The following is a 72,089-nucleotide window of genomic DNA, read 5'->3' as shown; positions in this document are numbered from 1 at the left end:
CTTTCACACTCCTACTGGATTTAAAAACTGAAATCTAAGGAATAGATTATGGAAAGAGAAATTTAGTGACTACTTAGGATACCATCAGACAGCACATTATCCAAGTGATCAAGGTTAACAACATCAATAATAAGTTGTATTGTTGTCATCCTCCGGCTGATAGGCGATGAGAGAGGCAACTTACTCTCAGCGAAATAGTGTCCCTCAAAATGTATAATCCTTGTGCAATCATGAAAACACATCAGACAAACCAAAACTAAGAGACATTGTATAAAATTACTGACCAAGCCTCTTCAAAAGTGTCAAGGTCATGAAAGACCAAACAAACAAACAAACAAACAAAAAAGAGCATGAAATTTTCAGTTTGGTGGAGGTTGAGGCAATACGTTGTGACAAAGTGTTATGCTAAGTTGCATCGTGGACAAGAAAAAAGACATTAGTGCAAAATCTGGTGAATTCTGAAATAAACCTGTAGTTTAGTTAATAAACATCCTATCATTGTTGATTCCTTAGGTTTCGTGAATATATCATGATTATGTAAAGAGATAATACTAGCCATAGCTGGGTGAAGACGTAAACGAACTCTGTATAACTGTTGTGATTCTTCTTGTCAATCTAAAATTATTTCAAAATATAAATGTTTTCAATAGTATTCTCATTGTTTGTTAAAATTTGTTCATAAAGCTGTCAAGTGTGTTTAAATACTGTAGAGAGCTTGTTAACAATTCAGTGAGGTTGAGCATATGTAAGAGATTATAATCATCAACATATTGTCCTGCCATCTGATTGAACTAAGCTGGAGCACGGTGGCTCCTAATCTGTTCCCTTATGATTTAGGGATTGTTTTCTGCCTTTCTTTTGGTTTGTTTTTCTAGGCTAGGGAAATACAACCATTGAGTCCTCTCAAGTAATTCATTCTAATAAGCTCTTTGATCCTGTCATATTAAAGCCTACAAGCAAAGTTGATGCTTAGTGCTATGTCCCAGAGGACTTACTTCAAACGACTCAGAGCAACAAAGGAACAAATTATTTTACTGTTTTCCCTTTTTGGTATAGTCAGGCTGTTAGTACTATTTCTTGCAAATTTCAGCAAGTAGTTTTTTGAGAGTGGAACTCCAAAAGTCAGAGGATAAGAAATGAGAATTACTCATTGCTACAGTTCAATAACTTGATACAGTTTCTTATAAAAATGAGTGATTTCTATATTTCCTAATTTTGCAAATGATGAAGATTTTATCAACATGTTAACAGTAAAGAGAAGTAAATAGAAGGTGTTACATAAAACTAATTAGCATTTTTGAGATTATGTCAAGCATCAAAATTGACTTTCTCATTCTCAGATACTTCTCTGTGAAATGGATATGTAATTTTGAGTGTGGCTTACTTAAGCTTTAATTACAATGAGAAATAATTAAGAAGAGGACATTTTCAATCTTAAATTGGGAAGAATACACATAAATCTCTAGCATCTTTCTATTAATTTTGATATTTGACCAAAAGGAAAAATTTATTTGCTTTTAACTATAAGGAAGTATTGCTGAAAAGTGTTCAGAACCTTGTCAAGACTTCTTTTATCCATTTGTTTATTTTATTTATAAGTATTTATGAAAGGTTAATTTTATTATGATGATGATTATTATTTTTGAGACAGAGTTTCGCTCTTGTTGCCCAGGCTGAAGTGCAGTGGCGCCACCTCGGCTCACTGCAACCTCCGCCTTACTTGTTCAAGCTATTCTCCTGCCTCAGCTTCCCGAGTAGCTGGGATTACAGGCCCCTGCCACCACGCCTGGCTAATTTTTTGTATTTTTAGTAGAGACGGGGTTTCACCATGTTGGCCAGGATGATCTTGATCTCTTGAATTCATGACCCTCCAGCCTCGGCCTCCCAACGTGCTGGGATTACAGGCATGAACCACCGTGCCAGGCCAAAATGTTAATTTTAAAACAGAACAAATGTTATCATTTTGGTTTTGCCACATACTATATATAAGTTCCTGGAGGAATTTACATAACCACCTCATGCCTCAGTTTTCTTAGCCCTGAAATATAAATTATGCAATTTTCAGTCACAGAGGATTATTGGAATAAAACATGTAAATGGTAAGTAGTTGCTTAATAAATATCAGTATACATACTCCCTAAGGACTAATTATTTTCTATATATTCCTTTCAAGTTAAAATGTGGAAAACAATAATTTATAATTCTATAAAAATAACATTTAATACAAATAAAGTATTAGAGAAAAACTATATTGTTTTAAATATCTAGTGTTATCAGCAAATGTATGTACATACTCTAGTGTGAGATTTGCTTCAGATTCCCAGTCTGAAAGTTTACATGGCTACATTTCAGCTTTATATTTAACAACAGAGAAGTTCCTCACCATGTCTGGGCAGAGTTACTCTCATTTCAAGCCTTCCTAAGGTATGCTTGGATGTTGAAGATTGCAGGCCCTAAATGGGCAAGACCACCCACTCTGAAGCCAGCCAAAAATGAAACCACATTGTTGCTTCACCTCTTCTTTGAGAAAGTTACTAAGCCTTTGGTATAGTAGTTCTTGTTTGCAAAACAAGTCCTTAGGGTACTGCTGTGATGTTTAATGAAATTAAATTATGTGAAATAACTAGTGTAATCTATGTATCATTGTAAACACTTAACAACTGTTAGTTCTCCTGCACTCATTCATTTATGAAACACATGTTCAGTTAAAGTATTTTAGTATCCATATGATCCATTAGATGAATTTCTGGGTCAACTCCCACATATAATAGAACAAGTCTCTGTGTCCTTGGGCCATACTGAGATAGGCTTCTTAAAGTAGGTGCTTATTAAATATTTTAGAAAATAAAGGCAGGGAAAATGTACAATAATAAAGGCATTAAGTAGTGTCAATATATGAAATCAAAGCAGAAATAATTTATACTAGTTCATTGTCACATTGCTATAAAGAACTACCTGAGGCTTGGTAATTTATGGATAAAAGAGGTTTAATTGACTCACAGTTCTGCAAGTTGTAAAGGAGACATGGCTGCAAAAGACTCGGGAAACTTACAATCATGAAGGAAGGCAAAGAAAAGCACAGTCTTCACATGGCTAGCTAGAGCAGGAGGAAGAGAGAGGGCAAAGGGGGAAGCACATACACTTTGAAACAACCAGATCTCCTGCTAACTCTATCACAAGAACAGCCAGGAAGAAGTCTGCCCCCATGATTCAATCACCTCCCACCAGGCCCCTCCTTCAAAACTGGAAATTATAATTTGACATGAGATTTGGGTGGAGACTCAGAGGCAACCATTATCAGTATTGCTTAGCAAGCGAGAAAGAGCTACAGTTGTAAGGCATACTATCTCTGAACAAAGAAACTGACGATTTTATACAGGGTTTGGGGAAGTACAGAGTTCAAGGATGTGCAGGCTTTTAGAAGCAGTAGTGTTGAGAGACTGGTTGACCTTTCAGACACTCACAAGCATGGCCACTGGAGCCAGGGGGTTGCTGGTGGGCTGTCTGATTAAGGAAGACAAGTTGTTACTGAAAGACTGAGAAGGTTTAAAAGCAGTTGTGATGAAGACTTGGATTCATGACCAAAGAAATGGTAATCTACCTTACTTCTTTCTTGAACTTGGAGGATAGAAATTGTTTATTCTTAATAATAGAGTTCTTCAAGATTTGCAAATACTTTAAATCCATCTGTTAACTGAACATCTCCTGCTACTTGTTCATATGTACATCATGCCATTTAGCCACATCGACTGAGACTTTTCCTAAAATCATGCCCTTACGTGTATGCACATTCCAGGTACCCATTCCTTATCATCCTTTCTCCATTTGGTAAATTGCCAATCATTCTTTACAGCTAAGTTCAAATGTCATGACATTTGTGAAGCTTCCTCCAGCCACACATACTTGCTAATTGAAGTGTTGTCTGATCATTCCTCCACCCACCCCCCCAGCCTAGACAATGATTAAACCTTCCTTCCTTGAGTTCACATAGAACCTTGAAACAACTCTAGTCAACCATTTCTCATTGCATATTGTAGTTATGTTATCATGTGTGTATTTGTCTTCCTCTCTGCATACTAAGTACCTCGAAGGCAGGCTCTGTTTTGCACATTAAAAAAAATCCATTGCCTGGTTTCCTGTCTATAGGTAGGTACTCAATAAATGTCTGCATGGATAATAAATGTATCATTTCACTTCTGGCCAGTAATTCAGTGATTTATTTTCATCTTTATTTCATTACTATTTAGTGAGGGAAGGATGACATTAAATAATTTTCTCAAGTTTACACTTTTAGAAGTGGCAAAACTCACAAATCCAAATTGCAAGTGCCATTATCTTTCTTCTGTTTCCCCAATATAAAGTGAAATCATGGAATAATATAGAGCAGCTTCTCTCAATAGAAGACTCAAGACAACCACTAAGAATCTTTCCTACAAGCAGTGAGGAAAATGCAGCAATACAAGCAATATATTCTGTCAGTGTCAATGGCCATGAGAAAGCCTCAACACCATGGTCAGAAGGAGATATTTCCAGACAGAAGGAGGTTTCCAACATGCATAAACTATAGCAAGTTGCATAGTTGACAGCATTTCTCCTCCATGAGACTACTACTCTCCTAAGGCTAGGTATTACAAACTGGGAGACTTCAACAACAGAAATTTGTTATTATTATGAATGTATTATTAATATAGTTCCACAACCCTGGTGACTGCCAGAAGTCTGAAATTAAGGTATTGAGGAGTTTAAGTCCCTTTGAGGGCTGTGAGGGTGAATCTGTTCCATGTCTTTTACTTAGCTTTTGGTGGTTTCTGACTTCTTTAGGGTTCTTTGTCTATGGCAGCCTAACTCCAGTCTTCACTTGGTGTTCTTCCTGTGTCTCTATCTGTGTGTCCTAATGTCCCCTTTGTATGAAGTCACCAGTCACATTGGGTTAGGAGCCCAAATGACTCCAGTAGGGACTCATCCTAACTTAACCAATTCCATCTATTATAATACAACAATTCTATTTCCAAATAAGGTGACATTCTGCAGTACTGGAGATTAGAACTTCCATGTATGAATTTGGGGAAGACATAACTAAACAGAAGCCAGAGTTTTTCAAGGAAGACCAGAGGGTCTCCAAAAGAGAGATTTTGCAAAGAAGCAGAAGAATACAGAATATGTGAGAAGGCAGGCAATGATAGTGGAGGGATTTGTGTCAATCACCTTTGCTATGAAGGTAGTCTCTTGACCTGAGAGGAAACTAGAGTGGGGTGGATACCAGGAGATCTCAAGTCATTTCTGTAACTGCTTTGAGTCTCTATGCAAGCACCTGAGGCAGTCATCAGGATTGTGGAAACTACATTAATAGCACATTAATTATAATAACAAACATTACATACAGCTTGCCAAGCATTGTTTTAAACACACTGCTTATTTCAATGTTTAGAACTCGTAATACAACTTTATGACGTAGCTACTGTGTTTGATCTGTATTGCAGGTGATTAAACTGGCTCACCAGCAGATTAAATAGTTTGCCCTGGATCACACAGTTTGTAAAACCCAGATCATAATTTGAATTCAGGCAACTGGGATTCAGTATATGTGCCATATTGCCTAATACTTAGGCATTAATCATTTACTTCCTTTTCCCTTCTTCCCTTTTCTTCCTGTCTCTTCGATTTTAATTCTTTTCCCTCCCTCCCTCCTTTCCTTCCTTCCTTCCTTTCTTCCTTTCCTTCCTTCCTTCCTTCCTTCCTTTCCTGTCTTCCTGCCTTTCTTCTGCCTGCCTTTTGGCCTCTCTATAAATTTGCAAGGAGTGAAACCAAAAATTAAAAACAAATATTGAGCATTTTTCCTTTATATTCCCTTTATCACCGAAAAACTTCTTTTTTTTTTGGTTAATGCAAATCCAAGTTAACTATTCAATAAATGTAAAGTGGGTTATCGGTGTATTTCCAAGAATGGAGGTAGGGCATGTTTGATTTCATATACTGGCCTGTTCTGACTCCATCAAGTGCCTTGACCTGTCAAACTCTACACTTAACCCCTAGGGGTAAGTGGGAAACTAAATTTATACTTTCTACTTCAATATCCAAATCCAGGGTCCTTCCTGCCACATGATTGTCAGAGCAAAAGCATCAGGAAATTCTAAATCTAGTTTGTCTCCATAGCTTATATGCAGCTGTCATTATAAATAAAGGCTAGTGTCACTCTCATCAAACTTGAAATTTAACACGTGCTTTTGCCACTCAATGAGGGATTTCCTCTAACACACTTACTACGTAAATCTACTGTTCTCCAGCGGTTTTACTTTGGTATTATGCTACTATAAAAGCACATTTGGGGACAAAGTATTAACAGTATAAAAGAGTAATAATGAGCCTTAAAAATAAGGCTGAAAATTCCACAAAAACAGGATCACTTCTTATGACATTTGCCATTTTTATCTCCCAAACCAGAATTATTACTCAAAAATCAGACACCTAGATGAAAAATATCTGGAATGGAAAAATAAGATAAAGTTAACAGTTTCAGGCCTAAAATTTATTTCAAAGCCTTTGTTAATAAAGATGAAGTTTTTTTTAAAGATAACATTTATGTAACATATTCCTTTTTACATTTTGTGATATACTCTTATTATAAGACTTTCCAATTAATTTGCAATTTAAAATGACACACAGACATATTTTAGTAGCAGAAAATTCCTCCTATCTGGGATAAATAAGAAAGACATAAATAGATTTGTTTATTTCATACTTTATGCATCACAGTCATCAAATATGTGCATTAAAAAACTTTTAATGTCTTCTCACCCTTGAATTTTTACCTTATTCAGCCAATATTAAGTGCTAATTTGAACTACTATATATATAGATCTATCTATCTATTTATCTATCTAGTGCATATGTAAACATATATATAAATATATGTTTACATATATGTATGTTTTCTCCTTTGTCTAAGGGCAGATGAGGAAACATGTAATAAAAGGGTTATAATGGCATTGATACTGCAGTATTTAGCAAATGAACGTTGCATCATAGTTCCAGGAGATGTTTTAGAAGATTATCTATCTTCAATGTTTTGAGTCAAAATTTAATTTCATATCTAAAAAAATTGAGTTCTTTTATTGGAATCTAAAATCACAGGCACTAGCATCGAGCTAGAGTCTTCATAATCCATGAATATTCAAGGCTGCAAAAAAGCATAGATTAGTCACATTCTTGATGGTAAGCCACAGGAACTGAATACTGATTTCTCAGACAACCAGGGAATGTATTAGAATATCAGGTAATCATTGAATTGATAGGACAGTGGAAGGGTAAACTTGGTAAAATGACCAAAGGCAAGATTTTGTACTAGAAGTTAGGTAATAAGAACAACGGCCAAGGTCACGTTTTAAGAAGACTCTGGTCCTTCTTGTGCTCATTCAGGATTCACTATCCTTAGAGAAAATGCTTGATTGCCTAAGCCCAAGTAAAAAAAAGAATAAATTGATCTACAGAGTTTTTGTAGAGGGAATAGGTACTTCCCCACCTAAAATAGTCACATTAATAAATTACTCTTCAAGAAACAACAAAATAAATCAAGAAAGTGTGAATAAGAAAAGAAGGACAATTCAAAAGTGACTAATATCCAATATGATATAATGTGTGTGTGTGTGTGTGTGTGCATATGTGTGTGTGTGTGTGATGGTCTTCTCTGCTAATAAAAATAATATCAGCCTGCTCATATAAAAAGTATAACTATATAAATGCTTTAATATCCAATCTCTAAAGACTCAAAGGCATCAAAATGCCACATAAAGTGTGTATTTAGAATCAGGAGATGAAAATTGGACTATACCACCTCTAACCTATTATATAGAGCATGTGATTTTTATTCTTGATCTTTAGTTCCTTTTGTTGGAAAATGAGATTTCTATAAAACTGACAACATAAAATGTTGTGAGATGAGAATATTTTATATAAAAGTCATTTCCAAAATACAGAACACCACACAGAAAGTTAGTTTCTCATTATTCAGATTCCTTTGGGTCTAACGAGGGAGCCTGATTTTTCTTTTTTTTTTTTTTCTTTTAAGAATAGATCTTCTGTGCTTGCCCGTTTCACACCAGAAAAACTCCTGAACAGGCCTCTAAAGACTATGAAACATTTTCCTTTGGCTAAGAGAGAAGTGTCAGTAGAACTGAAGAAGCAGTCATAAAATTATTTTTTTAAGTGGAAACAATTATCTTAACTAGTGAAGAAAGTCAGCTTCATGATTTTAGCCCTAAGCAAAGGTATGGCTCAGTCATTTTTATTTACGCCTTTAAAAAGCCTCCTCGTTTTGTCCTTTATGTGACTTTTTTTCAATTAGCTTGGACATATTTTATACCGCCCTGCGAGGAATTTTATAAATTGTGTATTATTTTTCTTTCTCAAAGAAACGGGTTTATAAGTCCCAGATTTTCCCCCTCCATGTGGCCATTATTAGTCTTCCCTGGGGGCTTTTTTACCCCCTGCCCTCCAATGTGAGGCTTAACGGGGATGGTTCTTGCAGTCATAATTGAAAATTAATGATGAGAAGCAGCCCCAAACCACACCATTCCCTGTCTCCCTCCTCAGTCCAAAAAGTGTACAATGCAGATTTTATTTCAGGGACTGGAGAGGTGATTAATCGTCACGGGGTCTCGACACTGGCTTCAGATAAGTGGCGCAGTCTGGCAGTAACACAAATATGTGGACACCATTCCCATTAATCTCTGAACACCACATGGAAAGGCAAAAGTCTCTGTGAGGCCTCCATAAAGGGAGTTATTATTAGGAGGCCAAATTTTCTAAAAAGAAAGACTAATTTGTAGCCTCTGTGAACCTATCCAAGAGTGAAGGAATTCCTACACTCTACTTATTATAAGGGGACTTTTCTCCAAATAAGAAGATGTAAATGGAGTGTGAGGGTGAAAATAAGAAAACAGAAGTATGAAGGAACTGACAATGAAATGCACAGAATCATTACTATCGGTCTGTGAGATCTATGAGACTGGCCGGGAACTGTGTTTTTGTCATTGCTAAAGCTGAAGCACATAAACGGCCCTTAATATATGCTGAGTGCATGGAGAAATGGAGCATTTGCATTTTATTAGGATACAGTCCTCATATTTAATCGTTTATAACTGCAAATAAGATAAATGAAATAATATTAATTTTATCATTGATATTATGATCTTTATACTCTTATTACACAATTTCTGCTATCTATAATGTTATGATCATGATAATAATATTAAACAATGCCATGTTCATCCACCTGGAAACTCCAAATGCATTGTCTTTCAGGTTGGCTCATAATTCGCTTTCTAATAAAGTCTGTTACCTCTTATTCAGTGTTGTTACTGCGTAGAGTTATTCTTCATTTATTTACAGATGTTGCAATTATATTTTTAGATACTTTGATTACTCTGAGAGCTTCTTGAGACACAAATCATGACTTTTTTTTTTTTTTTAACCATCAGTGGCATCGTGTCTATCAGGTGCTCAATAAATGCTTGTGGAATGTTTGCTTCTTCCTCTGACTTAGTTCTGTCTGTCTGTAGGAGAAAGTTTCTCCAAATTGTTAAGTATATAGTCTTTGTGTGATCTTTTCTGGATGAGACATTTCTATTCTCTTCATGGGAGATAGAAGCTTGTCTTGGGGACTATATAAATGTTGGCGTTCCCTTTTATCCTCGTGTAAACATGACGCCCTCTCTCACAGTAGCGCATATCGGCTTTGTTGAGTTTACGATGGCATAAAATTATTCTTGTTTAATTCTGATTGTTCAAAGAGGATAACTAGACACACAGTCTCATAGTTTCATAGGCAAACAGCAGTATTTAATCTGTTTTTTAAACTATCTTTTTTATTTCTAAATACAATTCATATTTATTTACGCTATGAAAAGAGGTCATTTTACTAACTACTTTATTCAGTAATCTAAACCTTCTGTCTTACTTAAATAAACTTTGAAAATTAAAAGCAAGTGGTATTATTCTATTTTATAAAATTTGTTCTTGGAAATATTTCTAATGAAATATATTCTAATGAATATAGAAGAGTCATAAAATATATATTTAAAAAATAATAAAATAAAAGCCACCTAAGCATCAACCAAGTTAAGCTTGTGAGCTATGTTCTTGGTTCTGAACCCTTCTTTCCCAGTAAGGGTAATCATTGCCTTGACTTTTGTGATAATCATTACTTTGATTTATTTATAATGTTATCACCTCTGTATATATGCACATACTATGTATTATTTTAAATAGCTAGGTTTGGGGCCTCATATAAATACAGTCAGTTGTGTGCATTCTCATGTTACTCATTTCTTTTCCTCATCAATATAAATCCAATCTATGTTGGCAGCTGTAGTTTAATTGAGTCATTTTAATTGTTATAATTGTATTATTAGACTATATTTTATTTATCTATTTTATTTTATTTCACATTTAAGATGTTCATTATGGGCTATTTTAAGCAATGCTCTTCTAAAAATCCTTTTAAATGTCTGCTGACATATATACAGGTTTTTTTTTTTTTTAAGGGCATTTATGGAGGGATGAAAAGCGTATATTTAGCTTTGTTAGGTCATGTTAAAATGTTTTTCCAAAGTAGTTTCTCTAATTAACTTTCCTCCATTACTCTATGAGTGTTCCCATTATTTAAGTTCTTCACCAACATTTTATACTACCACAACTTATGTTTTTGCATATTAATAGGTGTGTAATAATATAATAAAGGTCTTAAATGGTAGTTCCATGATTATTGAGATTTATTATATTTTATGTTTATTTTTGCTATTTGTTTTTTTCATTTTAGTGAAGCATCTTTTAAAATATTTTGCTTATATTTCTCTGATAAATTAAGTGGTATTTTAAATTCAACTTTTAGTTCTTGATCATATGCATAAATATTATTAATTTTTCTGTATTGACTTTGTATAATACCTCCTTGTTGTAGTAACTTACAAATTCTAGAAGTTTTCAATTTTTGTTAGATTCCCTACAATAGAGCTAAGATAATCTGCATTTGCAGACAGCAGGGTGAAAGTGTCTTTATAGTTTTACTTCTTCCTTTCCAATCATATGTCTTATATTTTTTATAGCCTTATTAAAATGGCTAAGTCCTCCAGGACAATGTTGAATACCACCAATAAGTATTACCTTAGTCATAAAATTTATTAGATGTCCTTTATCAGTTTTAGGAAGTTCCATTTTATTTCTAATTTGATGAGAGTTTTTTATGAAGAATAGGTTTTGAATTTTTCCAAGTGAGTTGTGTATTAACATAACGATGTATTTCTTTTTTTTCTTAAAATTACAATTACATCATTGATTTTAGAGAAAAACAACATTGCACACCTTAGATATCATCATAGTGCCATTTATTCTTTCTGCATTAATGGATTCAATTTGCTCATATTTCATGAAAGATTTTCTTCTCTATTCAGGAGGAATATGGTTTATAGTTTGCTTTTGTTTTCAAGACAATGTTGTGTTTGGATTTGGTGTCAGGACAATGCTATTTGGGAAGTGTTTCTTCCTATTCTATTTCCTAGAAGAGATTGTGTAGAATTGGTGTTATTTCTTCTTAAATAACCAGTATATTCACCAATAAAACTTTCTGTCTTGAAGACTTCTCTATTAGTAGCCTTTAAACTACAAATTAAATTTATTTAATAGTCATAGAACTATTCAAGATATGTCATCTTGCACACATTTTAGTAGTTTATGTGTTTTGATGATTTTTTTTCTAATTTATGTTGATGAATCTATGTACCTAGAGTTATTTTCATATTTGCTTATTATCTTTTTAAAACCTATGGAGTCTGTAGTAAAATTTCTATTTTCATTGTTAATACTGGAGCTGGAAAGTGATTTTTTTCTCTTTTTTTTTTTTGAAAGTGTATTTTACAGTTGGTATTATTCTTCTCAAAGGTCTGCAGGAATTTATTCACCACTGATGTCATCTGGGTCTTTATTTTGTTACTGTTTTTGTTTGTGGTGATGTTTTGCTTTTTGAGTCAATATTGCTAATTGTTTCTTAAATTAAACATTTCATGTTATACATGTTGTCTGATTTTAATATAATGTTTATAATATTATATTATCTTTTTAATGATTATATGATCAGGAGTGATGGTAATTTTTAATTTCAGATCTTGATATTTTTTGCACATTCCTTTTTCCTGATGAGACTAACTTTACTGATCTGTTCAAAGAACCAGATTTTGTTTTCACTGATTTTGTTGTTTTGCTGTTTTTCAAGTCATTGACATTTAACTCATATTTTTATTACTTCCTTCTGTGTACATAATTTGTTTTAATTTTTCTCCTTTTTTGTGCTAGCTTCATAATGCGGGAACATAGATCATTAATTGTACACATTTTTCACATTAAATATGAGCACTTAAAAGTACCTATAGTTTCTTTTTCTCTTTCTTTCTTTGTTTTTTTTTTTTTTTTTTTTTTTTTTTTGAGAAAGTATCTCGCTCTGTTGGCCAGGCTGGAGTGCACTGGCACAATCTCAGCTCATTGCAATCTCGACCTCCTGGGTTTAAGTAATTTTCCTGCTTCAGCCTCCTGAGTAGCTGGGATTACAGGCACACACCACCATGCCTGGCTAATTTTTGTATTTTTGGTAGAGACGGGGTTTCACCATGATGGCCAGGCTGGTCTCCAACTCCTGACCTCAGGTGATCCACCCACCTCGGCCTCCTAAAGCACTGGGATTACAGGCGTCAGCCTCCACACCCGGCCTGTATACATTTTCATCTGTGCTTTGCTTTAGCTGTTTGCCATAAAGTTTGATAAGTTTTATTTTCATTATCATTTAGTTTAAAGCAGTTTCTAATATTGCTAATGTTTCTGTTTCACTCGCGGGTCTTTAAGCATGTGTTGCTCTATTTTGACATAATTTTAACTTTTCTCATTATAAATTTAATTATTTTATATTTTTCTGTCCTTTTTTTATTTGTGTTAATAAATTAGCCATCATTTTTTTGTGGTTTTCCTCAATGTAAATCTACCTTTTTCTCTGACCATTTTTAATATATATATTTTTTACTTTCTGTTTTAAACAGCTTGACTAGTGCCATGGTTTAATGTCCCCTCCAAAACTCATATTGAAATTTAATTGCTAATATAATGGTATTGGGAGGTAGAACCTCTAAGAGGTGATTAACTAATGAAGGGTCCATCTTCACATATGGTTTAATACCATTATCTCAAAAATGGCTTAGTTATCCTGGGAGTGGGCTTCTGATAAAAAGACAAGTTTGGCCCCATTCTCTCTGTCTCAGGTGCTAGCTTGCCTTTCCACTATATTATGACTCAGTAAGAAGCCTCTTGCCAGATGTTGGTGTCATCATCTTGGACTTCCCAGTCTACAGAACTGTGAACCAGATAAGTTTCTTTTTATTACAAATTACCCAGTCTATGGTATTTTGTGATAGCAGCAGAAATTGATTCAAGACAACAATGATGTTCCTATATGTGGTTTTCTTAGACTTATTTGGCTCATGTTTTTCCTGCTTTACCTTGGCATTTTATTGAATAATATATCTAAAAGATCTATGGAAGTATATGGAGACACTCCTCTTTCTTTGTTATAGCTGCATCATAATCAACTGTATGTAACATTAGACCTTAGTTAAAAATTTCCTTATTGATAGACACATGAGTAGTTTTGAGTCCTAGCCTATTAAATCTACTAATTTATTGAATAAACATTATGTAGATTTTTGCATTTTTTTCTAATTTATCCCTGGAAAAATTCCTAGAACTGATCAGAAGGTAAATGCACTTTTGTTTGATATGGCTACATTTCTTCCTAGATAGATTTTGCTATTTTCTGTTCCTATCATCAGTGTATGAGAGTGTCTATTTTTCCACAGCCTCACCAACAAATATGTCACCAAATTTTGATTTGTTTTACCTTGGAGATAGGAAATTCTATCTCAGTGTCACTACTCTTATAAATCAAGTGATTGAATATGTATGCATTTGTATCCATATATTTTTCCTATCTTAATAATGAAATGAAAACTGATACTGTTTTATGTTTTGTTTTATTTATTAAGATTTTCTTGCTATTTCTGGTCCTTTCACTCTCATATACATTTTGAATCTTTTACAATATTTACACATACACACACACACACAACTTGGATTCTAATTGAGATTTACAAAATCAATTTGAGGAGATTTTACATATTTACAAAATTGACTTCAATTTTTTATCATGATGTGTATCTTTTCTTTTTGAGATTTTAATTTTCCTTTTCCTTGGAGTTTTTAGCTTAGAGAACTTGCACATATTTTTAATGTATATTTATATTACCTTGAACCTAGGGACTTTGTAAACTTATTAATTCTAATATGTTGGGTATATTATTTTACATTTTCTGAATATGCAAATGTGTCATATGCAAATAGTTGCTGTCTAGTTTGTTCCTTTCCATTGATAACATTTTTTACTCTTCTTTACTGCACTGAATATAAATTGCTGTAAACTTTACTCTTGATTCATTTATAGATTACAAAAAATATTACATAATTAATATTGTATTATTGATTAAATTTATTATATCAATTAAAATATTGGTATTAATACTAGTATCACATAAGAATAATAACTTTCATGTTTTCTCTAATAGGAAAGAGCTTTTTATTTCTAGTTTGTTACTAAGATTCATTTCAGCATGTGTTGAATTTTATTTTCAACATCTTTTTAGATTATCAACTTTGAATTTATTTAATTTTTCTATTAATCCTTAACTTACACTATTATTTTAAATGTTAAACCAATCCCTAATTACAGAAATAAGCCCAATTCAGCTGTGATTATAATTTTTTGTAATGTAATACTGCATTAAATTTGTTATTTCTTGAGCATATATTTTTCTGAGAAAGCTTGACCGGTAACTTTGTTTTCTTTTCTTTGTCACATTTTTGTACCAAATGTATGTTCACCTCAAAAAATGAGTTCAAATGTATCCCATCTTTTCAAAATATCTTAAACATTTTTCTAAGATAATTTTTATTCCTAATAATTTTAGAAAAATTCACGGTAAAATATTGTAGTTCTAGATATTTCTTTGTTGAAATATTTATATTTACAAATTTATTTTTGAAATAGATATAGGTTTTTTTTTTTAGTTTTTTGTGTCAACTGCCATACTTTTTTTCTTATGAATAGGTCTATTTCATCTAAATTAAATTTTATTATCAGAGAAAATCTCATAATATGCTCCCATAATTAATGCCTTTAAAGTCTACAGTGATGTTTCTTATTTTCACAACTATGTGTCTACCTTTTGAAATTTGAAATTTTTGTTTTCTCTCTTTGATTCTTAATTATCTTTACTTAGAGTCCAAATTTTTGTTAGTCATTTTCAAAGATCTTTATTTTGTTTTTTTTTTTTGTTTTACAGAATCTATTGTAATTTGTTTTTAATTACTTTATCTTCCTATGTTTTTTCCTTCTATTGGATTTGAGATTTTTTTTTAATAGTCTAGCTTCTTGAGTTAGAAGCTCAAATCAGTGGTTTCTTTTCGGCTTTTCTTTTTTTTTTTTTCTTATATATTTACTTAAGGCTTATGATTTTCCATTAAGCATGACATTAGCATCATCCCACAAATTTGATATATCATTTTAAAATCACAGTTTAGGTCAAAACACTTCTTAATTTCCATTGTGGTTATTTTCCTGTGGTTATTTTAAATTGCAGACTTATCTTAAAAATAGCAAATATTACATTATTTTTTATTTATTCTTTTTAGATATTGCTTTCTAACTGAATTCCACGCTGATCATTGAATACATTTTAAATTATTTTAGTCCTTTACAACTTGTTTGGACTTGCTTTGTGTCCTAGCATACTGTCTATATTGATAAACAGTTCTGTAAATTTCAAAAGAATGTGTATTCTGTCATTTCTTGGTCTAGTATATTATGTTGATCAGTTAATTGTTATTCAAATGATCAATATTCATAAGGATTTACTTTGCTTAGTCTATCAAGTATTTAAAGGGCTTACTAGTCTTCCATTCCACTGTGACTGTGAATTCTGTAGCTTTGTCTTTTAGCTTTATCAATTGTTCCTTTACATATGTGATGCTATGTAATTAGAGACACACACATTTAGAATTTTTATATCTTTCTGGAAAAATGACCTTTATTTTATTATGAGATAGATATCTTTCTTACTTTGTAGTATTGGCTCTTGCCTTAAGTCTATTTTGTTTGACAGTGATATATGTGTACCAGTTCTTAAAGGTTACTGTTTGTGTGTTAATGCTTTTTCATTATCCTCTCATTTCTTATGAGAGGCACTGAAAGGGGTATCCTTTGTAGGTAATATTTTTTTCTTCGATGATTTTTATTTTACTCTGACAGTTTTAATTTTAATTGTATTATTGAGTTTACTAATATATAATGTTTACTATATTTGTCTTTATATATCTACCTTATAAACTGTATTTTAAATTTTCTACCTGTTTTACTTTACTTTTATTATCACCTTTGTGCTCTTTTGCTGTTGAATGTTTATGCTGTCACAGCCTTCAACCTTAATTTCACACATTCTATTTTTTATGTGTAGAACTTGCTGGGATTTTATTTGAGTGTTATGCGATCTTATTTCCTGTGATACTGTTACTCTACACTTTAATAGTATTATATTCCCTGTTTTCATTATCTTTTTTTGTCATTTCTTCCCGATTTTCCATGTTTCTTCCCAAGATCATTTTCCTTTACCGGAAGAACTCACTTCAGTATTACTTTTGTATGGACACATCTTTTCTCTCTAGGTGCTTTTTTCCTCTTAATAATTGCTTTACAGAAATTTTATTTTGATGTTCCTATGCACACATACATAGGTTTTATTTTTACTTGTTCCACCTCTTCATACTGGCCCAATGTCACACATTAGTTTTGGAAGAGTCTCAGCCATCATCTCTTCTAATATTACTTGTGCCTCATTCTCTTTCTGTTCTTCTGGGACACCAGGTAAACAGGACTTTTCAGATGTGTTTCTCATGCTCTTTTCTGTTGTCTGAATTCTTTTATAATGTCCATGAATCCACTTGCATGTTTTCTATACCCCTGTCATTCCCTTAACCAATTTTCTTTCCTATTGTATCCTGTCTTCTGTTAAACCCATCTATTTAGTTGTAAATTACTATTATATTTTTAATCCTAGATCTCCTATGTCATTTTTTAAGGATTTCCTTTCTCCAGTGAATTATTTTTTTCTCTCTTTCCTCGCACATATTAACCAAAGTTAATTCAAAGTCAATGACTGATATCCATAATTACTCAAATACCTGTGGATCTGTTTCTGTTGTTTGTTTTTCAACCTGATCATTTGTGTGTATGCACGTGTATGTGTGTACAACTAATGCAGAACAATAGATAGAATAAATATAGAGTATCTAGATACTATTAATTCTCTATAAACTTCACCATATCCTCTACCAGGAGTATAAAGTGGCAGCAGGTGACCTAAATTCAGTGACAGCCTTAGCTGACTCTAGCCCAGTCTGTGGTTTTCACCAGACTTCCTCTACTTCCGGTTCTCATTCTCTTAGAGTGTAGCTCTCCTGAGTTCCCAGCTTAAAGCTTGGGTCTTGTATTCTGATTTTGTTATTTGCTTTTTTGTTTCTCTTTGACACCATGACACAACCATGTCTTTTCTTGATCATAATGGGAAGGCCTGTAGTGTTTTCCTTTTAAGTAAAGTGCCTGTTTATTGATTAAGATACATACTTTATCGTGTTAATAATGTGTCCATTAGGTACTATTTTTTTGAGTGTAGTTTTATCATGATGTGTAGTGAATTTTGGCAAATGCCTTCTCTATATCTTTGGAGTAATCATAAAATTTTTCTTTTATGATCTCTTTATATGGCCTAATTTATGGCCATATTTATGGCCTTTCTACCATTGAACCATACTTGCGTTACTGAAATTAACTATGGTTGTTTATCTTGTATTGTTATTTATGTGCTATTAGATTCTATTTGCTGGTGTTATATTTACAAATTTTGCATTAATATTTATAACTAAAATATATTTGTAATTTAGCAATTTTGTGCAATGTATAAAATGAATGTTATATTCATAGTATAAATCAAATTTAGAGGTTGTTCTTTTTCAGTGCTCTGAAACAATTTATGAAGCATTAAAATTACCTGATCTTTAAAAACTTGGTAAAATTCCTAGATGATGTAAATTGGGATTGCTGCTTTTTGGAAAGGGGCTCTTTAACTACTTTCTCTATTTCCTCTAGGATAATTATTCTGCTTATATTTTCTATATATTAAGCTTAGTTTTGGCAAGTGTTTCAAAAAAATTATTTATTTAATGTAGATTTTATTTTTTCTTTGGAGAGTGTGACAGAATTTATGAATAAACTAGATTTAGCATTTATGCATTACTTCTCTTTTAGTGCATATCAGTTTTCTAACTCATTTATTTCTATCTTTATTAATATTTCCATCATCTTTATTTTTATTTACTTTATCATTCTTTTTCTAGGTTTTAGAAATCGTTAATTTATTTAATTTTGTCTCATTTTTATTGATATAGTTATTTAATACTGTGATTTTTTACTCACAACTGTTTTAGACATATGCCACAAAATCTTTTGTAGCCTATTTTTATCAGCCTTATTTTCAACTCCACAATCACTTTATATTTTCCCTTTGAGTCAGCATTATTTAATATTATGCTTTTTATTACATTGTTTCAATATGAAAAGGCATTGTCTTCTGATTTTTTGAAATTAATTTCTAGATTTTTTATTATAATCAGAGAATGCTATTTTTATTATTTCTATACTTTGGAATTTATTGGGGTTTTTCTTTTGAGAAATCACTTAAATTATATTTTCTCGAAAAAATATTCAGATATTTATTTAGATGAATGTTCCACATGCACATTAAGTAAAGGTACAATGGCGAAAACTGCAATTACTTTTGCACCAACCTAATATATTGTCTGGTTTTGACAATCATAGTATCTTTAACTGCATGACAGACATTTCTCTAAAAGAAGACAGAAACTGAAGTAAGTAATATTTACCTCCAGAATGGGGCACACACTTTTTAGTGCCATGCCACAAAATAGAAGCCAAACGGATTTCATTTCTAATGGAGCTAGGTCTGACCAACTTGTGCTGAAGATTTGGTTGATTTCATTAAAATAATTTGAGGGGTGTATCAGGACCTTCCTCTTAACTGGGACTAGAATCTAAAAGCTGGCTGGCAAAGGCGCCTGTGCTTCATTAATGACACTGTGCTACCTAGGATTGCTCTAGATCTTGCTATTTTCTCCATGAAGAGTTCCAGTAGCTCTCCATGCCCATCCTGTTTACTGTGTCTCTTTCAATCTTGAAGTGTTGCCTCACCCCTGGACCTTCTCAGGGTAGCAGCCCTAGCTTCTGTGACAATCTGGATGTCTCCCAGATCTTATTTGCTGAACTTTCAAAGTGGAAGGAAAAGAGATCTCAGTCCTCGTGCCCTACTTTAAGCATCAACTCCTAAGGGCAACTCCAATCTGCTGTGTTTGCAGATTGTGGATACCTTGAACTTACTGCATGCCCTATGTATCCCTAGGTGCTCTTTCTCGACTGTCTTGTGGTCATTGATATTTCAGTAGAAGAGAGGCTCATTTCCTCATCCCCTGTCTATGGAAGATTCCTCCTTTTGCAATTGCAGCAGGGATGAAAACAAAATTAATTTACTTTCTCTGGTGAAGGACTTCTCGCTTTTTTGAAATTTAGTTCACTGGGCATCTTCATGTGCTCAGCTCTAAAATTATCCAGTTTGTTTTGGTTGTTATGGTGAGAATGACTGTCTCTTTTTACTTTCTAGATCTAAACTGGATTCCTCTTTTGTTTTTGTTTTTGTTTTAATTTTTAAACATTCCATTTTATTTTTCTCTCTCATATCTTTCCTTAAGCTTTTATATGTGATCATGTTTTATTATTGTGCTCTCTTTTCCAGTTTTAGTCTTATTTCTTAAATAATTAAAAAATTTCTAATCCATTCCTAAATGTTATCAGCTACCTTTGTAAATCTTTTTTATTCTAATCACATAATTTCTGAGCTTTTCTAATTTTGATTTATCCTATAAATTAATTTTTTTCTTTTTCACTTGAAATATTAGAGTATCATCTTTATTGTGGGTGTTTACATTGGGCATAACTTTATTGTCTGGAGAAGTGTTATTATTCTGAATTTTTTTGCCTTTTAATGTTGCATAAGATTCAAATGCAAAAATTATTGCACAGAGCATAAGCGTAATCATTTTGTGCTGTCACGTATAAGTGGGATTAATTTTCTTTCTTCTTAGACAGATAGAGGGGTCAGGGTAGATTAACTTACTTCACAGATGTAGAGTTCTCTCATCTACTGATTTTGAGAAGTGTTAAAAAATAACACATGTCTTAGATGCTTCAAAACCTTGTGTCTGTTTTCCTCTACTTTTCGATCTGGATTTTATCGTTTCTTTATTGTCTCTGTCCTACTAAAATGGAATTATACTCCCAGGAGTCTTTTTTTTTACTCAATCTGTGGCTTTACCTTGAAATGAAATAACCATTATCTGGTTTCAAAATCTATAGGGCTCATATTATCCCACATTATAAACCTATACCATGGCCCTTCACAATTTCTTCTTTGTTGTTGCTATTTTTGTTATTTATATTTAAATTGTACAACATGATATTTTGATAGACATAATAAAATGATTACTATAGTAAAGCAATTAACATTTCCATCTTTCTACATATTTACCTCCCAATGTTTTGTACTAAGAGCACCTAAAATCTATTCCCTTTCCTGTATACAATATTTTATTTCTTGTATGCAATGTATTATTAACTATTCTCCTTATGCTAGATGTTATTTCTCTAGATTTATTCATCCTACATAACTGGAACTATGTTCACTTTAACCTATTTATTCCCTGACTTCTCGCTATTGGTAACCACCACTCTATACCCTGTTTCTATGTATTTAACTTTTTTTTTAGATTTCATATTTGAGAGAGATTGTACAGTATTTTTTTTCTTTCTGTATCTGGCTCATTTCACTTAACATAATGTCCTCTGGTTTCATCCATATTGTCACAAATAGTAGAATTTCTCTTTTTAAGGCTGAATAATATTTCATTATATGTCTATGTATATGCGTGTACATATGTAATCACCATAATTCATTTGTCCATTCATCACACAGTAGACACATAGATTGTTTCTATGTCTTGACTATTAGAAATGATGCTGCAAGGGACTTGGGAGTACATATATCCCTTTAAGGTGTAGATTTTATTTTCTTTGGGTTATACCGAAAAGAGAGACTGCTTGATCTTATAATAGTTTTATTATTAATTTTTTGAGAAACCTCCATACTGTTTTTAACAATGGTTGCACCTATTTATGTTTCCATCGGCTGTTTACAAGGACTTTCTTTTCTCCATGTCCTCACCAATACTCACTATCACTTGTCTTTTTGATAAGTCATCCTAATTTGTGTGAGGTGGTATCTCATTGTGGATTTTATTTTCAAGTTATGCAAATTAATCAATGTGATATACCACATTAACAGAATGAAAGATAGAAACCACATGTTCATTTTAATACATACAGAAAAACCACTGGACAAATTAACATGCTTTTTTGATTAAAGACTCTCAACAATTTACATATAGAAGGAAATTCCCTTGACATAATAAAGGCCACTTATGAAAGATCACAACTAACAGTATAATCAGTGGGGAAAAAAACTGAAAGTTTTTCCACTAAGACCCAGTACTAGACAAGGATGTCTACTCTTGCCCCCTCTAGTCGACATAGTTCCGAAGTACTAACAAGTGCAATCAGACAATAACATAAAAGCACTTAAATCAGGAAAATGTAAAATTATTTCTATTTGCAGATTATATGATGCTATATGTAGAAAATCCTGAAGACTTTACACATACAATAAAACTCTCTTAGAACTAGTAAATAAATTCATTACAGCTGTAGAATATTAAATCAATATACAAAAATCAGTTGACTTTACGACAATAATGATCTATTTGGAAAAGAAACCAAGAAAACAATCTCATTTACAAGAACATTAAGAAGAATAAATTATTTAGGAATAAAATTAACCAGGAAAGCTCTATACACTGGAAATTATAAAATATTGATGAAATTGAAGAAGACACAAATAAATGGAAGCATTTTGTATTCATGGATTAGAAGAATTAGTATCATTCAAATGTCCATATTACCCAAAGCAGATTCAATTCAATTTCTATCAAAATTCAAATGACACTCTTCACAGAAATAGAAAAAAAAATCTAAAATATATATAGAAGCACAAAAGATCCCCAGTAGCCAAAGCAATCTTGAGAAAGAAAACAAAGTTGGAGGCATCACACTTCCTTATTTCAAATTACATTACAAAGCTATAATAATCAAAACAGGATGGTACTAGAATAAAAACAGACACATAGACTAATGGAACAGAATATAGAGCCCAGAAATAATTCCAAATGCATGCAGTTAACTAGTTTTTGACAAGGGCACCAAAAATAAACAATGGAGAAACAATAGTCTCTTCAATAAATTGTTTGGAAAAAGTAAATATCCACATGTAAAAAAATGAAACTGGACCACTGTCATACATAAAACACTAAAAAATCAACTCAAAACGGATTAAAGACCTAAATGTAAGACCTTATCTCATGAAGCTGTTAGAAGTAGACATAGGCAAATAGCTTCTGGACATTGACTTTGGCAAGGATTTTTTGAATATCACACCAAAAGATCAAGCAACATATGCAAAAATTAAGAAGTGGGACTTCATCAAACTAAAACATTTCCACAGAACAGAAGAAATTAATAAAATTAAAAGGCAGCCTACAGATTGAGAGAAATTATTTACGAACAATATATCTGATAAGTGGTTAATATTAAAATAACCTGCCTGCTGCTGTCACCACTGCCAGTACACACAGACATCTTTTGGAGGCCTGGAGATTGACCCTTTCTGCCCAACCCTGCTGGCATACACTTGCATGCCTTCTGGGGGCGTAAGGGTGGGCCAGTCCCAATCACTGCCACAGCTGGTGCAAACTGCCCAGGAGTCTGAGAATAAGTTCATCCTGTCTGCTGCCACCAGTATAAAATTCACCTGGTGAATTCACTTTCAGACTAAAAGTGAAGAGACTGAAAATATATTCCACACAAATGAATACCAATAGTATACTTATGTCAGAAAAAAAATAGACTTTAAGTCAAAACAAAAATCACAAAGATAAAAAGAAGGTCATTATATTAATGATAAATGGGTCAATTCAACAAAAGGATATAACAATGTGAATATATATGAAGCCAACATAAGGCACCCACTTATATAAAGGAAATATTATTAGTGATAAAGACTGAGATAGACCCCTAAACTGTAAAGTTGAGGATTTCAACACTCCACTTTCAGCATCATCTAGATAGAAAATCAGCAAAGAAACATCAAACGTTCTGCAATGTAAACCAAATAGACCTAAAAGATATTTACAAAATATTTTATCTAACAGCTGCGGGATACACATTCTTCTCTTGAGCACATGGAACATTTCTCCAGGATAGCCCACAAGTTAGGCCACAGAAACAAGTCTCAACAAATTTTTTAAAAATCAGAATCATATGAAATATTTTTAAAACACAGTGGAATAAAACTGGAAACCTTAACAAGAGGGATATTGGAAGTCCACAAATACATGGAAATTAAACAACATACTTCTAAACAACCATGGTTCAACGAAGAAATTAAGAACAAGATAAAAAGTTATTTAAAGAAATGAAAATGGAACCACAACATACCAAAACCTATGGGATATAGCAAAAGCAGTGCTAAGAGGTGAGTTTGTAACAATAAAGGCCTATAGCAAAAAAGTAGAAAGATTTTCTATGTAGAAAAATCTAAAGAATCCATCAAAAATACCTTAGAACTGATAATGGATTAAGAAAAGTTGCAGGATAAAAATCAACATACAAAAATTGATAGCATTTCTATACACCAATAACAAATGTATGTAATTATTTTATGCCAGTTAAAGAATAAAATAGAAAAAAAATCCCTTCATTTTTATAGAACCACAAAAGACCTTGGAGGGCAATAAACTTGTAGGAGGCATCACACTGCCTGACTTCAAAATATACTGTAAAGCTATAGTAACTCAAATGTTATAGTATTGGTATAAAGAAAGACATATAGATCTATGAGCAGTATAGAAAACCTGGAAATAAATGCAGATATTTACAGCCGACTGGTTTTTGACAAAGACACCAAGAACATCTGTGGGGGGAAGGACACCCTTTTCAATAAATGGTTCTAGAAAAGCTGAATATCCACTTACAGTGGAATTACATTAGATTCTGATCTCTCATCATATAAAAAATCAATCAAAATAAATTAGACTTAAACCTAAGACCAAAAACTATAAAATAACTAGAAGAAAACATAGTGGAAACACCTCAGGACATTAATCTTGGCAAAGATTTCATGGCTAAGACTTCAAAAGCACAGACAACCAAAAAATATATAGATGTGTGACTATATTAAACTTGAAAGTTTCTGCCCAGCAAAGGAAACAATGAATAGAGTCAACAGACAACCTGTAGATTGTGAGGAAATATTTGCTAATTACTTATTGGACAAGAGACTAATATTAATATATACAAGGAACTCCAACAACACAACAGAAAAGATACCCAAATAATCTTATTAAACACTGAACAAAGAATCTGAGTAGACATTTCTCAAAGATGACATACAAAAAAACAGGTATTTGAAAAACATTTTAAACATCAAGGAAATGTATATCAAGATCAAAATGAGATCATCTCTCTCCAGGTAGAATGGCTTTTATCAAAAAGACAAAAAATAACAAATGCTGCTGCAGATGTGGAGAAAAGGTAGCTCTTACACATTGTTGGTGGGAATGTAAATTAGTACAAATTTTGGAAAATAGTGTAGCGATTTCTCAAAACAACAAAAAATAGGACTATAATACAATCTGACAATTCCACTGCTGGATATATATTCAAAGAAAAGAAAAATCAGTATGCCAAAGAGGTATCTTCACCCCTATATTTATTGCAGCACTATTCACAATAGCCAAGATAAGGAGTCAACCTAAGTGTCCAAAGGCTGGAAAGGTTGTGTGGGTGGGTTTTGGGGAGAATAAAGAAAGGTTGGTTTTAGGTACAAACATAAAGTTGGATAGAAAGAATAGGTCCTAGTGTTCAACAGCACAATACGGTGACTATAGTTAACAATACTTTATTGCATATTTCAAAATAGCTAGAAGAGAGGATTTATAATGTTCCCTACAGAAAGAAATGATAAGTGTTTGAGGTAATGGAAATTCTAAATATTCTGGTTCAATCATCACATATTGTATTCATGTATCAAAATATCACGTGTAGCCCATAAATATGTACATTATTTATCAGTTAAAAATAAAAAAAATCCAAAATATATAAGGTTCTCACACAACTCAATATTTAAAAAAAAGATAAATAACCCAATTTTAAAAGCGGGCAAAGTAATTGAGTAGAGATTTCTCCAAAAAAGACATAAAAACATCATTATACTAGCTTAATTTGGAGTTGGTAACACCTGTTTCTAGTTTTAGAAACTACTGCAAGATTTGACCCATGGCAACTCCACTGAGCACTATGGGCAATTTGTGGATATTCAACTTTGTAATAAAGCTGAGTTATTTATCAGGATGGTTTAGCACAAATTTTACCTGAAAATAAGCATGGAAACTAACATGCTTTGATAAAGAACCATTTTATATTCTGTGCCATACTTCCCTTCCTTCAAATACAGTTTCACAGCTAGAACGCTGATTCAATTCTCAGACCTCAGGCCCTGTCTATAAACATCGCCTTGTTTATTCATTCAACACATATCTATTGATTACCTCCTCTGTGCAGGTATGTGCTTGTTTTTGTGAATACAAAATCAAATATATAGTAATCAACTCCTTGTGGGTACTTAAAGTCTACTTAGTCAATTTGTCTTAAGACTCCTATGTTCTTATGTGCATATTTGGGTCAAAGTGAATATCCTAAATTACGGTTTTGACCACATTATATTCTGAAAATAAGCCTGTAATGTTTGCCCGTCTCCAAAAAGAAACAATTTTTTAAATCAATATTCTAAACCCTCTTCTATCTCTTCCTTGTCTTGCCATTTGATTCTGTTTTTGAAAACAGGATGCTCCATTTTACCCATTACTTAGTATCAGTAACTACAGTAACTATTGTTTTGGAGTTTTCTTCTTAAACTCAAAGTAGTTCCACATTTAATTCTGACAAGAAAAAGTCTGACTCATTCATTTACGTAACAAACATTTATTGCATATCTTCTAAGTTCTACCCACTTGTCAGATTGTCAGATAATGGGTATCCATTGGTGCCCAAGAAAATCGGCACAATCCACAGTCATAGAAGATATTGTGAAAGACAGTTATTGTTAGCTAATTATAACTATCATACGTTACAAAGGTAAAATGCATGAGAATAGTTTTTATAAACTAAAAAAATCAAGTGACAGAAATTTTTTTTCATGAGGAAATGACATTTGAACTGAAATCCAATGAGTAAAATTTGCCTGGGGACACGGAATATAGCTGTGCAAGCAGAGAAAGAAATCCCTGTGAATTTTCTCAAATGGGAAGTTAACTAAAGGAACTGACAGTTTTCAATACGATATTTTCTTTTTTGAATAGACTACTTTTTAGAACAGTTTCAAGTGCACAACAAAATTGAGCAGAAATTCAGTTCAGTTTTCAATTCAATTTTAAATGTGAAGTTAATGATAGTATGTGGAATTAAAATAAGGGTGAACTGGACTTCATGTTATTTGATTATTACATATCCAATGTGGATTTTTTTAACTTTTTGTTTTGAAATAATTATAGGTTCAGAGAAATTTAGGCAGAGTATTATAGGACATATCAAGAAACATGAATTTTCTTTTCTATGCAATGATGAACTAATTGTATAAATAAGAAAAGGATAAAAGTCAAACATCTCATTCATTAATTTGGTAACTATATACCCCACGACTGGCAGGATTTTGCTATCCTCAAATCTCAATGGCTTAACACAAGAAACACCTCTTTCTCCCTCAGGTAATATATACCACTTCAGGACATTAATCTAGGCAAAGATTTTATGTAAAACACAAAATATACTTATTTTATGGGAGAACTGTGAGTGTAGTGGTTAAGGAGAAACCAGAAGGAGCCACTGAAACAAACGTTTATGTTGATGTGTGTTCCTGTGATTACCACAGCAGAGGGACAGCAGAGCACACCTGGCATTTGATTACTTCAGGTTCGCTGCTGGAATGATATATCTGCTCATATTTGCTAAAGCATGTTATAAATCATGCCTAACGTCAAAGGGGCAGGGACTTACAAGCTTACTCTATGTCCAGAAGAAGGAGGAGGTTTGTGAATGTCCCTAATGACTATGAAAGTAAACATTAGTATACTCTCTTCACAGAAAATAGAAGAATCTATTTATTAAGTAGCCACATTTAATTACACTGACACTAAATTAATAATGTGTGCTGGAGCCTGTTTGTGGGCATAGAACTGTATAATCCTACATGAAAAATGAATGTGTACATCAAATATAAATGTGTGTATGTGTGTGTATGTGTGTGTGTGTGTGTCTGTAATGATGGACTATGGCTTCTTTTTTTTCCCCTTAGTTGGATGAGGAAGAAAAGTTGAATGTGTGTTATTCAGGAATATATTAGAATTCTATTGGGCACTCTATTATTGGCAGTAGTTTTTGGCCGGGAGAAATGATCTAACACATTCGGCATTTACTACCTTTGTCTCCAAGATGAACATCACTGTCTTGTAATATGGCTCAACTGAGGTTTATTTTACTACTTTTAGACAAGGCAGTGGGGGTGATCCTCATAATTATCAAAATAAAATTTGGCTTAATGATGGCATTACTACCCCATTAGTCTGTGGAACTTCTTACTGAATCTATCCCTTAAACAACAGGATGTGGAGTTTGATGACCTATCCAAGCCAATCCTCTTACTCAAAGACCTAGTGGTAGCAATACAAAAAAAAAAATTGCCATCAGATTGTTTATCTCACTTCTTATAACAGAGCTGTGAAGACATTATTATCAGCAATGAGTAGAAACCAAATTTGAACACACCCTGTCTGACTACAAAGGCAACATTTTAACCATAAAATCAATTTGATTTTTTTTGGTTTGAATAAAGGTTGATGATTAACTAAATAAATCAAATAATTATCAGATTTTAACCTAAGATAAGAAGTATTACCCATTCCCCCAAACCCTTTCCAGTTGCTTAAAACCCTTTCAATTTATGAAAAAATGAAAGAAACTCATTGGTGGATAATAGATTTTGGCTCAGTGGACATGTAGTTTATCATTTTAATGTGTGTGTGTTTGTGTGTGTGTGTGTGCAAGTATATGTCTGTTTCAATTTTCAGGTCTCATGGTTTAATATGCAGTCACATTAGTAACTTTGCTAGAGACACTAATCTGTGAAGAGCCGAAACTTAAAAAAAAAAAAAAAAAGATTTTTCTGAAAAAGACATCACAAATGTATCACCATAGAAGATGAAATACAAATGAAAGCATTCCTCCTTTTTTTATTTGAAAATAGTGAATACAGAATACAATTACATTAGAATTGAAAATGAGTTAGCATCATTTCTAGTTCAACCCCTCCTATGTCAGAGAAGGAAAAAATAAGTTTCATTGGAAGAACCAAATTTTACAGAGAAGACTGACTTCCCCAATGATGTACAGTAGCCTTGTGTAAGAATAGCTTGATAACATTTCCACCCAGAACTGAAGGAGCCCCAGTGAGTAACAGTGGGTCACATATATCTGTATATACCAAATCATGGGACTTTAAGTAAGTGTTTCTTGGTCTAGCTAAAGCTGTGGGCTGATGAATGAATACAAGCCTTCAGGATTCTGACACCATATACCCCAGCTTTGTTATTACTTCAAAAGAAAAAGTAATTTTATCTTTCCTGAATCACAAATACATACTTCTGCGCAAGTACGTTTAGAATTACTGAGCACAAAGATAAAGTGTTTCATCAACTCAGATGTACTTGCAATGAATTAGAAAAGGCTCAAACCACCTATGGCTAAATAAAATTACGGACTTGCAATAGTTTTCTGACCCGTATCCATCAAAATGTCAAAAGGATATTAGTAGACAGCAGGCATGCAACCTGGAAATAATAGGGCAACTATTAATCTCTTACTCTGCTTGATTCTGCTTCGGGCAGATGGGACACAAACCATATATAAGCCCAGAATGAGAAACATTGATTTACAAAGGTCAATGTATTTGACTTCTGTTTGATTCTTTGCGGGGGAACTCTTTCTGTTTATTCTAGAAACACACTGTGGTCAGCTTCTCAATCATCTGGTACTCAGTGACTCTGTTTACCTCAGGATCCTATAGTGGAAAAAATATGGACATTGAAATCAATATTCCTAAAATCACATTCCAGATTTCAAGCTAGCTCTTGAGAAAAAAAAAGCCTAAGACCCACTTTTTTCATAAATAAAATGAAGGGAGTAGTCAGTATCTATCTCCCAAAGTGTCCATGAGAACTAAATATGATATATGTAAAGAATATAAGAAGTAGTCAATACCTGAAAGTATGTCATTATTTATTATTAATAAATCCTTAATTAAGGCTCATGTTACATGAAACTGTGGCATACCCAGAACTGAAGAAAAACAAAACAAGACTTTGCTGACTGAGACATTTCTAGAAGAAAAGGGAGAACAGGAATGTAATTTAAAAAGTAAAGAAGTGTCTCACTCAGTGGACAGGTATGCCTTAGGTTCTACTGTGAGAACCACAATTTTGCTAAAGGCAACACCTCCTAGCTACAAATGCCAGAGCCCCAGCCAGTCAGCAAATCAAAGTAGAAAACTCTTCCTTTCGTGGGTGCTGAATCTGCTAGTAATTCCTTAGGTAGTAGCTCTACGTTATTAAATGTAGAAGTAAAGTTAAATGATGCAGAATCATAGATTTCTTCCTTTGGATATGGATCAGCTTTGAGGATTTAAATTCCATGTATATTCCAGATTAACATGTTGAAGGCTTTATATTCCCCTCAACTGGCTTTTCGAATTGTTTTGAGAACTCATTTGGATGTGTCAGAAGGCAAAGAAAGCACGCATTTAGGAATTCATAGGAAGCAAAGTCACAGTTTCTGTACCCCAGGTTTCTTATAAAAATGTTCCTTTTTAAATAATTGATGAGCTCCCTCTTTGACTACACATACTCAGACAGAAACTATATTATGATGTAGTCTTTGGCATTTGCATTTTATTATTCAATAAATTCTTATTTATTCATAAGTATATGTATGTATATATGTGTGAGTATAATATATATAGGCAATTCAGCATTTAAACATTAGACATTCCCCCATGAAACTAATGCAATTATTATTCTATAAGTAAATACCATTGAGTCAATAAAAATCTGAGAGTGTAAATATAAAAAAGAGAAACATTTCAAACTGAGTGGAAAAAAATGCATAGGTTTGAAAGGGTAGCTATATAGCAGGAAAACTAATCCAAGGAATTGGAGTCATACACAAGAAACATTCAAGACAAGCAAAACCAATAGCGTTTCCAAAATAAAATAGCAGAAGCAAATACCTGCTATGTATTGTATTTTACATATTTTATTTTCATCTCATGGTGGCTCAGATAGCTAGACATTATATCCCTTTTACAGAGGGAGAAAAGAAGGCTCAGGTACTTTGAATATTACATAATTAGGCCGCTAGAATAAATATTCATTATTAGAGTACAGATATTTCTATAGTGAAGTTAATGATTTTCATTTGAATGTTTGTTTTCTACCTACACCTAGAGGTCTCGATCCTCTTGGATTCAACATGTTAAAAATTTAACTTCATTGATGTATAACTTAAATAACATAAATTGTGTCCATTTAACTTGTACAATTATATAACTTTTGAAAGTTGTGTATGCTTGTAAAACAACTACTGCCATTAACATAGAGATTTTCCTCACATCTAAAAGATTTTCCATACTCGTTTGCAATCCATCACCCTCTTCATTATCAGAGAAAACCCACTGATAAGCTGTCCAATATTATAAATTAGTGTGAATTTTATAAAATTTTATAAAAATGGAATGAGACTGTATTCTATTTGGTATAGCTGCTTTCACTCAACATAGTGATATTGACACACATCCATGTTGTTGCATGTATTACCAGTTTGACCATTTTTGCCATACAATAAGATTACATTGTATAAATTTACCCTATGCTGTTTATCCAGTCAACTTGTAGAAATTTGGATTGTTTCTCATGTTTGGTTATTGTGAATAATGCTGCTATGCACATTCATGAAAATCTTTGTGTGATCATATATTTTTGTTTTTCTTTAGTGAAAAGAAAAATACCTGGGCGTTGAAGGGATTGTTCTTAAATTAATATATGTTTAACTTTTGGAGAAACTTCCAAAGAGTTTTCAATATTAATAGCATCATTTTATACTCCCTCCAGCAGCATATGAGAGTTTCTATTCCTACGCATTCAGGCTAGTCCTTGGTATTATCAATTTTTAAATTATTAGCCACTCAATACTCACAGAGGACTATCTCATTGTGGTTTTAATTTGCATACCCTAATAACTAATAATGTTGAGAATATTTTTATTTGCTTATTCATAATTCATATATCTTCTTTGTGAAATGCCAAATCAGTATTTTACACATTTTTTTTCAAAATTGAATTGACTGTCTTTTCATTTGTCAGCATTCTTTATATATTTTGGATACACCCTTTTGTTAGATAATGTATTGTATTTTCCCCAAGTCTGTCTTTTAACAGTGTATGTTTTCTTTTGTTTCTTTACAACAGCAAAATATTTTAATTTTGAAAATAACAGTAACTACTTTTTATAAAAGTATGTTGATACATAGTTTTTTATAAAACTATGTTGATAATTTGATGTATCATATCTAGGAAACTTGTCTAATATAATGTTTTTCTCTCGAAGTTCAATTAAGTTTGCTTTTACATTTAGATTTTTTATCTATTTTATGTCCAGTTTTTGTGTATTATGAGAGGCAATGGACTTCCTCCTCCTTCTCCTCTCTTCTCCTCCTTCTCCTCCTCCTTCCCCTTCTGTTTCTTCTTTTTCTAAAATACAGATTAGTTACTTCAGAACTATTTGTTAAAAAGGCTTTCCATTCTCCATTGGATTGTCTTGGTACCTTTGTCAAAGCTTGATTGACCATATAGGCTTGAATCTATTTCTGGATTCTTTATCTTTATGCTTATGACACATTATTTTGATTATTGAAGTTTTATAATTAATCTTTGAAATAAGATATATAAATTTTCCATTTTAAAAACTACTTTAGCCTAATCTATATTCTTTTCATTTACTCATATTTTGGTATCAATTTATAAATTTAATCACAACACACTATTAGGATATGATTAAGGTTGTGACTTACAGATGAATTTAAATAAAATTGATATCTTAATATTGAGTTTTTGGACATACACGCATGTACACATTTCTAGTGGTGTTACATTTTCTAAGCAACATTTTGAAGTTTTCAGAGTAGGAGAGCCTTTCAGGATTATACATCACTTGGTAAAATTATTACTAAGAATCTTGTGTTTTCTTAAGTCTTTGTAATTGAAATTTTCTTTTAAATACATTGTTTAATTGTTTGCTGCTTTTATATTGAAGTTTTAACTATAGTGCAATGCAACCAACTGTGACCTGCCTTCAGGATAAAGCTGAACAAATGAGAAATTCGTTCTTTCCAAATTTTAACAACCTTCCAAAGGTAGCCTACTTTTGTTCACTCACTTTTTTTGTAAGTGTATCTATGCAGAAAAAAAAAAAAATGCTCTTTTAGTAGTTTACTCCACTATGCCAGTACAGAACTCTTGCAATGATAGTTTTTTATAATTAGCAAATAGAAAATATTTTTAAAGTATTTGGGAAGAAAGAACATTTAATTTAGTTATAGAAAATGAATTTCACAAATAATACTGTTACCTATTCACATAAAAACTAAGCACATTTTGTCATACCTTAGTGATTAAGTAAAAGACATATAAAAAAAGTAAGTATACAAATTAGTTGGAAGATTCTACTTCTGCCTAGGATGTATATCCTTGAAAGGCCACTGTTTCCCCCTTAACAGCAAGGAAAGACCAGATAATATAACATTTCTTAATTGTGTAAAAGAGATGAGCTAATGGAGCTATTGCTTATCCTGAAATGTAAAGCAAGGTAGGTGTCTCCAAGGAGAGCAAGGCCAGAAGTTCTGACTCACTGTGGCAGAGCACAGAAAGAGGACCCCCTGTACGATCTGGAAAAAGAATTTAGATGAGATAGGTAATTGTTGCTAATGTCCAAGGGTGGGCTATCATGAAAGTATAGAACTGCCTACCTAAAAGCCACTCATAGGCTCTTTTCCATAAATCCCCAGTGAGTACCCACAAAAAAATGTAGGGAATGGGGCCGGAGACTGGAGAAAGCCTCCTTCAGTGGTAAATGCTTAGAGAAGGAGAGGAGCTGCTGCTGCAGGAAAGACATGTGTCCCAGCCGGCCCTCCTCCTGAAGTCTTCTAGGAAACAAAAACTTTAAAGTGCTTGGGAAAGTTGCATTGTGGCTAAGAGAGGGGTAAAAGGAGAAATTCTCCATCCCTGGATGGGATAGAGGGCGGCAGAGAATCATCCTAGATTCAGAAATTTAAGTGATCTCCTGTCCCGGGGAGAAAGGCAGAAATCAGTCGGCTACACAAGTCTCATCAAAGATATGACGCAGCTTGACAACTATAGGGAAGAATAAAGCCTCACCCTAGAAACCCAGGAGCTCAGGGCATGCCTAAGACGGAAGCTGGACTAGAATTCCAGACTTTCTTCTTCTAGCACCAGGCTAATGAGCTTGTCGTCACACATAACCTATTGCCGGAAAGGGTCAAGAGCAAAAGGAGCAGATATTCAGGGAAGACCTAAAGCCACAGGTGGTGGATTACTCCCTCCTCACCCCTCACCACCTCTAAGTACAAAATTACAATGGGGAAATTGGAATCCAGGAGCGGGCTGAAGATAACTGCATTAGTTACCTACAGCTGCAAAACAAATTATCCCAAAACTTAGCGGCTTTAAACAATACATTTATTATCACGCAGATTCTGTGAATCAGTTCAAGAGTTGCTTGACTTAGAGCTTTCAGCTTAGAGTCTCATAAAGTTTTAATCAAATGCATTTTGTGTCTGCAGTCTCCTAAACCTTTGACTGGTGCTGTAATGTAGTCCTTTTGCAGGATATATCAAATATTATTAAAAATCAAATATATTTCCATATTCTGTCAACAAAAAAAAATGGAAATTTAAATGAAGCAGTGCTATTTACAATGAAACCCTTAGACATGAATTGAATAATATGAGTTCAAGATCTGAATACTGAAAAGTTTAACACGGTTAAACAAAACAAACTGAGAAAACCTAAATCCAAGGAGAGATATATCATGTGAATGAATTGAAAGACCCAATATTGTTGAGATATCCATTTTCTACAAACTAGCCTATACATTCAACACAATCTCAATCAAAAAAAGCAAGCTGAACTTTTAAAGATCAGCTGGCTGAGTCTGAGTATTCTACGGTAAAGTAAAGGAAACAGAAGAGTCAAAACAATTTCGACAAAGAAGAACAAAGTTGGAGGACTCATACTAGCTGATTCCAAGACTTACTATAAAGGCATAGTAATCCAGAGAGTGTAGTCTTGGCAAAAAGATACATACCTAGATTAATAGAGGCACAATAACGACTACTAAACAGACACACAGATATATGGCCAATTTATTCTGGACAAAGGTGCAAGGCAATTCTAAGGTGAAATAACAAAGTTTTCTAAAACTGATTCTAGAACAATTGAATGTCCAAATGAAAATAAATGACCCTCAACCCATATCTCATACCTCAAAGACCTAATATTAAGCCCTGAAATATCAAATTACTAGAGGCAACCACTGAATAAAAATCTTTTTGATCTTGGAGGAGACTTAGACACAATACCAAAAGCATGGACTATAAATAAAAAAATTTATAAATTTGACTTTATCAAAACTTAAAACCTTTATTCAATTGGCTTTGCTAAGAAAATGAAAAGAAAAGCCATAAATTGGAACAAAGTTTTGTAAAACAAATATTTAATAAGCCATTTGTATCCAGAATATATTAAGAAATCTCAACAAGCAATATTATGAAACCACCCAGTAAAAGATTGGACACAGTTTTGAACAGACAGTTCACAAATGAAGATATATAGCACAAATCAACACATGAAAAAGTGCTCCACATTATTAGTCATTAGGCAAATTCAAATTAAAACCACAATGTGATATACTACATGTCAATTAGAAGCAATTAGAAAAATCCTGATTAAATCAAGAGCTGGTGGGGATGCAAATTAAATGGTACTCTCATAAACTGCTAGTTGGAATGTCAAATGATATGGCTTCTTTGCCAAAGAATTTACCAGTTTCTTGTAAAGTTAAATACACGCTTATCATACAATCCAGCAATTTTACTCCTAGGTCATCATTATTCAACATAAATAAAAATTGATGTTCATATAAACATAGACACACACACACACACACACACACACACACAATTGAATAAGAATGTTGATAGAGGCTTTATTTATAGTTATCCCAAACTAACACCAACTCAAATGTTCTTCAGTGGATGAAGGGATAAACAGCTGAGGGACATCCATTTAAGGAAATATTCTTCAGTATTAAAAATGAATAAACTACTGGCACACACTTTTTGTGTATTAGCATGCATCGTATGTGTATTGTGAGGAAGATCAGATCTCCAAAGAGGTAGAGGAAAAATTTGGAGGGTTGATGGAATGGTCCCAAATCTCAATTGCTGCCTACACAGCTGTGTGTGTTTGTCAGAATTCATAGAAAAAGTTTGAATTTTAGTGTATTAAATTATACCCTAATAAAGTTGACTTCCCATGAAAAACCTGAATGGAGTGAACTAGAAAATAATACACATTTCAATATTTCAATACTCAGCATGACACTGGGGGCTATAATTACATAGTCAGATGCTTTTGTTTATGTAGTGTGGAACAAATGCAGTGATACAGGTATGATGTATTGACAGCTCAAATACTGCAGGTAATGTCGCTGTTAGAAATGTGAATTTCTGAAATATGAACCATTCTCGGCAAACTTGAAAACGAAAGTACAACATTCTCACATTTAATCCCCTTTTATATGGTAGTTACATTTCTAGAAAGCTCACTGTATATTACAGCCATACAACAATGTTGCTATGGAAAATGTTGATATGAAAATCTAATGTTGATATGAAAAATGTAATTTGATTTTAGGCTCAGAAAAATTAAATGAGTATCCTGTTGTGATTTAGAGCAGTTTCAGGCCAGATTTCTCGAGATAAAATTTTGGCTCTGCTACTTCCCCACTCTGAGATATTGGGCAAATTATTTAAATCTCTGTGTGCCTCAATTTTCTCATCTGTAAAATGGAAATGGTAATATGAATCTAGTGTACTAAATTATACCTTAAAAATGACTTCCAATGAAAAACCTGAATGGAGTGAACTAGAAAATAATACACATTTCAATATTTCAATACTCAGCGTGACACTGGGGGCTATAATTACATAGTCAGATGGTTAGTTTGGTGCAGTGTGGAACAATGCAGAGATACAGGTATGATGTATTGACAACTCAAATACTACACCCATGCAATACACATAACACACATGCAGATACACAATCAGCATATATCATATGTGTATTGTGTGCATATCAGCATGTATCTTATGTGTATTTTGTACCTCCCCATGAATCTAGTTGTATTTTATAAGGATTAAATGACTTATCTTTGTAAAATACTTAGAATTCCTTGCCCATAATAAGTGCTAGAAAAGCATTCTCAGAGCAATTTGGCTCTTGGTGACAAACCTATGTGTGTTTTCTCAGGTCTGATTACAGGCAGTTACCAAGGCTTTACCTGAAAAGTCTTAAAGGGGAAAATTGCCCTCCTCACACCAGAATAAGGGCACAGCCAGTGCATAGCAGCCCCTGGAGGGAGCTAAGGTCAAGGTCTCAGGCCCGCTGGCTGGTCATGCTCTTACACATGTTGTTCTGGTGCCTTCTTTCCTGGTGCCATTGTCTATTACTCTGATATATGGTAAATTTTTGAGTTCGGTATTTACAAATATCTCTGTTCTTGAAAATAACATAATGCCACCGTTATCAGCATTTAACAACATTTAAATATCTTTTAAATATTACTAAGAATATAAATTGCACATCTACTCACATATTTACTTTCTGCAACCATGGGTAAACTGTAGCTTCCTTAGCAGTTATAATCGGCATAGATTTTTATTTTCTTTCAGATATACTTTGGCTGGAGTTCCTCATTTAATAGTTAAAAGTGTATATTTTACACAGCAATGAAGACATAAACAATGGCAATGGTTGAAATGGGTCAAACAAACAAGAAGATGACTTGAGCATTGAAACAGAAATGAAATTACCATATTATTACTCATGTATTTTGGAAGAAAAACACACATTCATTTTCCTTCCCAGGAGGTTTCCAATAGGCTTTAGGTGAATACTAGTTTGGGAAATAAATATACTTTTGGTTTTTAGCAGAATTTGGAAAACAATTTTTCCATACACTAGGAAGTGTTAATTTATGTCTGAAATAGGCCATATTAAAATTATTACTATGGTCAATTGGTCCTCAGCAAATCTCACTGAAATACTTTTTCTAAAATTGGAATGGCTTTTATTTATCCCAGGGAGCACAAGCCTGAGAATCAGAGCACCTAGATCTCAGTCCAGGCCTTGCTCTAAATGAGCTCACTGTCTTATCTAGAGCAAGATATGAGTCATTCAGTCACCAACAAACCAGGAAGGAGTGCTCCTAAGCACAGCCTAAAGATAACAAAACAGGTCAAAGAAATTCTATTATTAAGAAATTGATAATTGCAAAGATACTATATAACTATATAATACATGGCATATGTTACTAAATAATGGAGAGCATAAATGCTCTAACAGTAATATCAAATAAACGATATAGGAGTTGAGTAGGATAAGTAATTAGTTTTTCCAAAAGCCAAAATAGAGAATGGTAGACAGTGACATATTTCCCAGAGCAGCAACTTAGACAAGCAAAACCACATAGAAGGCAAAACAAACAAACAAACCAGACAAAACACAAAACAAACAAACAAAAAGGTTATACTTAATCAATCTGATCAAGGTACAGCATTTACAAAGTGAGTTCTTTGGATCACTTTTTCAAAGGTTATTTCATGTAAACAAAAAGGGAAGATGGAACATTAAGTGTGAAATCACTAGAAATATGCCCACTTTTTGGAGCATTTCAACACACATTTACTCTTTATTTTATTTTTTGAGACAGGTCTCACTCTGTTACTCAGGCTGAAGTGCAGTGGCGTCATCACGCCTCACTGCAACCTCCACCTCCTGAGCTCAAGTGATCCTGCCACCTCACCTCCTGAGTAGCTGGGAATACAGGCACGTGCCACAATGCCTGGCTAATTTTTGTATTTTTTGTAGAGACAGGGTTTTACTATCTTGCCCAGGCTGGTCTCGAACTCCTGGGCTCAAGCAGTCCACCTGCCTCAGTCTCCCCAAGTGCTAGGATTATAGGTGTGAGCCACTGTGCCTGCCTACATTTATTTTTTAAAGGCTCTGAGACCTGGATGGAGCTGGAGGCCATTATCCTCAGCAAACCAACACAGAAACAGAAAAACAAATACTGTACGTTCTCACTTATAAATGAGAGCTAAATGATGAGACCACATGAACACATAGAAGGGGAAAACACACATTGGGGTCTTTCAGAGGGTGGAGGTTGAGAAGAGGGAAAGAATTAGGAAAACTAACTAATGGGTACCAGGCTTAATATTTGGGAGATGAAATAATATGTACAACAAACCCTCATGACACAAGATTACCTATGTGAGAAACCTGCACATGTGCCCCCAAACTTTAAAGTTAAAAACAGCTCTGAGAAATTAAACAGTTATAAAATTTTAATTTATGTGAAGCATTAAAATTACACATATGCATTTTCATACTTAAGGTACCTGCTTACTTAGTGCTACAAAGAATGTTCGGTGGAGTATGATAATTTTAGGGGAGTGAGAGTTAATAAAAGATGATGGAGACAAGAACTACTTTAGAAGTGAAAATAACCTGACTGGTTTACTGATTAGATGTTAGAGGGGAAAATGAGAGAGCAATACATCACAAATATGTGATTCCTAAAGGAAATGACTGAGTAAATCTTGCCATTGATCAAGTAGTGGGTCTCAGAAGTAAAAGGACTCATTTAGAGAAAGATCTTTTCTGCATATTTAAAACCAAGTTGCAGTTGTCTGCATATTCTTTGACACTCTGCCCTTCAGAAGGTAGAGCAAGTTTCTTCCCCGTGAGTGTTGAATGAACTTTCTCAATTTGAATCAGTGGAGAATGGAGAATTTTTTAAAAGTAACTTGATGTAGAGCGACCTGGTAGAAACCAGCTAATCCTTGTGACCAAGGCTAACACCACTCATAAGCCATGTTGATATCATGTACCTGCTGATTTTACTCACTGAGAACATTTCTCCGCTGTGATATTCTTCAGCAAAAGCCAGATTCTCAGATAAATCATAAGAAAACATTAGGCAATCCAAAATTGAGGCATTTTCTACAAAATACCTGACTAGACTCTTCAGAAGGGTCAAGATCACCAAACAAAAGGAAAGACTGAAAAATTGCCACAAATCAGAAAAGGCTAAGGAGACAGGAGCACTGAATTGAATAAATGCAAAAGTATTATTCTAGTTCGGATTCTGGAACAGAAAAGAGACGTTAGTTTTTTTAAAAAAAGAACAACCACTGGTGAAATCAGAATACAATGTGTAGTTTAGTTAATAATATTGTATCAATGTTAATTTCTTAGTCTTGAAAAATGTGTCATAGTAATGTAGGATATTAATACTGGGAGAGGCTTGGTGAATGGATACATGGGAACTCTGTACTACATAGCACCTTTCTGTAAATCTAAAGTTCTTTCCAAATAAAAAGTTTCAGAATGATAAATACTTGTAGAAATGGGTTGTAAGTCTTGAATTATACTTAACTTAATCTTTAACTCCATGCTAATATAAAGAAAGAAATTAATTAAAATTTTAGGTGTCAAAGGATATTTGCACATCCTCAAATTCCTCTTCAAAGAATACACTTATTAATTACAAAAGGTAAAATAGTAATGTTATATTAGAGAAGACTGGAAGATACCTTCTTAATTAGGTGATCAAAGTTAACATACTTGGAAATGGGACAAATCAATATCTTCTTCCAGGTGATAGGATGCAATGAAAACACCAGATCACTTTCTTCCTTCCGTGGTATTCTATCCAAACATGCATAATCTAAATCTAATTGTAAAACAACACTAACAAAAACAAATGGAGGGATGTTTTCAGGGTCCAGGAAGTCGTGTAAACAAGTGTAAGGCAATTGAGAGCAAGAGGGAAGCAACAAACTGGGCAGTGAATAACTTGCCTAAAGGAATTCAAATTCAATTAAAGAAATTTGACGGGTGAAATTAATCCTCTGATGAAAACAAGACTAGCAATAGCCAATGTTTATCATGAACTTACTCTGTGTCAGGCAACACAGTGGAGAGGTTCTAGTGTGGACTCTGGAAATAGATTTCTGGGCCTGAGTCCTGGCTTTACTCCCTGTTAGGGGTGAGACTGATCACAACATTACACCTCTCTGAGCCTCAGTTGCCTCACTTGAAAAATGGAAATAATAATAACATCTGCCTTATAGGATTTTTCTGAGGATTCAAAGGCTGAGTACATGGAAAATACATAAAATAGTGCCTGGCACATGGAATATAACTCCTCCCCCCGAAAAAACAAGTTAATTGGACCAAAACAAGTTAAGACTAAATCTTAATTTCTACTGCTTTTTAAATGCTGCTGTCTTCCATAGATACCAAAACTTTATGAAAAACACTATATTATAACACAAAAATTATTCAAAAATATGCTCTGTTCTCAGTGAGTTTGTAGTCCCCTGGAAGGGATAAGATACACCTATGAACAAGGACACTAATAGTCACATAATAAAGGAAGAGATGCTTCATGTATAGAAATGATAGGAGGTCAATTTGAGTTGAAGGTAAAGAATCTATTCATGAAGAAGTGGGATTGGAGCTGGCCCTTGACATGTTCGCGCGTGTGTGTGTGTGTGTAACCTACTCATATGTGTAACCTACTCATATATATATATATGAGTATATGTATGTATATATGTATATACATATATATGCATATATATACACACATATATGAGTAGGTTATGTATTTCTAATTCATTGGCTATTTCTAATATATTTCTAATTCATTGGCTATTAACAAGAGATGGTTATTAACAATTCACTGGTTATTAACAAGAGATGCTTCTGGTATGGAAATGATAGGAGGCCAATTTGAGTTGAAGATAAAGAATCTATTCATGAAGGAATGGCATTGGATCTGGCCCTTGACATATGTTTGTGTGTGTGTGGGTGTGTGTGTGTGTGTGTGTGCATATATATGTAGGTTGTAATGAATGAGTGTTGTAGAATTCATCTGTTCCAATGCGCATATTTCTCAGGGCAAGATTGGTTAATAATTAAAGAATCTATTATTTATCAATTTGCCCTGAATGCCAAATTCAAGATCTATATTGGTGCTTAGATTTCAAAACTTCACCTCATTGTCTAAATTCTGCGAGTTTGGCCAGTCTAGTATACAGTCACAAGTTGATACTCCTGGGAAGGAATTCAATTTTTTTAAATTATGAAAGTGAAATACGTTTATTGTATAAAAATGAACAGTAGTTAATTGCACTGACTGCAATTAAAAATGAAATCACCCATAATGTCATTGTCCCAGAGATGATAGCTTATTATTCCTGAAGATATTTTTCTAGATTTTTCTCTCTCAGCATCACTGTTATCTTCTGTCTAAAAATGTCTACTTAGACAAAAGATATATATAATAAGGATATATGTATATTTACATATAAATATATATTTAGACTATATAATTACAAAAGTTAACACCTCTTTCATAAAATTGGCTTCACATTCTACATAATACTTTCCAAAGTATTTTTTAACTTAATATGTACTTTATCTGACTGAATATTCATACAGTATGCCTTTCAAAGGCTGCTAGGATAGGAAGAAAATTATATACCAGGGATATCCACTTCCTAAAAACACTAGGGATGCCAGAATCTTTAGAGCTGTTTGCTTCTTAGTCTTATTGACTTGGAAAGAGCAGATGATACGACTCCAGAGCTCATTGAATAGCACACATTGAATGAGGTATATTCTGTTTAGTCTTCTTCAAAGCTTCTCATCTTTTGGGGAAAAAAAAGCTGACATTAAATTTTATAAAAACTTGTAAGTATATATCCTTGTTTGTCCTTATTCTTTCACCCATGTCAGCTGTGCGATTGAAGGCTACTTAATTTATCTTTATTCACCTCAGATAAACCCATTAGCTGCCATCACTCACCAGTGGGATTAGGTCACTGCTGAGTTCAAACTAGTAAGGAAATAAAATTATTTAGCAAAGTGAGAGGACTTGGGTGTAATCCTAGAAGGCACATAAACAAGTCATTAAAGCAACAAGAGGAACATTGTGAAAAATGTTCTTTTCTTTAGCGGGAGTGAAGGCAATGTGTTTGATATTTACTTCTTTCTAACTTCTATGATTTATGTGTCATCACCTCGTATTGCCAGAGTTTCCAGGTGGTTCCATTGTTGTCTGTCTTATTCAAAAGGGACACCAGACTTGTTGACTTGTTCAATATTTTTATTAAAATTGTAGTCATATAGTTTAATATTTGCTAAAGACCTAAAATGTAACAATGATCCTGTATTTAATTTAATTTATTTATTTGTCTATTGAGACAGAGTCTTGCTCTGTCACCCAGGCTGGAGTGCAGTGGTGTGATCTCAGCTCACTGCAACCTCTGCCTCCTAGGTTCAAGCGCTTCTCCTGCCTCAGCCTCCCGAGTAGCTGGGATTACAGGCATGTGCCACCATACTTGGTTAACTTTTGTATTTTTAGTAGAGATGGGGTTTCACCATGTTGGCCAGGTTAGTCTCAAACTCCTGACCTCAAGTGATCCACCCCACCCGCCTCTGCCTCCCAGATTCTAAAAGATTAGATTAAAAGGTCAAAGGAAGAAGGGTGTATATGTGTGCACACACGCGTGTGTGTGTATATGTGTGCACACACACGTGTGTGTATATAATTACACATACGACTGTATAGATTTTGACTTAGAATTTATATAACAATTAAAGTAACTAGTTACACACTTTTTATTTTCCACTTGTAGTAATGACTTGAAAAGATATTTTGCTTCTCAGAAAATACTCGAGTTCTGTTAGAGCCAGGTCAGCATGAAATAAATCTCTTTTTTATTTCATTTTTTAAAGAGAAATATTGCATTTTAATGATGTATGAGTCTATACATAATGTAATATTGAAATAGATGTAGTTTTAACAGTCTTTGGAGTAACATTAAAATCCAGTGAATCTGAATTTTAGCTTGGTCTTTCCAAACAAGCACTTTATCACTAAAGTGCCTAGAAACACACAATGTCTCAGGTTTTTAATAGTTCCTCACTTCCTCTTTTAAATGCCCCAATTTAATATAAAAAAAAAAACAGCCTCAGTACTTGCTCAATAAATAGGTGTTAAATGGATGAAATAATCAATGAATTCCTAGAGTCTAAGAAGATCTTTCCTTTAAACTCCTTCCTGGAATATATAATCCCGCTTGTACTTTTTTATTTATTATTATTATTATTATACTTTCAGTTTTAGGATACATGTGCACAATGTGCAGGTTAGTTACATATGTATACATGTGCCATGCTGGTGTGCTGTAGCCATTAACTCGTCATTTAGCATTAGGTATATCTCCCAATGCTATCCCTCCCCGCTCCCCCCACCCCACAACAGTCCCCAGAGTATGATGTTCCCCTTCCTGTGTCCATGTGTTCTCATTGTTCAATTCCCACCTATGAGTGAGAATATGCAGTGTTTGGTTTTTTGTTCTTGCAACAGTTTACTGAGAATGATGATTTCCAATTTCATCCATGTCCCTACAAAGGACATGAACTCATCATTTTTTATGGCTGAATAGTATTCCATGGTGCATATGTGCCACATTTTCTTAATCCAGTCTATCATTGTTGGACATTTGGATTGGTTCCAAGTCTTTGCTATTGTGAATAGTGCCACAATAAACACGTGTGTGCATGTGTCTTTATAGCAGCTTGATTTATAGTCCTTTGGGTATATACCCAGTAATGGGATGGCTGGGTCAAATGGTATTTCTAGTTCTAGATCCCTGAGGAATCGCCACACTGACTTCCACAATGGTTGAACTAGTTTACAGTCCAACCAACAGTGTAAAAGTGTTCCTATTTCTCCACATCCTCTCCAGCACCTGTTGTTTCCTGACTCTTTAATGATCGCCATTCTAACTGGTGTGAGATGGTATCTCATTGTGGTTTTGATTTGCATTTCTCTGATGGCCAGTGATGATGAGCATTTTTTCATGTGTTTTTGGCTACATAAATGTCTTCCTTTGGGAAGCGTCTGTTCATGTCCTTCACCCACTTTTTGATGGGGTTGTTCGTTTTTTTCTTGTAAATTTGTTTGAGTTCATTGTAGGTTCTGGATATTAGCCCTTTGCCAGACGAGTAGGTTGCGAAAATTTTCTCCCATTTTGTAGGTTGCCTGTTCACTCTGATGGTAGTTTCTTTTGCTGTGCAGAAGCTCTTGAGTTTAATTAGATCCCATTTGTCAATTTTGGCTTTTGTTGCCATTGCTTTTGGTGTTTTACACATGAAGTCCTTGCCCATGCCTATGTCCTGAATGGTAATGCCTAGGTTTTCTTCTAGGGTTTTTGTAGTTTTAGGTCTAACATTTAAGTCTTTAATCCATCTTGAATTAATTTTTGTATAAGGTGTAAGGAAGGGATCCAGTTTCAGCTTTCTACATATGGCTAGCCAGTTTTCCCAGCACCATTTATTAAATAGGGAATCCTTTCCCCATTGCTTGTTTTTCTCAGGTTTGTCAAAGATCAGATAGTTGTAGATATGTGGCATTATTACTGAGGGCTCTGTTCTGTTCCATTGGTCTATATCTCTGTTTTGGTACCAGTACCATGCTGTTTTGGTTACTGTAGCCTTGTAGTATAGTTTGAAGTCAGGTAGCGTGATGCCTCCAGCTTTGTTCTTTTGGCTTAGGATTGACTTGGCAATGCGGGCTCTTTTTTGGTGCCATATGAACTTTAAAGTAGTTTTTCCCAATTCTGTGAAGAAAGTCATTGGTAGCTTGATGGAGATGGCACTGAATCTATAAATTACCTTGGGCAGTATGGTCATTTTCACGATATTGATTCTTCCTACCCATGAGCATGGAATGTTCTTCCATTTCTTTGTATCCTCTTTTATTTCATTGAGCAGTGGTTTGTAGTTCTCCTTGAAGAGGTCCTTCACATCCCTTGTAAGTTGGATTCCTAGGTATTTTATTCTCTTTGAAGCAATTGTGAATGGGAGTTCACTCATGATTTGGCTCTCTGTTTGTCTGTTGTTGGTGTATAAGAATGCTTGTGATTTTTGTACATTGATTTTGTATCCTGAGACTTTGCTGAAGTTGCTTATCAGCTTAAGGAGATTTTGGGCTGAGACAATGGGGTTTTCTAGATATACAATCATGTCGTCTGCAAACAGGGACAATTTGACTTCCTCTTTTCCTAATTGAATACCCTTTATTTCCTTCTCCTGCCTGATTGCCCTGGCCAGAACTTCCAACACTATGTTGAATAGGAGTGGTGAGAGAGGGCATCCCTGTCTTGTGCCAGTTTTCAAAGGGAATGCTTCCAGTTTTTGCCCATTCAGTATGATATTGGCTGTGGGTTTGTCATAGATAGCTCTTATTATTTTGAGATATGTCCCATTAATACCTAATTTATTGAGAGTTTTTAGTATGAAGGGTTGTTGAATTTTGTCAAAGGCCTTTTCTGCATGTATTGAGATAATCATGTGGTTTTTGTCTTTGGTTCTGTTTATATGGTGGATTACATTTATTGATTTGCATATATTGAACCAGCCTTGCATCCCAGGGATGAAGCCCACTTGATCATGGTGGATAAGCTTTTTGATGTGCTGCTGGATTCATTTTGCCAGTATTTTACTGAGGATTTTTGCATCAATGTTCATCACGGATATTGGTCTCAAATTCTCTCTTTTGGTTGTGTCTCTGCCCGGCTTTGTTATCAGGATGATGCTGGCCTCATAAAATGAGTTAGGGAGGATTCCCTGTTTTTCTGTTGATTGGAATAGTTTCAGAAGGAATGGTACCAGCTCCTCCTTGTACCTCTGGTAGAATTCGGCTGTGAATCCATCTGGTCCTGGACTCTTTTTGGTTGGTAAGCTATTGAATATTGCCACAATTTCAGAGCCTGTTATTGGTCTGTTCAGAGATTCAACTTCTTCCTGGTTTAGTCTTGGGAGGGTGTATGTGTCCAGGAATTTATCCATTTCTTCAAGATTTTCTAGTTTATTTGCATAGAGGTGTTTGTAGTATTCTCTGATGGTAGTTTGTATTTCTGTGGGATCGGTGGTGATATCCCCTTTACCATTTTTTATTGTGTCTATTTGATTCTTCTCTCTTTTCTTCTTTATTAGTCTTGCTAGCGGTCTATCAATTTTGTTGATCCTTTCAAAAAACCAGCTCCTAGATTCATTAATTTTTTGAAGTGTTTTTGTGTCTCTATTTCCTTCAGTTCTGCTCTGATTTTAGTTATTTCTTGCCTTCTGCTAGCTTTTGATTGTGTTTGCTCTTGCTTTTGTAGTTCTTTTAGTTGTGTTGTTAGCAGACAAGCAAATGCTGAGAGATTTTGTCACCACCAGGCCTGCACTAAAAGAGCTCCTGAAGGAAGCACTAAACATGGAAAGGAACAACCGGTACCAGCCACTGCAAAATCATGCCAAATTGTAAAGACCATTGAGGCTGGGAAGAAACTGCATCAACTAACGAGCAAAATAACCAGCTAACATCATAATGACAGGATCAAATTCACACATAACAATATTAACTTTAAATGTAAATGGACTAAATGTTCCAATTAAAAGACACAGACTGGTAAATTGGATAAAGAGTCAAGACCCATCAGTGTGCTGTATTCAGGAAACCCATCTCACGTGCAGAGACACACATGGCTCAAAATAAAAGGATGGAGGAAGATCTACCAAGCAAATAGAAAACAAAAAAAGGCAGGGGTTGCAATCCTAGTCTCTGATAAAACAGACTTTAAACCAACAAACATCAAAAGAGACAAAGAAGGCCATTACATAATGGTAAAGGGATCAATTCAACAAGAAGAGCTAACTATCCTAAATATATATGCACCCAATATAGGAACACCCAGATTCATACAGCAAGTCCTGAGTGACCTACAAAGAGACTTAGACTCCCACACAATAATAATGGGAGACTTTAACACCCCACTGTCAACATTAGACACATCAACGAGACAGAAAGTCAACAAGGATACCCAGGAATTGAACTCAGCTCTGCACAAGCGGATCTAATAGACATCTACAGAACTCTCCACCCCAAATCAACAGAATATATATTTTTTTCAGCACCACACCCCATCTATTCCAAAATTGACCACATAGTTGGAAGTAAAGCTCTCCTCAGCAAATGTAAAAGAACAGAAATTATAACAAACTGTCTCTCAGACCACAGTGCAATCAAACTAGAACTCAGGATTAAGAAACTGACTCAAAACCGCTCAACTACATGGAAACTGAACAACCTGCTCCTGAATGACTACTGGGTACATAACGAAATGAAGGCAGAAGTAAAGATGTTCTTTGAAACCAACGAGAATAAAGACACAACATACCAGAATCTCTGGGACACATTCAAAGTAGTGTGTATAGCGAAATTTATAGCACTAAATGCCCACAAGAGAAAGCAGGAAAGATCCAAAATTGACACCCTAACATCACAATTAAAATCCTTCTTGTACTTATTTAGCAAGTACAGTTTTCTACTTCATAAAGAGAGAATCCTGGATTCACAAGGTTTTCAACTTGAAGAAATGTGGATATGGTCTAGGGGAAATAAAATCTTAGGGCCATAGAGAATCTGACTCGATACTCCCATGACACTCAATTTTTCAGTAACAGGACTGGGATCTCAAGACTTTATTACTATTTTCTCTTATGTCTATTTGGTCTTATTTTGTCAACTAAGTTGCAGACTCATTAAGGCATTAATGTGGGGAGGCTGGGGTGCTGGCAGTTTCCTAGTTGATAGATATATTGGTGTGTTTACTGGAATAATTCACAGAGTTATTATGACTCATGCTCCATCCTTAGGTTCGTTTGACCCACGTGAGACATTATTACTACACACGGAGGGAGCTGCTCCATGTTCTCACAGTACTGTATTCTTGAGTACCCAGGAAATCAGCAAGATACAGTTAAAAGGATGGATTCCGAGTTCACAGACTTGAATTTGTGAAACACCCCTGACACATACAATGTGAACTCACCTTAATTATTTAGTTTTTCTCGACTTACACTTGCAGCTACGCAAACGGTATCTGCAAAGTAAGCAAGCAAGCCTAAATATTTACACCCTAAAATGCAAGGGGAAAAACAGTAATGGTACTTTCATTTTACGAAACAGGATATAATACCGAGCAAATATCAATTATGTACAGTATGGCAGTGTTTGCTTAATTAATGTTCCTGAGAAGTGCCCCCACATTACTATTTTAGTTGCATGTGTTACTTTGAGACAAGGCGGTAATTGACATATTATGTTTTGTAGATTTATAAACAAATAGCAAAACTGCCAAACTATTGTCAGTCTATTGAAAACGGTACGTAGTGATTTTCTTTTCATTCTTAAAAATATTTCTGAAAAACCAAGAGGCCACACTCTTTCAGGAAATTTCATATTATTTATGTCATTATATTTACATTACATTTGTAAGTCTGCAAAATGATAATATATTATTTTTATTTAATTTAGGTCTCCCCTCCTCAGTCTTTTCTTGTGGCATATTGTAATGGACTTATTATTAAAATAAGAAGGCTGATTATAATAGAAAATTTTTAGTACAGAACAAATAACTTTTGTAATGTGTTTTGGATCTCCAAAATTAACACATAATTCCTAAAAGAATTTCTCTAAGCCTTCCTACTTTTCCAATGAAATATTGGGGACTTAAGATACTATTACATTTCCATAATATAATACTAGAAATGTGAATTTTTAAATTACTGGCAAGGTATCAAAAAATAAACTAGAGAAACATTGAGATATTAAAGAACAGGCTGGTATACTAATATGTATATTATTTTCTGATATACACATACATATACATATCTAAGAATATTGAGCAGTAGGAGAGATAGCTAGGACTAGAATAAATGTTCTAGAGCAAGGGTCACATGGCACCTACTATGTAAAACATTTTTTGGAACACAACCATGCTCATCTATTTACATTTTGTCTATGGCTGATCTCAGGTAATAGTAGAGTTGAATAGCTGCAACAGAAATTCTGTGATTCACAAAGCTAAAATTATTTGCTATGTGGCTCTTTATAGAAAAAGTTTGCTAATCCACGGTCCAGACGAGTGATTCTCAAAGCCTAGTCTGCAGACCAGTAGCATCATGATAAGCTAGAAATCTCTTAATGCAAATTATTGGGCTTTGCCTAAGACCTCCTGAATCAGTATCTCTGAGAGAGGGACCCAGCAGCTTGTATTTTACCAAGTGCCCCATTGGATTTTGATGCATGATAATGTTTAAAAATTATCGTTCCATAGTAAACAACATGTGTAAGAAATGGGCAAGATAGCAAAGTCAGAGAGACATCTGTGACTCAGAGTCCATGGCTCTGACCAACCCCACAGGGCAGATATGAATTGCATGTGCCAGGTCAGAAATTATTAATGGATGCAAAATTAAGTTGCAACTTAGGACTAATATATGGTGCAAATCTGGCCTTCCTTCACACTTCCAGTGTTCCTAAACCTACAAGTCATCACTGTCTCTGTCCCTGGCCACTGCAAAAAGCATCCAATTGGTCTTTTCTCTTCATTCTATCCTCTACCTAACAATACAGTGACTCTTTTGAAATATAAGCTAGCCATATTCAAAATCCTCCAAAATCAGCTCATATAATTAAAATTAAAAAAATAAAATGTCCTTTATATCTTCTTCCCACTCAAGCCAAAGCTTTGGGCTTTCTGTTCACTCTAGTGAGAATGCCTTCTCAAGGATACACTCACTATTATGTCATAAATATACCTTTCTTATATACTGAACTCTTCTCACATGACTCTTCTGCATGAAAATCTTCCCTGACTTTCCTATCTAAAATAGCTACCAGTTTAAATGGGTGAATCATATGGTAGGTGGTTTATCCTAATATATCTATTAAAAAGAAAAACGAAAGGTGAAGGCTTTCTACAAAATACAATGTTTCATGGGATTATGTTCATATTTACACCATAAAGTTAAATCAGATAACACCTTAAGTGTTCATAACACAGCCCCTGAGTTTTAGTAACAGCTCAAAATTATTTACTATTATATTTTATTATACATATATTATGTTATTACAAAATATTTTCTATTACGGCCATCACATAATCATACTATTATTATGATGTCAGCCTCGTTTAAGCTGAATCCTAGGGACATTTGTTGGTTAAAAGATTACTTAAATAGAAATAAGAGAAAGATATCAAATCAGGTTGGTAGCAAGGAATCTCTATGTATTTTTTAAAAATGGTTCACTAATTTAAAAATGAGATAATGCACTTTCGGTTCACTGAAATATTTTAGGTCAGTCATCTTAGATATAGAAAATATGATACAATTTGTTCAATATCCTTTGGTTATAACCTGTTGTATAAAATATTTGGATCTTCTTAATCTTTTTGTATTGCAACAATACTCTTCCCACTCACAATTACCATGTACAATTATCATGACATGCATATGTCACTTATACTCAATGATTTTAAATAATCATAACTATGTACTCATTTTTATAATAAAGAGATCTAATATAAATTAAAATACTATTATGATATTATCATTCAAGCCTCTCAAGTTGGAACAAACACTTTTTTTTCATGCTTTACTATTCCTATTCTTAGAAATGTGCAGTAAATCTCTTATGAAAAACAAAATATGTTTTGTTAGTTTGGTGTCCTTCTTCTCTGGTACTCTGAATGTAACAGCTTTACTCTACACTTAGGCTTCTATTGTGTAAGGTAACTGCTTCCATATTACTCTGGGGGAAGGAAAATGTCACAGAATACAAGTGAAGCCCCAGTCAATGCAGTTATTTTGAAAAAATATACAAACTATGGAAGTTACAAAACTGCTTTTGTAAGCTTAAAAACAGATCTGATCATGAGGATAGCATTTCTGAAAGATAGCTTCCTATCGAGTTCCCTCGAAGAATGTCTACTTTCAAGTAACAATTCAATGACTGATCTGAAAACAGAAGTCAGAAATTTTATTTTCTGTCTCCTACATGCTGTATTTAATTCTGTTTCTTATTGTCATTAGTTTTGTATGTTGACGGTCTTGTATGTATCATGAGTAAGCAGTAATATTAGGAGAGCACAACATGTAACTATCGCAATGAAATCAGCAATAGATAATGGATGATAACCCTGAGAGACAGAAAAGAAAACTGAAAAGAAAAGCATAATGCTGTGACAGAGGGGTTTATCCCGCCAGCATAATCATCATCAAGATCATGGAGCCAGTAGCTGTATATCAATGCAACAAATACAGATCTTTCTTACCCCATCCCCAAAAGTCACCTAACCAGAGAAAATTGTACTATCATTATAAGAAATGTATATTGATTGCTTAATTTATTTTGCTTAGCACTTTCCCTATATTATCTCATGTAATCCTTACAACAGATATAAAATAAGAGCACCATCCCCATTCAACAAGTGCTGAAGTGTGGTTAGGGAGGTGAAATAACTTGCCTAAGACTTCATCCTTGTTAACTGGAGAAGCAAGAATTAAAAGCTAGATTTGTCTGACTCCAAGTAGTTTTTTTTTTTTTTTGTCCATAGTTATTAAGTGATATCATCTTTTCAGCAGTCTTAGGGACCTTTAATGACTACAAAAATGAAACAAACAAAAACTAGCTTAGTTCTTAATTGCATTTTGCCATATTATTTCTGAAGATCCTGTTGTTAGAAATTCTGAAAATGTCAGTCATAATTATTTCATATACAGCCCAAATTATTCTCAATTGATGGGGGGCAAATGACTTTTTAAATAAAAGCAGATTTAGACTGCACCTACATAAGTAAAATAAAGAGCATTGCCACTTTATTCAACAAATATAAGGTGATGAAAATCAACTTGTTCTTCTAATTTTATTCCAAAAACATTTTATTTAAATCAAACACCAACATGATTGCTTTTCACTTCCCAGAGTGTAGACTAAATAATTGAATGCAATGAGCAAGTTTTTTAAAAAACTGTGTAACATATTGGAGGAAATAATTTGGCGAAATGAGAAATATCTAAGAATATGCTGAGACCAATCATTTGTAAAGAGAAACACCACTTAATGTATTCTTAGAGGTAAGAATTTCTGTAAGTGATAAATGTTTTTGTTCCTCTGGGCAGTTGAGATACTACTAAACATACTTTCAGCATGATGGAAACTTCCAGCTGTTTTTTAACATAGCAACAATTGGCTTTGGTTTGGCCTTGCCTTCTTGTCTAACTTCCTTGCAGAACATGGACAATGGTGTACAAGGTTTGGGGAGCAGTTTATGATTCTGCAGGAGCAAAGCCTACTACGACGTGAACTTCTGGCCTTTCCTAATTAGTTCTATAATCCTACCAGTGAAGGAGGAAAGCCTAAGTATTTTCAACTGTTTATAGAAAAGAATTTAATTAAAACTATTTGGGGCTCAAATTGTACAGAAAGTATAGTTAACATGAACACATATGCAATCCAAACATCAGTGTGCACGTAAAATATCCAAAAGACAGTGAGATAGAGAGGAAAGATGACCTGCATTTGCAAGCCACTTATGAATTTGCAGCCTATGTAAGCTTGGGCAAGTAACTTTCCTTCTCTAGCTTCACTTTTCTCCTGCAAATTGGGCATGATCATCAATATCATGTTGATGTTTTGCGGTGAAGATTATATAAATTATATACACAAAGGGACCACCGCGATGTCTGACACAGAATTCATCTTCTCCTAGATGACTTAGACAAAAGATACACAGGCAAATTATTACTTCCTGGAGACATTTGTTGAAGTACTAAACTTACTTTGAGAATGATTTTCACTTTATGTCCCGATGGTTCATTTCCCTTTTTTTTTCTTCCTTCCTTCCTTCCTTCCTTCCTTCCTTCCTTCCTTCCTTCCTTCCTTCCTTCCTCCCTCTCCCTCCCTCCCTCCCTCCCTCCCTCCCTCCCTTCCTTCCTTCCTTCTTTCCTTCCTTCCTCCCTCCCTCCCTCCCTCCCTCCCTCCTTCCCTCCCTTCCTTTCTTCCTTCCTTCCTCCCTCCCTCCCTCCCTCCCTCCCTTCCTTCCTTCCTTCCTTTCTTCCTTCCTCCCTCCCTCCCTCCCTTCCTTCCTTCTCTCTTGCTTCCTTTATTTCTTTCTCTTTTTTTTGGATACAGTATTTTTTTTTTCCTGAGACAGAGTCTCGCTCTGTGGCCCAGGCTGCAGTACAGTGGCATGATCTCGGCTCACTGAAACCTCCACTTCCCGGATTCCAGTGATTCCCATGCCTCAGCCTCCCAAGTAGCTGGGATTACAGTATCTTGATGCAGCATCTTGGTGCAGTGTTATGCTGGGATTCATTGCCAAAAATACTTCTTAGAGTAGGACTATGAATAGAAATGAAGTCTTTCTGATAACTTTCGGATGATTTTAGGAATCCAGGCTTAATAAACTTTGTCCTGGAATTAGGACCTGATTGGAAATGAATAAAAAAGCCTCATTAAATAGGCTGTGTCCCTTGTGTAGCTAAATTATGTATTGGACAGCCAAAGAGGCAAGGTGTCCTTTAATGTCAAAACAAATGGTATCAGGAAGTTAAAAAACAGAAAGGTGAAATAGGAAGTTAAAAATTTCCTAAGTGCCTACTTAGTCTATGTATATGTATATAGAAAATAAGGAACTGCCTATGAAATCAAGAAAAAAAAAAGAAAGAAAGAAAGAGGAGGAGAAGGAAAGAGAAGAAAGGGGGAGGGAGGAAAAGAGGGAAGGGGGAAAGATAACCAAACGCTCTCACAGATCATCATAAAATTGGCAACTGGCAAAACCATTCAGGAAGATCATGCAGTTGGATTGATGACTGAACACATTTTGTGACTGAGTCAGTGTTGCTCCTACTATTTCCCCACTCCTGCAGAGAGAGACTGGCGGATGGGTAACAGGAACCGCTCTCTCAGCTTCTGTTTCAGCCAACAGCCAGTATTTGCTGCAAGATGAAGCCTGGCAGGAATCTAACAGGCTAAGCGTGATGGCCAGCCAGACTGCGTGTGAAGCCACTGCCTGAGGATAAATGAGGGGAGGCAACAACCTCTACAACAACATAGTAGTGGCAGCTTGTTCATCACAAGCCGCATCACAACAGATGCAGTGGTAATTAAATTTGGGGTGTGGATCTCAGGCAGTCACTTTCAAATAGGCTGTCAAATTTAAATAGAACCGCATCCAAAGAGTTTCTGCCTGGCCATCTGCATTTGGGAGGGGGTTTTATTTATCAAGACCCAGCAGCCAGATTGCTTTTAGTACCAAGCTTATGGATTCTAATAAGTTTTTTCTGCTTAATTACTTGCCTATTTTACTACAATGACTACTGTGGACTGTGTTCTTTGGAACTGACAAAGCCTTTTGCCCACTATAGTTATTTCCTGATTAAAAATAGGCCATCCAATGTTGTGTGCAAGTTATGTTAATTCACAATAAATATATTTTGTCTTGCATGACCACAGACATTTTCACTGATTATTCCAGAAAGCTTATGTTATTGATAGGACCTATATTATAACTATCCTAGGATAAAGGTGGGTAGATATATGCAGAGCAATGAGACATCTCGCGAGTGAGTAGAAAACAAACTTCTATTCCAGTAATTGTTGAACTATACCATACTGTTTTTCAGTTCATTCCTTTTTTAAAAAAACGTATAACCTTGCCACCAGTAGATTTTGATATCCAAAATAATACCTCAGAGTAATCATTTACGGGAGAAACTCTGGGATGGAATTTTCTATTGCTGTCTACTCAGTCAGCTTTGATGATAAGCCTACTGCAATAAATACTAAACATTCACTTCATTATTATTCTTTTTCCAAATTGGCAGAAAGCCAGCCCTAGATGATATTCCACTTAAATTTCTAACGTTTGTGTAGAATAATATTTGTAATAAATCAGATTATCAATCTTGGTCAGACAATTCACTGCCTAAAACATAAAGCTCCCCAAGGGTCTGAAAGCCAGTAAATCCTAGGTGGAAAATTATCTCATTAAATCTAAACCCAAGTCTACATGAGACAAATGTTTCCAAGCTCTACTTTGCAGTCCAAACATTCCTGGATCCTCCCATGGATGTTGAGATTCCCTCCCCTTTCACCCTTTTCATCTTTCATCTATCGGTAATGTGCATACCCATGCACACACACATGCAAACAACTGATATTCAAGCATAGGGAAGGGCTCAATCTAGACTGCAAAGTTAACTACTAAGAAATTAAAATAATGAAAAGCTCTATCCTATATGAAACATAGAAGCACTAATTAAATAATATGTAAGCACCCAGGACTAAGTATACATGTAGACAGATTTAATGAAGTAATATAATGGTGATCTGGAATTAGTTCTGATCCAAAAAATCTTCCCTCATTTGATTATTATTGGTACCTCATTTATTTAAATGAAGAAGAACTAAAATTTAATGCAAATATAGTTGAGAGTTGCACTTACTGAATTGGCAAATGTTTACTAAACTCTTAACTGTGCAATGAGCAAGATGCTATAAAAACTGTGTGTAAAATATAGGCCTTGATCAGAGCTAGTCCACAATCCTTTTGCAAAGAGAAGGCTCACACACAGTAAATAATGCAAAGCAGAGTGTGACCAAGGATTAAAACTGATTCCTTTATAAATCCTATATAAAAAGATACAATGTGTATCTTTTAAGAAAAGTCTCGTGGAATCTACTTTGGAAATAATGGTTGAAAGATTATCATGAAGGCAACAGATTGGAAAAACCAAGTGATTCCAAAATAATCCAGGGCCTATGGCCACTGAATTTATGTAAAAGAAAAGTCTAGGAAAGAGCCTGAGAAATGGTTTAAATTTGATTAAGAGGTAAGAACATAGCTTTAATAGAATTGTGTCTGGGGTTTCTGGTTAATGAGGAGAGCCATGAGTCATTTTGCTGAGCATGGCTAGCATAGGAGTTTTAAGAAATAAGGGTGTAGTCCATAAAGGAGGGGGATTAATATGGTTTGGCTTTGTGTCCCCACCCAAATCTCATCTTGAATTGTAATCCCCATGTGTCCAGGGAGAGACCTGGTGGGAGGTGATTGGATCATATTTCCCCTTCACTCTCTCTCTCTCCTGCCACCTTGTGGAGAAGGTGTTTGCTTCTCCTAAACTTTCTGCCAAAATTGCAAGTATGCTGAGGGCTCCCCAGCCATGCCGAAGTGTGAGTCAATTAAACCTCTTTCCTTTGTGAATTACCCAGTCTCAGGTAGTATCTTTATAGCAGTGTGAGAATGTACTAATACAGGGATCATTTGATGACAGACATGTTGATGAAATGAATGGAGAGGCAGATGATATTATAAGAAGTGAAACACCAAGCAGAACAGAGAGACCTGTGCAGAAAACTGCCAACAGTCTTAAGTTGAAAATATCCCCTAAATGAGAGACATCTTTTGTCAATACTTCATGTCAAATAAGCTTGGTAATTTTAGTCAGTTATTAAACATCTAACCAACACTGGGCAAATTATTTTCATTGTTTCCTAGAAGATTTTGGGTGAGGAGGCAGGCATGTAGAGTCCACAAAATAACTATAACTACCAAGGAAGGGAGGATTCCAAGAAGACAAAAACACGACTTACTAAAGAGACTAGCAAATTGTACACAGGATTTCATCCATTGCCCAGCAATGGCCAGCTCTGAGGAGAATGATGTTTGTGGCTTCTTTCCTGTTAGAAGAGTTAGACTGAGTTTAAGACAAAAATAGGTATGCTCCTACCTACCCTATAAAATGAACACAAATAATTCAAGGGTGTAGTGAATGAAAATATTCCCACAATAGCAATGTAGAAAGCAAACTATGCTTTAAATCACAGCAGAAAGAACATGCCTTTGAAACTTTAGGCAATTAATTTTATGAGTCAACCTTTATTGAATTCCTATAATGCGCTGGGTTCTTTCCAGTTTTCTCAGAACCTGAGTTGGATATAACATGTATACAGTGTTTACGTTAATAATATTTTCAGAGATAAAGTTGCATTATGTACCTGGAGCATACAGTTGTAAACATTGTGAATAATATATTCATATATTTACTGATTGATATGGTTTGGCTCTGTGTCCCCATCCAAATCTTGTCTTGTAGCTCTCATAATTCCCACGTGTTGTGGGAGGGAACTGGTGGGAGATAATTGAATTATGGGGGCGGGTCTTCCCCATGCTGTTCTCAGATAGTGAATAAGTCTCACGAGATCTGATGCTTTTAAAAATGGGAGTTTCCCTGCACAAGTTCTCTCTCTTTGCTTGCCACCATCCAAGATATGACTTTCTCCTCCTTGTTTACAACCATGATTGTGAGGCCTCCTTGGCCATGTGGAACAGTAAGTTCATTAAACCTCTTTTCTTTGTAAATTTCCCAGTCTTGGGTATGTCTTTATCAGTAGATTGAAAATGAACTAATACACTGATTAAAGCCCTCATTTCTTCCATTTCAGGGCTAATTTTATACAAGTGTTGAAGCATAAGTTTTTTTCATTTAAGCTATCCTTTTAACTTATTGATTTCTTAACTCAGTGGTTCTCATAATGTGTCTGGGATGCACAGCATCAATTTCACCTGAGAACTTGTTAGAGTTGTAATTTCTAGGCCTTCACTCAGGCCAAATGAGTCAGAACTTGGGGGGGTAGAGTCCAGTGATTTGGGTTTTAAGGAGCTTTCCAGGTGATTCAGACACATACTCTAAAGTTTGAGAAGTATTGCATCACAGCCCAAGGCATGGTGAACTCCCAACTTGCTCTCCTTTTATCCTTTAATATTTGTAATCTCTAGGTTGACATATGTGGCTTCATATCTATATGGACTAGGATTTGTTAAGAGCAATTGTACATATATTGTACATTAACATAATTGGTGTATTTGTATATGTATGTTGCCTTTTTGTTTTTTGTTTTGTTTTGTTTTGTTTGAGATGGAGTCTCACTCTGTCATCCAGGCTGGAGTGCAGTGGTGTGTGATCTCAGCTCACTGCAACCTCCACCTCCCAGGTTCAAGCGATTCTCCTGCTTCAGCCTCCTGGGTAGCAGGGACTACAGTCATGTGGCACCAAGCCTGGCTAATTTTTCATATTTTTAGTAGAGACGGGGTTTCACTGTGTTAGCCAGGATGGTCTCGATCTCCTGACCTTGTGATCCACCCGCCTCGGCCTCCCAAAGTGCTGGGATTACAGGCGTAAGCCACCGCACCCAGCTGTATATGTATGTTGTCTTTCCACAGTGAGTTTATGGGCTTTTTGTAGACTGAGACTATTTCCTACTTTGACATAAATTCGTCGTTGTCAACTTGTTTTTGTGCCTCAGCAGACATTTGCCAATGTCTGAAGAAGTTTTTTATGTCATCATGGAGGTAGATGCAACTGGCATCTGGTGGGTAGCATTCAGTGGTGCTTCTAAATGTCCTATAATAAGCAGGATACTGCCCCACCTCAATAAAATTATCTGGCCCTAAATGTTAATAGTGCCAAGACTGAGAAACCCTTATGTAATCTACACTGCTTAGTAGAGAACTACACATGTATTTTGGTGCTAACCATATTATCACCTTTAATGTAAGACTTCCATTTTAGAAAAAGATCCAAGAGTCAACTTATATTCTTTTCTGTATTTATTATATTAGTCCAAAGCTGTATCTGCTGGCCATTAATGGAAAGAGGAGCTTGGACTTGTTGGTATGTACCTGGGAATAGAATTGGGGCATACCCTTTCTGCGTTTCCCTTGGTTCACATATTTGCAAAAAAGAAACAAAATATCCTCAATAAAATTTTCTCAAAACAAAGCTATCTACCGCAAATGAAGCAGACACAATTTATCGAATGAATAAGGAATAATACAATAGTGTCACATTATCTTATTGGTCAATATACATTATATAATTACACAAAGTTTTGTGTAGTGTATTGGAGATAGAAATCTTTGCTAACAATAATGAATTTCATTTGCAAATTTTCAGCCTAGGCTCTTTTGTGCATGTGTGTATAAATGTTACTTAAAAAGAGTTATGTATTATATATAGTAGAGATCTAGATGTTTCCTAAATATAAAATTTTCCCAATGATTAGCATGCCTGATTAGCAGGGTAATTTTGCTTATTGTCCTTATAAATACAGAAGTGATTCGATTTGTAATAATCTGTCCATGCATCATCTCAACTGCAGGTAATTTAGATGCTTCTACAGCTAAGATGGCCCAAGTATCAATGGCTGTCATACCTTTTCATCAAAGATGCCCATTTTAGTTCCACTTCTAGGAAGGACACTAAAAGGAGAAAGATTGGAAAGAAGATCTACCTGTACTTGGTAACTGACTGAATGCAAGGGTTAACTGGAAGAGAATATAAATCAAGATGACATCCAGGTATCTGATTTGGAAATCTAAATAGAAGATTTTTAAATTCCCTGGCAGAGAAACATGAAAGAGAAGATAGTAAACAAATGAAGCCATTCCTTAAATTAACAAAAATACACGTATGGATTAGAGTCTTATTTTCCTTATTACCAGCCTTCCTGTTTCTGGCTAAACATTCCCCAAAGAGAGGAAGGAGAAGAGACAGGAGACAATGAAATGAAATGTGAAAATATTATTCAAAATTTAAAATACAATTTTGAAAAAGATGCCAGCATCCTCAACAACAGTGTATACTTGCATCCACATGAATGAAAGACAAATGCCTCAGGCTGGTTGCTGCTGGGCTTCTGATTACGGGTGCGCCTGCAGGAAAACCTGTGTATTTCAGGACTGTTTATTAATCATCATGGCCAAAAAAGGACACCTAGTCCTGCTTAAGACATTTTCAGATCTCAGCTTTAAGAACAGCCCATTTTCTTATAACAATGTATGAAGAAGACAAGAGTCCCGAGAGTGTCGCTGTCACAGTCTCTACTGTGAACTTGCATGAGGCATATCAGACTGTAGTAAGTGTGTCTACGTCTATATTATCTAGATCTATATTTATATCTGCATCTAGATATCTATAGGTAGACAAAATAACAAAGACACTTCCACTTTTATGGGCATTAGAATTCATAACATACTTAAAACTTCACCTTTATTAAACAGGCAAAAACACTTTTTCTTAAGGACTTGAAATTCCCCTATTTTTGTCTTTTGGAGTCAGATGTTTTGAATAAATCAAGGAGTTCTCATCACTTTCTTAACATTTCAGGTGATCTGCGTTCAGGAAGGCAGACATTGGAGTAAGGTACTGTTATCTTCTACTAACCCCTATGTGAGTGTACCCATGTTTTCTTGTAGCACCTTATCCATAAGCATCTCCATCCACTCTATACCAACTCCCCTGGGAAAGAAGTTTTTCTATTGTTATTATGTAAAGTGCTTTATTTATGATGAATCTTTTACGCAGATGTATTTTATGATGTGGCAGCATCTCATTGTGAAGCAAATATAAGCAGTCGAATAACAGCAGACCACATCAGACTAAAAATCAAAATATGGCACAGAGGGAGGAAGCCTGTCACACTTTTTAAAGAAAAAAAAAAAGAAAATATTCTGGCAGTTTCCAATTTGAACAGTATTGCACAACTGTTACTCAAAGGAATTCTGCCAAAATAATGTATTTAGTTTACTTTGAACCCCATCATTTATCTTCAACCACATAGCTTATTACAAATGGAACACCATGTCTAGAAGGGATAGGATATCCTGATGGCCTATATACTGTAAGTTACTAAAATCCAGACACCACTTCTGCAAATGATATGTTGCACAAATGCAAATGTCACATTAGACTTTCAAGTCCAATGATAATTTGACAAACAAAACCAGCCACAATATTGTGAGGTGCCAAAGTTGATTCCTATCTCTTGTAACTGCCATATGCCTCAGTTTGTTCACTGAGCACTGGCAACATATCCTTTTTGAAAGGACTTTAATAATGAGAAACATAGTTATCCAGTCAAGACTGTGAGACAGGCAGAAATGTTTCAAGTGCTTCCACTGGGTTTAAATGTCTTGATTTCCAGGGAGTTCATTCACTCTAGCTTAGGGTGAACGAACCCTCAGCACTGTTGACATTTAGTGTCAGATAATTTCTTTTTGCCTGAGCTATCCTGTGCATTGTAGGAGATCCAGCTGTACCCCTAGCCTCTACCCACTAGATATCAATAGTGCTCCTCTGGGTATAACAACCAAAATGTCTGCAGACATCGCCAAAGATCCCCTGGGGGACAAAAGTGCCCCAGGCTGAGCATTGCAGTCTATCGTAAAAAGAAAATAAAAACAGTATCCACACAGTTTGAAAAGTCTTTGCAGGCTAGCTACTCTCTGCATCCTACTTTCCAACCCAAAGTTAGGACAAATATTTCTTTGTTAAGAATGGGAAAGAGTGAGGGAGGTTGTTGTAGAAATTGGTTTGTCATTTCTCAAATAACTCTCCTGTTTGTCAGCAAGCACTTTCTCTTTGCCTAGGTTGAGGGTGAGAAAAATGAAATACAGAATGATATCAATGCCGGGCCATAGCAGAATCATATGCTCCTCATGTAATCTCACCTTTCGCAGGAAAACACATGTTCATGGTGAACGACTCAGCCCAGCTTTGCTGGCCTATTTCCATCTAGAATTTTCACCCCCGTATGTCTCTATAGCTTTCCATACTTATTCCCCCTTCTGTTTTTCTACCCCTTTATGGATTGATGGGAAGCTCTTTGTGGTAAAAACTTCCCAAACGAGTGGGGACCATGCTATGAGAACATGTATTTGCTATAAAGGAGACTAGACAAAAAGCTGGACTTTTCTCATTTTTAAATAGAAATAAACAGCTTTCCTTTTTTATCCATTTATTCAGTCAGCAAATATCCATTAAGTGCTACTCTATGACAGGAATTGTGCTAGAAAATTTCAGAGACAAATTTTTTACCAATAAAAATGACCACAATGCACATCGTGTCTTTTTTTCTAGAAAAAAATCTGCTATTTCATATTTATCCTTTATATGATAAATAATTTACTATTATCAGCAAGTAATAATAAGCATAAAAAATCCTGACTATTTTCTAAGGCTAAAACTTTATACTACATTTTTGTATAGATGATTCCAATATGGTTTGTTTGGTCACACATGTTTTAAGACTTTAAGATATAATCACTATTTTTGCCTTAATTCCTTTCCTTTAAAAAAAAGCAATTAAAAGGAGGAAATCACATGTTCAAGTTGCTTTGGGGACAGTTTCATCAATCATACCTTCAGTGTATCTGAGAAAGGTTAGCAACTCTTGTTCAGAAAATTACAGCACTAATATCTTAAGAGACTTGGGTACATTGACCACAACCATATATATATAGTCACATAATCAATTGACCAACTAGAATTCTACTCTGAACATTGTGGGAGGCAAGTCACTCCAAAGCCATTTTCCTCTACATTCCCTCACATGCCACACTTCATACACCTGCATTCCAGCTTTCTCACTCTCTCCCAAATACTTTCCCATGTGTTTAGTTCTGCTTACTTACAACTTCCTCTTCAGTTTTTTCAATTCCAACCATGGCCATGTTTTCCTACCAATGTCTTATCATGGTAGTATATCCATGGTCCTATTGTGGGTAAAAGCAAATGCTGAAAAGCTGACACAAATAGTCATGTTACACTATTACAGATCATACATGTTTTCAGACTCACTATTTATTTCTAGTGCATATGGGTAGCCTCATTTTAAAGGGGTAAGGTAAAAAGGATCTTGAAGATAGTAGATTATAAGAAAATAAAGAGCTTCCTCAGAGAATGATGATTTTCCATGTCTGTCATATAAAGTAGTATTCATTTCTTAACCTTAAGTGAGTGATTATTTCTCTGTCTTTACAATATATTTACAAGCTCAACCCATAATCTTTCACCAAATTGTTTTCCAATTTTATTTCTGGAAATCTAGGAAGATTTCTGAGATCCAAGGTAGATTCTGTGCATTCAGTTAATTTTTCTATAAGAATAGCATCCTCTGGTTAAAATTCTCTGATATCTCTTAGCTCTAGAGCTGTCACTGTTAGATTGCATTGTTCAGTCAATTTTTGATAACCATTTGTCAATCTTGTAATTATTAAGTGTTACAATGCTTATGATTAGCCCAGTACATTTGCTGAAATTAATCACGTCCAAATCAATATCAATGGCATAGTTAGACATACACCTTACTGCATTAACAGTCCCTTAGGCAGCTCACTTAGCTAAGTTGGAAGGACCAATAGAAAGGAAAATTAATCTCAACTTTAACTTGTCCTGTATTACAGCACTTGGATAAAGTTTAATAGATATCAATGATGATACATTTGAGCAGTGAGACTATCAGAAACCCTTTTCTAAAAAATAAGCTCACCAAAATGAAGGAAAGAAAACTTCAAGAGAGATTTAAAATTTCAAAAGAAATCCTTTTTTCTCAAAATTCTTGCTTATTTCCTGTTCTTGACCACACCTATTAAAGTTGTAAATGCTCCATGTTAGAAATGTATGAAGGTGTCCTATGTTTATGTTTTTAAGTAGATTTTTATTATAATCAAGATCAACAGTGATATGTCCAGATTTATTATAGTGAAAATGAAATGTCTTCCAGCTCTTGATCTTTTTTCTTCCTGTTTTCTTTCCTTCCTTTCTTCTGTTTTTCTTTGTTTTCCTTTCTTTCTTCTGTGTTTCTGGCTCTCTCAGAATATTAGATACGTTTATTTTATACGAATTTAAGAACAATTGTAATGATGAGCCTTGCTTTCTTTCTAAAGAATAGGGTTTGGGCTGTGCGTGGTAGCTCACATTTGTTACCCTAGCACATTGGGAGCCCAAGGCGGGAGGATCAAGAGTTCAAGACAAGCCTGGGCAACATAGCAAGACTCTGTCTGTACAAAAATTACAAAATTTAGCCAGGCATGGTGGCATGAACCTGTAAGTCCTAGCTACTTGGGAGGATGAGGCAGGAGGATTTCTTGACACCAAGAATTCAAGATTGCAGTATGCTCTAATTGCATCACTGTACTCCAGCCTAGGTGACAGAGCGAGACCCTGCCTCCAAAAAAACAAAGAAAACAAACTAGAATAGGGTTTCAATTTATTTTTCCAGATTATTACTCCTTTGCATTGGCTCGGAAACTTTTGTTGCTCTCTTATAAAAGGGATAAGAAGTTAATATACTGTTTCAGTAGACATTTATTGAATGATTTTTATGTGCCTCAAACTTTCTTTAGTACTCGACATTCATTCAGCAAAGTGTGCAATAAGCACTATAATGATCTTTGCTTTACAGATAAGGAAATTGAGACATAAAAGAGATAACTTGTCCAAATTATACATAGCTATCAAGTAGCAAAGCTGAAATAATACCTCATTTCTATGTAACTTTGAAGTTTGTTTTCTTAACTGCTATACTTTGAGGCCTGAAGAATTTGTCTTTTGCAAGATCATGCAGATTATGAACAATGAAACAACAATTTGAATACAGATATTTGGACTCCAAAGCCAATGCTTTTCACCACCATAATACCTTGCTCCAGGAAAATTATGTTTGCTGATATAAAATAATACATGTGGAAGCTGTATGTGATGCCTACAATTGCGCTTTTGGGTTATCACACCTGCATTTTTCAATGTAGAAACCACAGAGTCTATTTATTTGTAATTTGTAGCCAAGACTTATATTCTACTTTCATGTAAAATCATCATTTTAATAACATAACTTGTTTATTTTTCCAATATTAGGAGGGTGAGGGGAAGCTTAAGAGACTGAAACATACCTGCAATATTTTTCTATAAAATGTGTAATTCCATAACAATTAGAAAAATTTAACAGAAATTATTATTCTTATATCTTCATGGTTTGTGCCTTCTTTTTTATATCTTGGGAAAAATGGTTGTTCCCTTGAGAACTAGAGACAGACCATCAGTCAATCAAAGCCACTGACTCTCAGATCCTGCAGCATCGTTAGGTGCTGACCTAGTCCGGTTGTGTTCCCATCCACCGCCTTCATTTGCTGTCATTCTTTCTCTGGGTTCCAGCCCAGTGAGATATGGCAGAATAGCACAACAAGCCCAGGAAGCCAGAAGGATTGGAAAGAAAATACAAATCTACCTCTTATTAACTGTGTGATTTTGAATAAGCTTATTAACTTTTCTCAGGCTCCATATCCTAATTTATAAAATTGAAATGTTCACTCCTACCTACAAGGTTGTTTTGAAGAGCAAATGAGCACAGTTCTGGCAATATGGTAAGAACTCAATTCATGCTATGTTATCTTCTCCCCTCCTTCCACTTCATTTATATCCCGTTTGGTATGCTATTTGTATCAGCGCCATATGCAGACACATGTCCTTCCCAGACCCTGAAGGAATATGATTCATTCTCTCTAATTATGTCCTCCTAGCACTGTGTACATAACTCTATAATGGCATTATATTGTCTTAGAGTTATTGGTTATGTGTCTCTTTTGTCCACTAGTCTATGAGCTTCATGAAAAGAAAGCTTAGCTCTTTGTTAGTTGTATCTCGATCATTTACAACAGTTCATGGGACATAGCAGCCAAAACATAAGTGTTTGCTAAATGAAAATGAGGTCATTTACCTTTTTTAGTCTTGGTTTTCTTATGATTAAAATTACATCATGGATCTGGCCTTTTAACTTTACAGGATTTCAGTGAGAGTCAAATGAGACATGATTATGATTAATAAAATAATTCCAAATATTCAGTTATAATAACATCTAATTGGGCATTCAATACAGAATATTTCAAAAGTAGCATGCTATTCATTGTCACAACATGCACTTGCACTGTTCTGTCTTATATGATTTAGTACGTTAGGTACAGGGCTAAACTTTGGCTCATATCTCTTGTAGTGGTCATCCATTCCATAACGTCAACCTTCGGTTATTCCAAACACATTTTTGCTTTTGGAGAAATTCTGTCATTAGTAAGATATTCATTGATTTATGCAAGACTGTTTTCTCATGTAAATAAATAAATTAAGAAGAACTAAAAGTATATTTTTTGAAGTCCTATGGCATTTTCATTTTTCAAGTGCTTGATTAATTTTAGAAGGTAACTCCAAACATTTTTTTTTAATGTACATCAATTTGTGCAACTGTCTGAGACTAAAAACACAAGAGAACATTTTTCCCCCTGTGGAAGATAAGGGTACAGGTGGGTTCATGAACCAGATAGAGTGTCTAAAGACCAAAAGGAAACTGAACAATGGAATATGTTTTCTTCCTTATCCAAACCAATCGTTAGCACTTGCCCCAAACTGTTAAATACTCTCTGTGGACAGTTCTACCTCAGGAAGTATGTAGACTATTCCCACGACTTTGAAAGCAGAACCTTCCCTCACTGAGACTGCTCTTTCCAATCATTCAAGTTTCCCATGAAATATCTTTTCTGAAATCTTTCCTGATTACCCTACCCAGTATACATCTCCCCTCATTGTTAGGATTCACTTGCTCACTCTCTGTCACTCCTTGGAATCTCTTTTCTTTTCTTTTTATCTTTCCTTTCCTTTCCTTTCGTTTCCTTTCCTTTCCTTTCTTTCTTTCTTTCTTTCTTTCTTTCTTTCTTTCTTTCTTTCTTTCTTTCTTTCTTTCTTTCCTTCTTTCTCTCTCTTCCTTCCTTCCTTCCTCTCTTTCTTTTTTCTTAATTTCTTTCTTTCCTTTCTTTCTTTTCTTTCTTTCTTTCTTTCTTTCTTTCTTTCTTTCTTTCTTTCTTTCTTTCTGTCTTCTTTCTTTCTTTTTCTTTCTCTCTCTCTCTTTCTGTCTTCTTTCTTTTTCTTTCTCTCTCTCTTTCTTTCTGTCTTCTTTCTTTCTTTTTCTTTCTCTCTCTCTCTTTCTTTCTTTTCTTCCTTTCATCCTTTCTTTTTCTTCTTTTTCTTTCTTCTCACAATAATATAAGAACTATGTGGACATCAGCACTGCCTTTCATTCATTTCTGAATTAAAAATAGCATGAAGAGTGTCTGGCATATGTAGATACCAAAAAGTAGTTGTTGAAAAAGAAGTGGGTCAGGTGCAGTGGCTCATGCCTGTAATCCTAGCACTTTGGGAGGCCGAGGTGGGCAGATTGCCTGAGCTCAGGAGTTTGAGACCAGACTGGGCAACACAGTAAAACCCCGTCTCTACTAAAATACAAAATATTAGCCAGGCGAGGCAGTGTGCGCCTCTAGTCCCAGCTACTCGGGAGGCTGAGGCAAGATAATTGCTTGAACCTGCCAGGGAGGCAGAGGTTGTAATGAGCTGAGATCGCACCACTGCACTCCAGCCTGGGTGACAGAGCAAGACTCTGTCTCAAAAAAAAAAAAAAAAAAAAAAAAAAAAAAGAGTGAATGAATAAGTGAATGGAAGAGTTTCACTGAATAAAAAATAGAGGCAAAAAGAATTGTTTCTGCAACCTTCATTTAAAACTCATTCATAGCTGGGTAAATATCAAAGTCAAGCTGTTTCTTCTCTTGGTAATGAGGTTTGTGCAAAGCAGCATGTTACTCTTCATCTTGCGAGTCCTCCTCTGTGAAAAACTTTAACATCATCGACAAATGTCCTTAGGCAGATCCACCTGACCAGTGTCTTTTAAAAAAAGGCTTATTTGCACAATTTTGAAATTGTATTTTCAAACTTTATTTCTCCTTAGAAATGTACATTTATGCAAACAGAGACACTGGTATAAATAGTTTGATATATTTTTTTTCCCTAAAAGCATTCTGGAAGGAATCCAGAAAAGCATAGAAATGTGGCATTGTTTGAGTTATAATTTTAGGTTTCCTGATCTAATTGTCAATGATGTTATTGCCAGAATGACATTCATTTGAAGGTGAACCCAGAAGATCATTCAGATAAACTATAGGAAATGCATTATGGGTTATTCTTACACATGTGCACACACACACACACACACACACACACACACACACATATCCAATGACAGCATGTATTCAAAATTAATCAGAAATAAAATGAAAGTAATACATAGTATGACTCCTACTTGAATATTTTTAAAATATGGAGTTTTCTAACCAATCTTCAGTCTCTTCAAATAGTAAGTTTTGTATTTTCATGTATATATAATTTGAGCCTACCCCTGTTTCCTTCAATGAAGAAAAGGGCAAGCCATATAACTCTTAGTTGAGCTCTCTTCTTCATCCTTTGGTATAGCTGGACTTGTCTTCTTAGAACCTCAGTACTAGCCCTTTTGCTGGATCAGAGCCCTAGCCAGATGGTTGCTATTAACTCCAACTGTTTTTAAAAGACAGCAGTTACCATGTGGATGGAGATATTCCAGGGCTGTTCTTAGAGAGCTAAGCAGCCACGTTCATTACCAAGGAATGAAAATACCAAGTTTAACTTTATTTGTCCTATAGTAGATTGTAGAAAGTTGCTTTAGTCACAGACTGCAGCCTGCATCTCCATGTGGAGGGGCCTCTGATTATGAATTGCACAGTCCTGCAGGTCCAATGTCAGGTGAGGCAGTGGATGCAGAAAGTCACAGGTTGCTACCTAAGTGTTAGGACTAAGGAAAAAGAAGTTCTGTCAAGCCTCATGAGAGATGTTGGCTTTTATTGCAAGGAGGTCCCAGATGCTTCATATATTTTATCCCATTTTCACTATTTTTTCTACTACTACTATTACTGCTATTAACACTAATGCCATCACCACAATTACATGTGTCCACTTTGTGCAAGATATTATTCCAGGACATTTATATGCATTCATTTGCACTTTAATTCCCCCTAAAACAAACAAGGTAGATATTTTGCACAATTGATGGATGAGGAAACCGAGAGTTTCATATACAGCCAATGAAGTGTAGACATAGAGCTAGGACCTCAGTCCAGTAAACTAGCACCCAAAGACTGGTGTTCTCCCACAGATGTATTCCATTTGTACACAAGGCCCTACAGATAATGCTCTGCTGTGCCTTCCAACTTTCCAATCTTGTCTAGTTAATAAAAAAGTAATATTCTAAAGTGGACATATTGATATCACATTTCCAGGAAATAATTCCAAGATGATCTTTAGTTTTCCTGTATTTATCACCGTTTGCAGTTTTCTTTTATAACACAGGGATTATATACCTCTGTTATCTTAGAGGAAAAAAAAAAACACAAAAAAAGACAATTGCATTTTCTGTGCATCAACTAAAGGGAATAAAGAGGTTATTTTCACCTTCTTTATGAGCAGAAGATGGTCAGGATCTCAGATTCTCCTATTTGCATATGCAAGAAGGAATTCAAGCTGCGTTTGTCAGCACTGACCCACTCAAGCCCTGTAAACCTAACCAAGTATCACACAGTCAAGTTCAAAGAGAATCATTAGAGAGAAAACTTTGAGGACGGCAAAAAAAATCAAAAGTGACACATTTGTGATGAATTAATTTTGAATGAGGATAGAGATACTGATGAGGTAAAATGTAACAGAAATAAATTAAAGTACTTGCCTTGAAGTTCGTTGATGATGGGACAATTCCAAGGTGTACTATCCATGCTTTTATTAATTACCGAGTAGTTGGGAGAAAAAAAGTTTAAGCATTTTACTAGCAAAAAACTCTTCCAGAGTAGAACATTTTGTAACAATAGCAAACAAGTAAATGTAGGTGGCATAATATTTTGGGAAATAGTTTTATGGCACCATAGGTGCTATTATCTAAGATATCCAGCAGGAAACTCAGCAGCCAGCAAGAGGTCCCCCACATTTTTGTGTATAGACTGAAATGTGGTCACTAACAAAATGACCGAGGGATGTCTAGCCAGTTATTATGCCCTCATTTGCTTAGAAATTTTAAGTTTGAATCTTGACACATTTCTTTCTTAGATGAGTTGATAAGAGAAATTACAGTCATAGCAGCAATGCTTCTCTTTTGAAGTATTGTCCTTGTGTAAATAGGTTTTTATATGGCGAGAATTTTAAGAATTTTAGATGTTTTCTTTTATTTGAAAAACCTTATCCTATTGCCAGTAGGCAGTATTTAATATTGCATATTCTGTTTCTATGATGAGAAATTATTAAAGTTAATGAATCTATCTAGATCCTTAGGCTTCATTACACACAAACACACACACACACACACACACACACACACACTTCATCAGAAATAAATATGATAGAGACTCTCCCCTTGAATTTGAAATCTCATTTCCTTGATTTTCCAAAAAAATTTCTATTGTAATAAACATGGTAATGTGGAAGGGTAGAATAGAAAAATAAAAAATGGCATGCCCTCATCTAAATTTATATTCTAATTTATTTAAAAACTGAAAAGGATGTCCTTGTTTTGTTGAGTTTCTGTTAGGATGCAGTCACTAGGCACACCTTACTGTTTATAAAACGTTAAAGTAGATCTATTGATGAAGAGGTTATATCTCAATCTGTGGACTTAGTTTTTGTATGTGTTATTGGGTCAGGGTGAGGTGGTGGAAGAGGTCCAGATGCCTGGATATTCTGTTGTGTCCTCTTCTGAAATACCTGTAACAGAAACACATCTGAAGAGATGCCTAAGGAATTTAGGACACTCCATTCTCTCTTTTCCCAAAGACAGGAGAGCGGGAAGGCCAATCTTTAGGTCGATAAGTCATGCATTACCTTGTTAACTCTGCTTACTGGATCACATTTAAATTTCTACTTTTCTCTTTTAGGGGGTAAAGCTGGTTGATGAAGATTGAGTCACTTGACTGGCTCTGCTATCTTTTACTAAGTCAGCCGTAAGGAATCTGTCACTTCTCTTCAGAATGTGAGGGATAGTGAACTCTATTATTTTTCCATCTTTGCGGTATCTGCAGAAATCTGAGACACAAGACTCTTAGCCCAAAGGTTGATGGAAGGTAAAAGAGTCCATATATTGTGGGTTTTGTCTTGTTTCCCATTTCTAGCAGACTAAATTTTATTGCCAGCTAAGTTCTGTTAACATATTTTTTATTCCCTGTACAGAAAGCCATGAAATAGTTGGCAAAAAGATTAATTTATATCACCTCTTTGAAAGGCAATGAATGAAGAAGAGAGAAAATTTCTAAAAGTAGGAAATAATACTTTCTGGGCCATTGGTCAGGATTTTCCAATTTTCAGTTATTTCAGTTATTGTATAGAAAAGCGTTGAATGTAGGCACATTGTAAGTAAGTTTTAGTGTATTTAATGGATCTGAAAACCCCTTGAATTCCATTTATGCACTCTTCCGTTAGTATTTTAAGATTCTAATTGTGTTCCCACAATGAGTTATTCTATATCAGTCGCTGACAGTTGACAATCA

This window comes from Homo sapiens, chromosome 14 (assembly GCF_000001405.40).
Source record: "Homo sapiens chromosome 14, GRCh38.p14 Primary Assembly".
Lineage (NCBI taxonomy): Eukaryota > Metazoa > Chordata > Mammalia > Primates > Hominidae > Homo > Homo sapiens.
This window is presented reverse-complemented; position numbering follows the sequence as displayed.